This window comes from Argiope bruennichi, chromosome 1, assembly GCF_947563725.1.
Source record: "Argiope bruennichi chromosome 1, qqArgBrue1.1, whole genome shotgun sequence".
NCBI classification, from domain to species: domain Eukaryota; kingdom Metazoa; phylum Arthropoda; class Arachnida; order Araneae; family Araneidae; genus Argiope; species Argiope bruennichi.
Window position 1 is genome coordinate 5622484 of NC_079151.1, and position 72089 is coordinate 5694572.

At 31.6% G+C, this 72089-nt stretch overlaps 2 protein-coding genes across 3 annotated transcripts in view; one reads left to right on the forward strand and one right to left on the reverse strand.

The window, feature by feature from the left end:
- Nucleotides 1–21323: 21323 nt before the first annotated feature.
- On the forward strand, nucleotides 21324–50527 carry LOC129962774 (BTB/POZ domain-containing protein 6-like). Of its 2 annotated transcripts, none has more exons than XM_056076800.1 (3): nucleotides 21324–21512; nucleotides 32048–32331; nucleotides 48662–50527. In XM_056076800.1, the coding sequence occupies exons 1-3, from the start codon at nucleotides 21405–21407 to the stop codon at nucleotides 49749–49751; spliced, it is 1482 nt and encodes a 493-aa protein (XP_055932775.1). In that variant the 5' UTR covers nucleotides 21324–21404; the 3' UTR covers nucleotides 49752–50527. The 2 variants fall into 2 exon arrangements, with proteins under 2 accessions (XP_055932775.1, XP_055932828.1); XM_056076853.1 differs by lacking the exon at nucleotides 21324–21512 and adding an exon at nucleotides 29684–29794.
- Nucleotides 50528–68357: 17830 nt separating this feature from the next.
- The window catches only part of LOC129970931 (uncharacterized), a 19707-nt gene continuing 15975 nt past the window's right edge, over nucleotides 68358–72089 (reverse strand). The window contains exon 4 of the mRNA XM_056084500.1: nucleotides 68358–70328. Coding sequence (XP_055940475.1) covers nucleotides 70166–70328 — 163 coding nt within the window. The 3' untranslated portion in view covers nucleotides 68358–70165. The remainder of the gene's footprint in view (nucleotides 70329–72089) is intronic.

A 72089-nucleotide genomic window follows, 5' to 3' on the forward strand; every position in this document is an offset into this window, starting at 1 on the left:
TTTTATTAACGTTGGAAGAAGGAAAAAATGACACCGATTATGCCCATCGCGATGAGTTCGCAGCGTAAACGACCGCTTTTATTGGATTTTAAGTGTCTTGTCACTGTAGAAATGAACTGTGAGTATAATGGTTGCGTAGATAGGATAAGTGGTACCCGAGGCATAGTATCGTTCCAATCTTTCTCATTGACTTAGTAAGTGTTAATAACGCCTGTGAGTATGTTTTCCACAGTTCGGCTCATTTGGCATTAAAAACCTAACTTTTATTTCTTTCTTTCTTGACGCCCTGGTATGCACACTTTGGCTGTCTGTTGAGAGACATATTGCGATTCCATCTACTCATATTGAAAGCATGAGGTTTTCAGGTATCTTTGAAAATAAATTTTGATTAGGCGTGAAGAGAAAACATTATAAACAGAATGCGAATGAAATAAAGCATCATAAATAAGGTACAGGTAGAAATTTGCTTGACTCTGACATTGGAAGATGAGCCCAGACTGCGGACAAAATTCCTGGAGCGTTTCTGCTCTGCCCGATTTTGAACTATAGGGTAATTTAAAATGATTGCTCGAATGACAGATGACTAGGACCTCCTTTTAAACCCTGATTTGAGGTAAAAAAGTGAAGACATTAGAGTAGGAATCTCAATGCTCTGCTAGCTTACAGAATAATTGCCCTGTGAAGCTTCCCTCGGCCATGGGGACAAAATCCAATCGGTGGTCTGATCTCTGAAAGAGAAGGGTTTATGTGAATAGTTGTATGCAAACGTTGTTCTCATATTCCCATGAAAAGAAACCAGAAGTAAGGCCAGAAAATGTAGATCGCATAGGCAAAGTTGTAACATTTCCATATTTGATTCTGTATTATTTTCACAGGTTTATAATGAAAGAAAGTATTATAAATTCTCACTGAGAAGCTTTCTTTTGCATAAGACTCAACTGCTTTAGATCTGTCATTATTTACTAGACAACCATAACCATTTGTAATCAGTGCAAACCTTTTGAATTTCTCTGTATTCTCAGTCAGCTTAGGCGCCACGAATTCTTCTTCCAAATGCAAAGCTATAGGTCAATTCGATTCAGTTTTGTTGACGTCTCTCGCTTTGAAATTAACTTATGTCATTTTGAGGTAAATTACATTATTCTTAATCGGTATTATAAGTCGAGAGAGTATTTAATAGAACACTGGCCTCTCCAAATTTCATACACATAGACATGAGAAAATAGCAGCAGATTTAACGTTCTATAAACCCACATAAATGGCAAATCCATGAATGACATTATGTTTCCTCTCTAAACCTCTTCTAAATGGCTGATTTTCGATAAGGCAGTTGTCTAAATTTATTAGGCAAACTTATTAGGTTAACTTACAAAATTGATTACTTACTTATTAGGTGCGGTTCCATTGAATTAGTTATTAATATTTAAAAGCATCTGATTAAACAATAGCGAGCATAAATATAAAAGCCGTGCAGACGTGCTTCATAATACATAAAATATTCATTTTCACGAAGTTACTAAAATAAAAAAAAAATAATCTGCAATGTGTCATTCATATATTAAATTACAAATGTGCTGAAAAGACTGCCCCGGTCACTACTGCCTTAAAAATCTGTCAGCAAAAAATTTCTTATCTGCGATTTCGCGAAATGATTCAACGAAAAAATATTAAACTTCAGTTCCTTCCGATCATCTTAAATAGCTTTATTGAGATTAAAGTTGCAAAATGAAGATGGAAAACGAAGAAGGGAGCGTGTTGTTGGAATATTTTTCTCTTTCTTTGTCTTTTATCAATGGAACACGCTTCTAAAAGCATACAAAAGTAACTCTTCTTTAGATGGATGGGAAGGACAATAACTTATTTCATCTCCAAAATTAGAAAAAATGTCGCAATGCTAAATTCCAGTGGCTATCAAGCTGGCTGAAGGATTTTGATTCGAAAGTGTGTTCTATTATAAGAAGAATTTATCAAATGATGCTGATGCAACTTTTCAAATGCCTTTCATTTTCTTTCCTTTTAGATTTGAAAAACAATTTCTCTTATTGAGGAATGAGGACTTCATACTAAGTATCAGGAAACTGCTGAAGATTCTGGGTTCATTTCTATACAACATTTAGGTTAGGGGATGTGTTCTAATTTGATGAAGCTTCTGCTATTACTGTGCCAATCTACCGTATCACACTAGCGAAAGAACGCTTGACAGAGGGCAGATTTAACAGTCTCCTACAGAATGGATGCTTCGTGGAAATTGCGGCTAGGCTGAACTCTTGTGTTAGGCCGTCACAGCCTTAACTTCTGCTTCCTGCAACGCTCTGTCTTGGCTCGAGTTAATAAGAGTATTTGTAATGAGGATGGGCTCTTCTCATGACGGAAAGTATTAAACGTTCCTCCTATTCAGTGGAAGCAGGGGAAAGAAAGCATATGCATAGTTTCTCTAATATTTGTTGCAAGCGCACCTGACAGAGTGAAGGCTTTCTATAACATCCAAAGATATTGTTTCCGAGAGTCCAATCCATTTTCAGTGAATAAATGGATCAAAAACATTTATATCTGCCTCAATAACGACATCACTTCATTCCTGATTCAGTGACTGGAACGAATGAATGTTGAATGAAAATGTTAGAACATAAATGTGCGATTGAATCAGGTTTTTCCAATTAGAGGAGATGATAGCCACAACTCAGTTTCGGCGAAGAGGATAAATTTGTATTGGTAGAAAGATTTAAAACACAAATTTTTGATGGTATTAGGAATATACGTATAAGTATTTATTCGATTCCTCGATTAGATAAAATAAATTATGATCTACATGTAACTATATCTCTTAATTTAATTTAGATCTTTATTAATTACCTGTTTTTTATTTTAAATTAATACACATTACTTTATGCAAAAATTTTCTGTTATTTCCTGATCCAAATTCCCCCTTTCTTTTTTATTTCTAACACGCATTCTAAGACATTGCTGACTCTTTAGCTATCACGTTACAAGCGAAGGGATAAAAATCCAAACACTTACGACATATCTTCCAAAGACGTCTAAGATTCTTGTTTTAGAACCGACACGTTCCAAAGAAATTCCTATAAGAATCTCAACGCAGAGCACTAAAGGAAAAATTTCATATCTTTTCTTATGTGCCCCTATGTCATTTTGTCCAAGTTCCAGACACGTGTTTCTTCGGTCCTGTTAGTGTACAAACAATAAATTCCTGTCGAAAATTAAATTGAAGTGAAATCCAAATGTGTCGTCTTTTCTGCCACCCATATGCAAAATTGTGATACATGCATACATCAAGGTATTTCAAAAATATTTTTATATTTATTTTCGTAAACAAATTTTAATTAATAAAAAGCGCTTAAATGCCACACAAACTTATTAACTTTCTTTTTCAATAATGTTTCGCACTATTAATATTTAAAAAAACAAATGGCCAAGTGAGCAAATGTCACCGGTAGTTAAAATATGAGAAAAGTCGTTTCCTGCATAGTCCTGCCATTCTCCGGTTGATAAAACACGCGAATGCCTCGTTATAGGTCCGCATTTTAATCTTGGGGATGACCCCAATTACAGTTATTATTTCGTTTTGCGCCGAATTACGGCTCTGTGTCAGCCATGAATTTTAGTCGCTGGGCGAAAGGGGGAATGAGGTATGACAGCGGGTCCATTTATCAAAAGTCAGAATAACACGAATTATGGCGAGTTCGCTTTTCTGCGAGATTATTTGTTCCGTTATGACGATTTGTGTTCAATTAGATGGTTTAACGACTGCCAGTCGGAACGTCATTTTCCAGTTTACCAAAGGAACGAATCGTTTTTTCCCAAAGAGCCGGGTTTGCTAGCCAAAAGGTAAGTAGGTTAGTAGGATTTGAGCATTCAAATAAATCGTGTCTCAATTAGAGTACTATTAATCGGCAGTTAAAGTACTGCAAATGATTAACCGCAGATTTATCAAACTCTTGTCGCGCTCATTGAATTATTTTGGTGATCGCGGTGGCCTCATAGAGGAGTATCGACATACGAAATGGGAGGTAGCAAGTTCGAGACTGCTTCCATTAATATTCCACTGCATATACGGAGGAAGTTGATGCCGTATCATCGAAGGCAGACGTTTGATAGCTGATGTGGTGAACCGTATACGGGCTCGTGTTGTCCTTGATATCTAACTATTGTTTAGAGTTCCGACCTCTCTCCTCGGAGTAACTTTAATATAGCTTAAAAATGGTACATGTAAGGAATAGAAATGTTCAGGTAAATAAACGGTAATGCTACCAAATAACTTTGGCGTCCTGCAAATTCTATTTTTTTTCTTTGCACTTTATATAAACGTATGCGCTTTGTTACACATACTTTCTCGTACATGAAATGTACAGATCGAAAGTAATGCAATCGTCAATCAATTCGCTCGAGAATAACATCAAAACTTCCCTAGTTAAAATACGGAAAGAAATATAAATAAAATAATTGAGAATTATAATTGCAATAGTATATTTATTTCAGAATACGATAATTCAAAATCTCAAAAACCGCTTATTTAATCCTTTCAATTTAGTGAGCTGTATATCGAAAAAAAAAAAAAAAAACATTTTATCGAATTCTAAGCAAATTTTTGAGATTACTAACTGGAGACGAACGAAAGAGTGACTACTTCTAATCAGAATATCCACTTATTCTTATAGAAACATCTTGAATCATCTTATTCTAACAGATTGTTATCAACCCACCGTTCAGCTCTAAATTATTGTTATTTCAAACATATTGATTCACTAAATAATTACGATTATTATTATAAAATAATGCAATGAAGCAATTCAGAAAATTCAAATAATGTTGAGAATGACATTAAAGTTAAGGAATTTTCATTGAAAGCACAGTACGATAATTAATCTGGCCCCTACACAATTTTAAGCATTGTTCATTGGCAATAAACCTAATTGGGAGGCCACGCACAAAAATATCACAAGATGATACAACTCGTGCTTTTCCATCTTTCCCAAGAATTATTTCATAAATTCTGCTCATTGACTTGGAGAAAACTGGAAGATTACCATCCTTCAAAAGCTCAAGAATAACATTTTAATATAATTTTTCTGAAATATCCCATTTTCATGTTGTTAGAGAAGATTTGCGTAGTTTCTTAACCATTTTTAAAAAATAATTTGGCTCAATTTTTGAACTTTTTCCCAACTAGAAAGTATTTTAATGGAAACTTTAACCATCCATAAAGCGCAGCTTCTTTTCGACATGGCAGTGGCCTTGAACCTGTGAAAAGTTTCTGGTTTTTTGGAAGCCAAATATAATTTATTATATTTTAAATAGTGAATTGCTACCTATTTAAGATTCTTTGAGGATGTCAAGTATTAATCAATTTGTAAAATTTATTCAAAAATAGTGTCATGATTAATGCAACGAAAATAAAGAAAAACAAATGAAAGTAAATTCGTACAAAATTTTTGAGAGTCTTGTACCGAAACTACTTGTTCCATTATCACATATTCAAGTGCACTGACTTCTGAATAATCATAAGTTAAGATGATAGCATGAAGCCCCTGCCTCCAAACACATCTGTTGACGGGAAAGAATTGGAAAGTATTGCAGAGATGCATTTATGAAGCTCCACGATTAACAGAGGGTTGATTATTTGAGATCTAGAGTAGAACCAGCTGATCGACCTATTAAAAAATGGCCGTGTGTCAAGTCGATTGGATCAGAATAAAAAGAATCTGTTAAGAACACTTTTAATTGATTCACAACTTTCAAAAACTCTTCCAGAGTTAATTATAAGTTCCATACAATTAGGTTTTTTAAAGAGTTTTAAATGGTGTAATTCCACCCTGTCTGGGCACACTAAAGTTGGAAGATATAGGAAGCAAAAATTATACGAAATGGATTGCAAAACTAAAAACGAAAGTAAGCTTACTAAGAAAGTTTTTTTTAAGTAGTAAGTTAAATTTTTTAAATTCTGAATTGGTACTGTTAAAATGAATATCGTCGTAAGAAAACAGCGTTGTGCATATGAGCAAAGATCCTCTCTAAAGTATTAAAGATCAAATTGTTAAGAATTTTTAAATGCGCTGATCGAACAAAAGTAAGCAAATATTGCTGCATAAACTTTACTTAATAAGCCTTAAGTTTTTTTGTCTATGAAGTTAATGCACTTGTCTATGAAGTTAAATAAGATCTGCACACCAACATACTCGTTTCTTATATGAAAATACTTCATCCTTATATTAGTTAGCCTATGATATCGAGGCAGCAGAATGGGATAGTTTTGATCAAACCATAATTTTCAACAAGTTAGTCTACCTCCACCAACAATAAGGTCATCATTATCAAAAAAAAATGATTTAAATTGTTCACTTTAATTCTTTTCAGATTTTGTTTTTTCCTTTAAAATTTTAGTTTCTATATTGAATGCATTTACCTGAACTGATCTAATTAAATATCTTTTAGCATTTCAACAGTTGTAGGGCCAATCTCTTTTTCCGTGTCATTGTAGTTGCGTATGAATCTGAAAAGGAAGCTAAGAATTTGAATTATTTTATGAAAATTGTTACTTGAACAAAGAATTTTGTTGATGCTGCCACTTTTCGAAAAAGAGATTTATATTGTTAATAAATAATGACTTATGCTCAGACAAATATATTTCTTTATCGGTGGTGTCCATTTTGTCTTCATTAGATCATTTGTCAATGGTCGCTTCTTCTATAGTAATGGATGGTCTTGACCACCACGATTCAAATGTTTGATGTTTGAAGCATAAAATCCACATGCATTGGGTCACATGATCAAAGAGTCGAATTTGCTTTATATTATAAAAGCGTTACAGTTTAACGCTTGGTCATTTAAATATATTTTGAAATCTGCTTTAGGCTGAAAGTTCTGAGGATGTGAAGAATTCATTCGACCACGCGGTCTTCTTGGGCGGAGCCAGCTGCCAATCATGTAAATACCACGTGGTCTCACTGTTGATGTTAGTATATTTACTTTTTCATGTAGAGAGAACTTGACTCATGTACTAGGGTGAGTGTGATCTCGGCTCTCTCCCAAGAAATTTTAAATGTAGTTCTCTCGGCCTGCTGCACTATGACGTAATCATGTGCCTTTTGTTGTTGATGTTTTCAAGAAATCACAAAAGACAAACCTGTATCTTCAAGTCATTTCACCCAGGCAACAGTCTTCACTATCTAATAAATCATTGCGTAATCAAGAAAAGCAATAATTTTCAGAGGAAGGCGATTGTGCTTCTTTTTTTTTTTTTCCTGCGAAAATAATTCGTTTCTAAAAGGTTATTTTTTTAAAAACTCTTCATTGCAGCGGAACCAGAATTAGAAGATTTAAATTTGGTATCATCAAACTTGCATCAATTTTTTAACTATTCGGAACAAGTGAAGTTTATCTGTAAAGATTATAATCTAAAACCGAAACGTCCCAGGTGGATGAAAAATGGCTTATTGTTTTATCTCTAAAATTGTGGTTAAGTGTCAAAGTTTGAACAAAATCCCTCGGAAAGTTGACTCTCTGCCATGGAAATGTAAACGTGATGACACCCTTTGAACAGATTCCCAAGTTTGATTTTTTTTTTTTTAATTAAATAATTGGATTTCAATATTTGTATTTTGAGATGTTGTAATATTTAGTATGCTTGCCTCCCAGTTCTCTATTTCTCAATATGAATTTTCTTCGAGGGTAGATAAATCGGGAAGGCGTTCTTTTGTGAGAGGGCGTGTTCCATTTATCTGAGTCCCTTAAGGGGCGGAAATGTTCTCGGAGTCATAAATTAAGGCTCAGGTGGGATTTTCTTCGCTTTCTCGTGCTCCGGGAGGAAAGGAAGTGATTATTGACTTTCAAGTAATAAAATAACTCTGAATAGTTTATTTGAACGGTGAAAGCTTTTTTTATAGCGTGAAAATGTGATTTATTTTCATTCGTAAGAATTTTATTTCTTATTCCGCAGGAAAAACAGGATAAATCTAAGATACTATTTCCCTTGTTATTTACTCTTTGAAAAGCACTAATTTGTAACCACCTGTTAGATATTTGAATTCTTTAAAACATTCCAAATATAAATAATTGAATTTAAGTAATTCGATTTTGACTATATTTGGTTGTTTTACTATGTTTAATAAACATCATGATGTTCATATGCAAAATAAAAAATCTTTCATTTTCTATCATTATAATAATATTGCATAATTTGATTTCCTACTTTAAAGTCAACTCAAAGGTTTTTCTTTCAATCCTCTTGGGGTGGATTAGGGTGGGGTGAAAGGGCTATTACAGAATATGCTTTTATGGCAAAAGGCATATTTTATACTTTCAAACTATATATCAGGGTGTTTTCGGGTATTAAAGGAACCAAAATAAGAATGGTGACACCTTTTTGTTTAAAAATTACACTGCGGGAAAAGCACATATTTTATCGGACAACTTTATAGCAGATATATCATAAAAGAATGAAGGATTAAAACCCCAAACCTTCTCCTTATAGTACAAACTAAGCTCCTATGTCCTTGTTCTAATCTGCTTGTCAACGCAATAAGTTCCGATTTTTCTCTGTATTTTCTGATTTTCATCATGTTGTCATTGAAACCAGTTTTTTTATAATATTTATTAATCGATATATTTATTCCTTCTCTCCTCAAATCGGCCGAAATATTATTCTCATAATATTCACTTTTGAACTAACAATGAACTGATTTAAATGAGTGAAATTTTCAATTATCAAGCTTATAACGAAGCTTGGTTTTATAAAAAGAAAAAAGTGTAAACTTTTAGAGTTCTCACTCCCTCTCTTTTCATGCAAATCAATACATCGACATAAAAAAAAATGAGTAATGCTCTTGCAACAGTTTTCTTGATTTATGCGCCATGCACAGATATACATTTCAATCAGGACTCGAACCAAATGAATAGCCGCTGATCGTTGCTGCAGAGGTCCTCTCCTGACCTCATTATCAGGCGTGTCTTTTACTACGAAACAATTAGTCTTGACCCGCCCTGATAAATGAACTCCTCCGCGTGTATCATCAAAAGCAATTAAACTGTGAATTATTCAAGGAGTTCCCAAACAGGTAAAAACTGATAGATCCGATCATTTGTTTCGCGATACGTAATTGCCGTTCGGCAGTGATAGATGGATTTTTCTTTTAAATCCACAGATGGCGCAATTTTGAAAACTATTCCCGATTGAGTCATTCGCATATTTTAGGGTCACTTTTGTTTTTCATTGAATGTCTTTTAATCTCTACTTTCAAAGAATTAATGCTGTGTTATCTGTTAGATAGTTTCTTTTCTATAATATAACCATGTGATGACTATTTATTAACAAATGCAGTATATTACTTTATAGACAACGATCAAAATGTCTGCTTGCACTCTGGAGCAGCTCTTCCTAACTTTTATTCTCCCTTGATTTATCTTTTATGTATTCCCTGCTGTCTTCCTTCCACTCCTTTAAACATTTTAATGATATTGATTAATTAGATTAGCTAAAGAGTCGAATCGATTGAACTTGATCAGCGTTGAAGGATTCATCTTTGATTTTATATTTTGTATTGTTTTTTAATTTATTCCATGTCCAATTAGGTTCAATTCAAATTAAATACCATATAAATTTGACCTCGTGCCTTCAGCTGGTCAAGTTTATGGAACATTTGCTATTATTAAGAATAAAAACTGCTCGTGTGCTGTTTCAACGCCTACTTCTCGGTAATCTTATTTTGGTTTTTGGACTCGCACAATTTTCTATTTTAATCTCATCGTAAAGAAACAAAATTCTATCATAGATTTTTTATTTTAATTCTTTGTATTTTTCGCCAGTATTAATAAAACTTTCGCATAATCCTAACAGGCCCATCGCATCTGTAGTAGAGGGTTCCTATAACGTTTTGACCAGAGCTGCCAGTTTTAGACGAGGTAGCTTTCCCTGGAATCGATGAAAAAGTTTATTACGAAGGACTGACGAGCGATTTCTGCTCTCGCCCTTAACATGGGTAACATGGGTAAGGAGCTTGTATCTTGGGTCTCTTGCCTTTGATCGATTGGGCTCAGCATTTGCTAGAGACCTACCTACACAATCGACGCCGAGACCACGCATTGAATTTTATTTATCTTGCTCGTTGTATTTTGGAATCAACACCATTACACAATCTGACCTTGGATGGATTTGGTAAGAATTTCGGGGCAGATCCATAACTCCAGTATAAATCTGTGAACTAAATTTCATTCCTGTAGCTTGATGCGTATTTAGATTATCATGTTCTTAGACTGGCAGACGAAGTTCTGAGGGACACACCAATCCGAAATTCGTTGAAAGTCTATAATTTTAGTGAAAGATCACACATCCACTTTCATTCTTCAAGTTCTTTATTTCATTTATAAGTTTATTTTATTTACAGGTGTAATTCGCGAAAAGATTTCTTTCGAGGGAGGGGGGGGGGAATTGAGGGCGTTTAAAACACCGAGATTCATCAAATATCTCGACGAAGAATGTTTTGACAGTTATAAAAACAAATTTTATTTGAAATCGTTGTTAATGCAAGTATCCTCTTGTTGACACCCGAATTTGTGTATTAAAGTTAAACACTCGTAAACTAAATATTTGTGAAAATAATCGATTAAAAGAAAAGTCTCGATAATCTAAAACCTGACATCTGAATATGTAGGACTATGAAGACTCCGTTGAACTGTTACAACATTTAAAAAATATATAATGAAATAATTTTCACCTTTATGTTTAAGATTTAAAAAAATAGTTTAGTTTAAAAATTAGAATAATTTTCTAAGATTTTTTTTTTAAATTGTAATTATGCGCTTTACTTAATTTTTACCTAGAAATTGCCTACAGTAACTTAAAGCAATTCAGGCTTTTTTAAGACCACGCTTTAATCAAATTGTTGCTTTTCAAACAACTTTATTTGAAAGACGTTCAGAAAAGCCCTTTGTTTTGTTATCTCTAGAAATTAATTCTGTTTTTTTATTCATTAAATGCTCTAATTTTCAATTTTAAAGATACGTTTTTCATTTCTGGTTCTGACTTTCATCTTAATGAACCAAATCTCTTCTAAAACATAGGCAACTTTTATAAAAGAATATTGCCCTTTGTTTAAATGTAATAATTCTAAAAGTAATACGATCAATGTCGAGAAATAAATCGAATTGCTAAATCGGAAAATGTCTCTTTTATATGCCGATAATAAAACAAACTTATTGAGAAGAGGTCTTTATCTTAATCTGAAAAAAAGTTTCGATAACCACAAAGAGATCCCCCCCCCCTCCTTTAATTTTTGGATAGAGAGATGAAAAACCGAGCTTTTGCGACAAAGAATATCGGGTATTGTGTTCGATGCATCATAGCCCCCATCAGCATACGCTCCAAAAGCTACGAAAATTAGGTAAAAACTACAAGAAAAATCCGGAAATAGACGGAAAACTTCTAAAAAAAAAAAAGTCGATTATGCCCTTTTCAAGAATTTTCGCTCGAAGCAATTTTGGTAACGAAAAATTTGACGGGGGAAAAACCGGAGTTCTGCATAATTACACAAAGTCGCTCATCATTACAAAAATGCATATGGGAACTGAACTATGATGAACTGAATTAAACTGAACAATAGTGATTTATGGCAATATCTGAGTCTTAAAAAAATGGATTTTTCAATTTTGAGATTATATTTGGGGACATTTCACTGATTACAGAACCTTGGTAGAACAGAAATAATGTACATTATTGTATGACATTGATCAGTACTCACAATGTTGTATAATACTGGGAAATATTAATTAATATCATCTAAAATAAAAATAAAAATATTGTGCAACAGGCTGTGCTACCTGAGAAATGTATAATTTCCATCGCTTTGAAGCGTCAAAAGTTTAAGTAAGTATAGTTATTCTTTGACAACGAATTTAATAGCAGCTCCTATGTTAGAGTTTTTTTCTGGAAACAAGTTTTCTTCAAATTTCAATATGCATTAAATGCATTATTTTTCATTATATCCGTGAAATTTGGAATTTTATACAATAATAGTTACAAACATTATGCATCTATTAAACACAATTTTATTTTTCCTATCTATAGTAGTAGTAATTTAGAGGCTATTGATCCTGCAAAATATCATATATATTTTTTCTTAGCTTTTCTTACACGAAATCCTTATTTCCGAAATTTTTATTATTAACGTATTTAAATGAAAAATAAGTTGGCTACAATTATTAAACCTATTCTAATATATTATTCTAATTTTGGTGTGATTTTATTCAGAATTATTTTTTCTGTACGAATAGATTCGTGGTTATGCACTTGAAAACTATCGCATCATAACAAATATAGATTTATTATTGAAAAACAAACGCTTTAAGAAACATATAATTTTCTACTGTTTTATAATTATAATAAATCGTTCTTTTTATACGTCTTAAATTTTCTATCATATATTAAGTTTTACCTGTGAAAAAACTCCCTTTATTTATTACTAAAATTTTTGCAATTTTTATTGCCGAAAACCTCCCAGTTCCCTTAAGAAAAACAGAAGCGTTTAATATTTAATCAAAAAAAATATAAAATATCTTTAAAAAAAATAGTGTTTATCATTTGATCAACAAAATTGTGGGGTTTTTTAAATAAATTATTTCACTAATATACAGAGTGATTCGAATTAAAGAATCCCTGTTTGAGACGCCCTGATGCAATAAAAAAATTGATTGATGCAATAAAAAAAATAATTTTAAAAAGGGCGCTAGATGAAATGTGACGCTGAAATCAGCTTATGATAATAAATATGAAACATGAAACCAACAATAAAGGACAGAATACGAAGCATCTGTAATAAATTCCATTATCGCATTACTAATGGACAAACTTCGCTAGCTAGATGAAAATTCGAATATTCGGCACTGCGAGCTGCACTGGAGAACAAAATTTACATAACAGGCAAACAAAAGGTCTTCCGTAAAAGATAAAAAAGATGGGTGTATAGATTCCGATCATTCTTAGGCCTCGACGATGGTTCCCTGTCTGCCGGAGCGAGCGTTGCTACTTTTTTTTTTTTATATATAACGTTATTTTACCAAAACAGCAATAACGCTGCCAAAGCGCTTCGCTCACACCGAGGACAGAAATCTTTGTGTACGGAGCGAATATCTACGGCACTCTACGGCGAATAGTCAAACATTTTGATAAAACAGGTAGCGTACGTAAAACACGGATACAGCAGGTGGTTGAAGACGTCGCAATCTCTGTCATAGAGCACGACAATTCGAACACACCAAGGACATCTAGCGCCGTATCAAGGCAACTGGAGTTGCCTTACACTACAGTTTGGAGGTGCATGCAGATAGTCCATCCATATAAGATCCATCGCTTGCAAGAGTTAAAACCAGCCGATAACGATGAGCATAGAACGTACGCTTTAATTTTCTTGGCACGGAGGGAAGTGGAACAAAATTGGCCGTTAAACATCCTATGAACCGATGAGGCTCACTTTCACATGTGTGGAGCTGTGAACACAATAACTGCCGCATCTGGTCCACTGCGGATCCTCAGCAGCTGCTCTCCATTCAACAAATGCTGTTTCATTCACCGCACGTTATTGTTTGGATCGGCATCGTTGAGAGCTTTTTGATTGAGCAATTTTTCGGTGAGGAATTCACTTCGCAGGGACCAACAACCTGTTCCGTAACTGCAGCACGTCCTCGGGATATGCTGCAAACTTTTGTCATTCCAGAACTCCAGCAGTGTGAATGTCTCGCTATAGCAGTATTCTAACAAGATAGTGCTATTCCTCACATGGCACATGTGGTTCAACAATTCCTGCAACATCATTTTATGAGGATTGCATTATCAGTCATGCATTTCCTACAAGATGGCCTCCACATTTACCTGATCCAACCCTTGTGATTTTTGGCTCCAAGGTTAGCTCAAAAATAAAGTTTATAAAAGAAATCTGGCGGATTGAAGAACCAGATCCTCTTGCTCGTACGTAACATCGAACCCGATCTGTTACATGCCGCTGTGAGTCATGTTGTAGCACGGTGAAACATGTTAGCCCTGAATTAAGGTAGGCATATTGAAAACCATCTGTAACAATTTTGTTTGCTTTTTTTTTTCTGTCTTCGTTTTTACTATCATTAGAATTTCTGTAGTAACAAAAGTTTGTGTTGTGTAGTAAAGTTTATAACATTTTTACTTCACATTTTGTCCTTTATTGTTGGTATCATGTTTCGCATTCATTACCTTAAACCAATCGCAGCGCCTCATTTAACTTATCGGCATTTATTCTAACTAATTTTATAGCATTAACTAATTTCCCATTATCTGAAATGTATATCTTCCATATGTGAAGGCGTTACATCAGTCGGCTCTCTCGTCAGAGCGTCCCAAACAGGGATACTTTAATTTGTATCAACCAGTATTTAGTCAAAAATAACGGTCTGATAAATAATTTTGAGTAATGTTTGAAAATATTTGTTTTAATTAACTAAAATTCTTTCAAAATATCTATTCTTAAAAAATTTGTCGATATTACTTATTACATGTAATATATTGTTAAAAAGTGGTACTAATGACTAAGGAATCAATGTTGAAGGGTATGCATTAAGTGCAACTCAATGGATCGATTCCTCAACAGATATACGACCTTCATCGACGATGGATCCAGGCAATAACACCGCTATTTCTGTACTCAGCAGGTTAGAGAGAGCCAACCACCCCATCCCCTGCGAATAAAAAAAATGTTGATAAAGTAAAAGAAATAGACAATAAAGGTCTAATATAAAAAAAAGACAGCATTCTTTCAACTTTATTCTGCAATAGCAAAACATGCAAGCATACTAAAAGTATGAGATAAAATGAACAAAATGTGAAATATCTAATCTTGTAAATATGCTAAAATATGAAGTACGCAATTACTAATATTCACATGATAAGTAAAAGAATATATTGTAGTTACCATAGATAGAAATCAATATCAGACACCGAGTGGAAGAATTAGTATGCGAAAAATCGCCTAACATCATTAAATAATGATAAGTTTTCCACGACCTGTTTAGTGGAAGCCTATTTGACATATCAGGCTTACAGAATATTTCCAAAAGAATCATCACAATTCAATGTCTAAGATCTCACCGAACACTTGTTCCGACTGGCTTGCTTATAAAAAACAAATTTCATGATCGAATTTCACTCGTTCTCTGTAATGTCAGAATTTGGAAAATTGAAATTTTTTCAATCTGTATGTTCTCGATCACAACACTCAGTTTTCAATATTTACAAAATTTAACTAATTGAATTAACTAACTAATTGAATCATTTAATTAAATTTTGAATTCATAGCGTAACGCCACATAGTAGAGAATTTAAGAAAAATTGATTTCACGAATCTGCAGTATTTATAATGAAGAATTATAAATTGACAACTAAATCATTGAAAGTAATTTAAATACAAAAAAAAAAAAAAAAACGACTTTTTTTTAGACTAACATAAGTGTGTGTTTTTTTTTAAAGTTTTTTCCTTTAAATATCGTTTAAATGAACAAATACTGAAACTAGTTGAAAATGCGAAATTATAGAATGACAACTATGACTCTGAGAGGTTTTTATTAACATAATGATGAGAAATTAATTTTCAGAAAAGTGGTGGAATTCTCATCTGTATATTCCTGTTTGCCTGATATTAAAATAAATCACCCATTGATAGAAATCAATACAACACGAAGTCGCTTCAAGTCTCTTAAGTATATAAATACAGTAGGAAAAAATGGCGTTTCATTCTTTTAACTATTTGACCTGTACTCCCAAAAAGTGGAGAATAATTATACCGAAAGTCGTACTCATACTAATCTCCTGTCTTGTGATGTTTCCAGTGTGGCATTTATTTCGCCCCAATTTTGAATGAATATTGTTGAAACGGTTCTAGGATCCTTGTTTTTTGCAAGCGATGAAAAACAAATCGCATTACAATTTCTAATGAAGCTACAGATCGATGCCTTTTCAAAACAATTTAGAAAAAGGAATATTGAAACAAGCCCAACCCTAACCTTCTTTTAATTCACAAACATTTCAGATTCCGAAATCACCAATTGTTAAAACACTACATAAATTCCCCTTTTACTTTTTATTCTTTTCAAATATGTAAACAATTGTACCGCAATACATTATTATAATGTATGATTGACCCAAGGTCGAATAGTAATGCTCTTTAATAGGATAAAAAGGTACCTATCCTTACGAAGAAGTAAAATTGTCATGGAGTTTCAAAAATATTTGGGATAGGAAAGTAATATAAATTGCATAAAATATATGCGTGGCAGAGCAAATTATTGGTTGAACATCAAAAAGAAGTTAAAGCGCATTTAATAACTTTATTTATGAGTATAGGTATTTTCACTAGTATATAAATATTTGCATAAATTTATGATGATAATTAGCTGTTGGAATAAATTAGCAGTTAAGATTTCTAATATTTTGAAAAATGATCTAAGAGTTAAATCAGTGTTGCATATCATATCATAACCACAAAAGACGTCCTTTCAAGATGATAAGACAAATAAAGAATTTACGATGAAAATCCCCAATATATACGGAAACAGTCAAATACCTAAGCTATCAAATGGATGTATCATTTTTTAAATGAAATAGTTATAAAATGTTTTATTTTATTCATTTATTTTTGTGTCCAAATTAAATCAAAGTATGAAAATATGAAAACAAAAGAGCTTGAGATATCTGCAAAACAGCCTTTCCACTCGACTACCAAAGTCCATTGATCTTATTTGTATTGTGGGAACTTCAAATGACCCTTCTCGTTAAAAGTAATTCCTTTTCTCGTCACTTGGAAAAAATGCGAACACGTTTACTTCCGAATTGCCTGGAGCTTTGGTTCTTTTCCCAAGTCTCTCAAACTGTCTGTCTAATATCGATCTGGTTGTGCATACAGAACTCCATAAGGCTACTGATATTAGTAATTTTCCATCGTTTTACTCTCGAAACGAGGAATTTCTTTCCTTGCAAAGAAGGCCTGGTGCATTTTTCACGGCAGTTTCGATAGCAAGCATATCACTTTTTTTAATAATCAGGTGTATGCAATGGGCCTAAAAATTCGTCTTTGATCAAAATGTCGAAATGCCGGCAAGAACGATGAAAAGTATAGCTTGTCGAAAGAAACTGAGCTTCCTCCAATTATTATAACTTTTCCTACAGACGAATTATTTTCCTAACCCGCTAATGGGGGTCTCTCCAAAACATTGTCACGTACTCTCTGATAAAGGCGAAACAGTGTGCTCCCCCCCCCCGATCGTCTGGAGCCAAAATTTGACACAAAGCTACACTTGCAGTCGCAAAATCACATGCCAAATTTGATATATTTAAGTCCTTGTGTTTTTGAGTTATTGCGTTTACATACCTTTGAAAGTCGCCAATCCCTTGCTGAATTTGGCTCAAAAGGTGACAGGAGTCTACATTATAGATTTTAAATCTGTTATTAAATTTCATCTGCATAGCTTTCTTCGTTTCATAATTATCGTGTTAACTTATGTTCCAACGGCCGGGTATGCAGATATCTCTCAATGGATTTTGCACAAAATTTTATATAAATCTACACTTATGATGCGAATGTGGTATACAATTTTTCATCTGTCCAGCTGAAAGTGCTTTTGAGTTATCTTTGCCACAGACAGACAGACATTTTCCAAAAATGTGTTTTGTGGGAAGTGCAAAATGTGGTTTTAATTTTTTGACGGTAACAATAATTTCTATATGCGAGAAAGTGAAAACTGAGCACCTTTGCTAGCGAAGTAATATACAAGAGAACTGACATTTGGTATTGGGGAAGCAAAAGCCTAACAGAATTACATTTTGATTTGTTCACGTATTTAATTTCATATCTTCAGAAATTCTTAAATAATCAAACTATAGGCAGCGTATGTCCTTAATATTTTATGTGCGCTTCAATTTTAGAAGTCCGAAAGAAAAGAATAAAAATCCTTTTTTTTTTTTTTATTTCGAAGCGGACATTTATTTGCGTTTTTAATAGAATAGATGTTTCCAGAAAAGAGCTTTTCACTATCGATTTCTGTCCTCCGGTGATGGCTGAGTGTCACGCAGACTTCGAATAGTGAGGGGTCGAAATGAAGCGTATTGTTGCGTGGTCGGCTCAATCAGCGACCTTGAAGAGAGGGGGAGGTTTACAAAAGAAAGATTGAGACTCCAAAAGAACAGGATGAACAAAAAGCCGGGCTTCGTTCTCATTCTTTCTATTCCCAATTCGAGAATTGATTCTCTATTCCAGATTATAGTTCTTAAAAATACACTAAGAAAAAGGAATTGACAGATAATTATTTTCATTTAAGTTATAATAAATCTAATTACTGTTAGTAATAAGAAGAAATATTTCATTTAAATTATTTTCTAAATCCTACTTTTTAAGGTTATATATTTATAACTCTTTATTATAAATATCATGAAATCTTGGAAATAAATATTATGAAATGATTGAAATGTTATTCACTAGCAAGTGGCGCTATTTGTGTGGAAACAAAATTTATTGAAATCAATCGTCAACAGCTAATTCAATTCTCAAAATATTTTCTAAATGTATCTTCAGCGAGTACATATCAGAAATGGTGTGAGAGCAAGATTTGAAGATTCCAGCCCATAATTGGAGAAAGAAAGAACCAAGCATAAAACAAGTTAGCTTAACGCGTGTAAAAAAAATTCAAATACGTAATTAATATTAATACTTTAATTTTCCGTCCTTTATAATTTCAATTTCTTTTTTAAATATTTATTTAACATATCCTCATTGAAAGGATTCAGTTCGGCATAAGAAATACCGTACACATTATTTGCTTGTTGGCGACTAAAAATGATTCGCGATAATTGTTAGTCTATTATCTGAGGATCTTGTGATATGTGAAACGTGGCCTAAAATAAAATATTTTCTTGTTTTTAGAAAGCCTGAAAATCTTTGATTTTAGACTAAATATTTTTATTGTTTTTATTTTTATTTTAGTTATTTATTTCTTAAAAAAAGAGTAAAAGCAGATTTTCGAAATTTTAAGAAAAAAATTTAAAACATAATCTTTTAAGACATTGGAAATTTTTTGGCTGGGCTGTGAAGCAGGACCAAGAGTTATAGAATGTAACTCAACTCCTAATTTGGGAAAGCTTGCTCTTCATAAATATTTGGTGCACTTTATTTCCGTTCATGCTCCTTTCATTATTTTAAAAATCTGAATTGATTTCATATTTCTCAGACACCCTTGTATTTTTTTTTCTATTTTTACTTCTAACTTTCATTCAACAAAACTGTCAATTGAAAATAAAAATACGGGGTTTAATAACATTTTATAAAGTAAAGTGTCGCTATTTTTGAATAGAGAATGCTGTGAGATCTTCAAACAAAATGGCAATAATATCTTGAGCTCTAGGAATTAACTTTTTATTTTTTAAAAATAAAAACGTTCCGTCGACTGAGTGTTTAATTATTTCTGGATTGTAAAATATATTTACAAAAAATGTATAATTGAGAATTTGTAGTTCATTTAATTAGTTATAAATTTCAATTCTTAAATACTTTTTTTGTAGTTAAACGTACAAGTTTAAGAATTGCATATAGAAAAAATGCACTTAACTGACATTTATTTCTGTGTTGGCATTATATAATTCAAAGATCCAGCTCATAAAATTTATAATTCTTCTTCATTTATCAATTTAGCATTATTCATTTTATATTATTTTTATTCTAGTCAGAGAATTAAATATTTTTCCTTTCATTGTTTACCATGTGTCTTATTTATAGACTTCAAAACTGTACATTGATAGAGAAAAGTGAAATCTCGAGGTCTCTAAGACATGGGGGGAAAAAAATCCTTAAACGCCAACTTAGAATGTAGCGATGTATTACAGATTAAATAACTCCAAAAGAAAATCACTCAATATGATTTACTTTTAAAGGGAAAAAATGTGTTTATTTCGTTTCCAAAGAATTTGTTTAAAAGTCATATTTGAAATAAATTGGAAGAACAGCATTAAAGTTTCATAACAACATAAAAAAGTTTCAGAGGTTTTTTTTTTTTTTTTTTTTCCCTAAAATAATTTGGAGGAACAACATTAACATTTCGTAACTGCATGAACTGACTGACAGTATACATGAAATAGCTGAAAAACATAAGAACGTTTCAAAATGTATTCTTTTTTATTTTCTTTCTTTCTTCTAAAATAAACTGGAGGAACAACATTCAAGTTTCATAACAGAATAATAATGTGCTTATTTCAATGCTTATTCTTTGTTCTTTCGAATACATTTGTATAAGTGTATGAGTTGAACAGTTTAAAAAATAGCGGAATTGTTCTTCCCGCGACTTTTCCTGTACGTGTCAATGATATGCAGTGCCATAGCGGAATTCAAGTATGCTTTTGGACTTTTCCCTCTAGGTCTTTTAGGTTCGAAATTTCATATTAGTGTCAAGACCTAATACCAAATATAACTTAACTAGCTTGTTCCGTTTTTTTGTGAACGCTGACGGAAAAGAAAGACTTCCTGCTGTCATCAACATTTGATGGGAATTTATGTTTTTAATGTCATCAATTAGCTTGTGACATGTCTTAGATATCGTGATCATAATTTCAGATACGCTTTCTTTTTTTACTTATGATATTCTAAAATGCTAAATCGAAGTTGTTTTTGTTTTTTTTATGATTGCAAGAATTTCGCTTTCTATGCTAAATAAATGAAAAAGTAAGATAAAAGGAATCTTATTTTCTCTTTAAATGTTAAAACAATGTATAGTATGTATTTGGTTTTTCATTATACAATTTAACAGAAACGCTTTTTCACTTATTCTGTTTCAATTAAATTATATATTAATTGTTAGGTGATTTTATCATTCAGCTTGGACAGAAAGGAATCTACAAAAAAGTTTTAAAAAATATCAATCAGAACAATAGCAAAAAATAAAATGGATAGCAAAAAAATAAAAAGTAGAAAAAATGAAGGAGAAAAATAACTTTTAAAAGTTGAGATTTTCTTTCAATCTTATTTCAGAACTGGTTTCACTTCTTACTTTTTAACAGCTAAATTTCTTTGAAAGGATTCAACGAATGCTGCTAACACATCATATCAGTTTCCACAGGCACGAAAAGAATAATAATTTCCATAATAGAAAGTTATCACACTGTTGGGAGATTGAAAAAACATCTTACTAACAACACAACTCCAGTTCTAGGGGCCGCTAATGAAGCCACTAGTTCTTCATTGCGATGTTTCCATAGAGACGGAGTTATTATCCAACTCCCGCGCATTAACGAGTCTCCTATTGGTCCACTTCCCGAGGGACCACAACACGTCACGCTTCGGTTCACACTGGCGACACCTACACGTCAAAGATGGCACTTGCCTTGAAGTGGCCGAATGCATCTGAATATAAGCAAACTCAATGACAATGCTTCCAGGCGCTTGAGACACGCATTCTCGCCCAAGAGGGTTGTATTGATGTGCATCTTCAAAATGACCGAACAGGTAAGCGGTAGCAATCTGGTTCACGAAGGTGTGGAAAGTAATTTTTGTTGTCGAATGTTTTGTATTGAGATATTCGGATGATAATCAACTGTAATTTAGAACCAGTCTTAATTGTGTAATATCTGTAAATGTTAGATTTATATGGAACTATTATCTATTTTTACGCCTTGTGTGATATGCATGAAACCATAGGTATACATAAAACCATGTACTTAGTATAGGATGCATATATGTAAACGTATATGTATTATTATTTCATTAAGTGTACTTAAGTATAGAAAAATTATAAAAAATTTGTATGCCGACGATTTTTATTTCTCACCTGAAAAAATGAATGTTTTTGTAGAAAATGTAATGAGTGTTTTGTACGAAAATGCTCATTCTTCAGGGTGAGAAATGAAAATAATCCGTAATAATAATAATAAACATAATTATTCTCTATGAAATGCAATAATTAAATGTTTTGATCTATAATTGATTGCCTCGAAGCAATTCGAAAATTTTTTAGCTGTCATTCAGAAGACGTTCTCTATTAATTACTAATCGAATTGTATTATATATCAAAGAGAGTAATACTAATTGAGATGCTGTTTATGCCAACTAAATTGAGTTTTATTTCGTTGATTTCAAAATGTGTACATGTTTTCCACACAGTATTATATTCACTTTTTGAGGATCGATTTCTACTTTTGAAAAATTGTTTAACAGATGCGTGCATAATTTGCTGATAATTAACAAATTTAAAGAAACAATGTAACTAATATTACCTTGCTTATTAACAGACAGAATCTTTATTCAGTGGCCAATTTAAAAAATGAAAATTGAGTTTTTTATTGTGTCGTAATAATAGAGATAAATTTTATTTCCATCAAAAATTTTAAAGTTACAAAAAAGAGTAGAAGTATTTTTGAGATTCTCGTTAATATATGTGAAATATTGCAATCCATCTTGAAAGTTTTCAGAGATACAAAGAAAAATATTATCAATTCATTAAAAAAGGATTCTATTGTTGAATGTTTCATAAAGTATTTGAATCTATTTTAAAATAACTTCAAGAAATTAAATAATCTCTGATATCTGAACTGAAGAAAACTACTTTTATATTCATTTGCTCAAGAAAACTGCTTTTTCTCAGCATTTTGTTTGAAAGGTACCAAGTAAAATTTCAAAATGTATATTTGAAAAGGACTCTTGAAAACATTTCGTAATATTTTTTGCTCTGAAATCATGCGTTTTATTCAACCATTTCAATTTCAATTGATAATATTCCAAATATCCGATATTTATAAAGAAATTAAATGCATTTAGAATATTTTGATGAATTTTATGTCTGAATTTTCTACCACAAAAAATGTATTTTCTCATTTGGCAAATGAAATGGGCATGATCTTTATACTGTTTAAAGTCTTAAAAAGATTTAAAAATTCAAACGAAATCTGTTTAATAAAAGTTTTTGGAAAGAAATGTTCTTTATACAAATAAAGAAAAATAATTTTCTAATCAGTTTGAATCATTTAAAATTAATAGCTTATCTTTGAAGTTTTTTGGAATGAACTTGAAGTTATAAACTTCATTTTGGATTTAATTTTATCGACAAATTAAAAAAAAAAAAAAAAAACCTTTAGAAAACACTATCTCGTGATGTTATATTTCCTAAAATTATATCTCATTTATGCTGATATTTTCTTTTTTTAAGAAAAGGTAATGTTCTTAAAGAAGAAAAATTATTGTTTAACGTTGCTCTAAAAAAATAATAACTAATTTTTAAATGCTCTCAGCTCAGACACGCTTTCTTAAGAAGACTCTTTAAGCTTTCGTAACTTTTTTAGGAGTTGAAACAATATCTTCATTCAAAAAATTTCATAAAGGCCCTAGAATTGAAAAATCGTTACAAAAATATTACGCTAATAAATGAAAAATAAAAGCTTAAATAGAGATAGGTATCAAATAGAGATTTTCAATTTAAAAAGCACCCAGCCAGAAGCTGTAAATCACAGTCAAAGAAATCTGGATTTAAGCTAGTAACTTAAATCTGTCATTTAAGGCAAAGGGATTCATGGGTCATACCCAAAGCCATGACTTCACGCCTTGTTTAGGTATATTTTGAATAGAAATGAAATGAAAATTTTATGAAATCAATTACGATATCGACTGAGAACAGCGGTTTCCGGGGACTTATTTCATTTTATATTGAAATAATTAACTGTTCCAACAGATTAGAAATAGAAAGTTAAACCATGTCACTTCGAATTAAAAGTAAATTTTCTAAAACGAACGAAAAACTTGTCCATGAGAATCTACACGGTTGCCTACAACTCCCTCACCCTTCTGAATGATTTCTTCTTAACTTAGTTAGTTATTATAAAAACATTGGAGTTAACTCCCCTGTTGTTTGCTCAACAGATGGTAACAAAATCAATAATAAGATTATTCTTAAATTGTTATTTTTCAAAATTTTATTGAAATTACAGGTCGCCAATTTAGAATTAGAAACGAATGTAGGCTGAATGACTTTGCATAGTCCACACAGTCACTTGGATTTGCTATAACGAAAACCTATGTCGAATTTCTTGATTTGCAGCGCTTCACTACTTTCATCTTATATGCCTTAAATAACATGCATTCCCTAAATCGAACAGTTGTTAAAACACAAGTTAATTCGAGTTGTTTTTTTTTTCGAAGAAGTGCACAAGTTTTCTTTTTATTTGTTCGAAGTCATACGGGAATCTATGGCAATGAACATACCGACTAGCTTGCTAAAGAATTAAAAGAATTAAATCAAATTCTTTTAATTCTTTCAAATTCAAAATGAAATTAAATCCAAGAATTTAAAAAATTCAGCTAAAGAATTCAATCAAAATGAGTTGATTTAATTCTTCTGAGCATTCTGAAACCGTATTTTGAGAATGTCATTATGGATAAAGTTATATCTGAGTGGAGTAACTTATTTCAAATATCAAATAATCCCAATTCACTAAGGAATTTATTCCATCCGTTCAGAGATACTTAAAGACTAACTACTTTGAGGCTAATTTTAAGCTTACCCATTTTCTGATTGGGCATTTTAAACTTTAAAGCCTCTTTGAAATATTGAATAATTTGACGGGTGTTCGTGATACTGTAGTGCAGTCCAGGATGACAAGCGCTTGATACACGAGTGTACCAAATTCACTCCCGAAAAATATGCACTTCTGAATTGTCTACTAAAGAACAATATAGCGTGGCCCCCACATTTCTCTACCATTTTTTAGCACAAATCGCCTATGACACTTTTTTGTACATTATCAGTATTTTTCCCGTATTAATTATTTTTGAGTGTTTGCCTACATATATTTTACATATGTATTTGTATGCTTTCAATATCTTATTTAGATCATGCATCCTAGCCTTTCCTATATGTTTCCGTTCGCATGTGAGCAATCCCCCCCCCCTCTTTTTAGTATTTGGGCCAATGTCTTTTCCTTTTGAAATTTTTTCCACTATCGATTGAGTAGGTTTGACTTACATTCGTAAGCCTTGCATTATGCTTGTTGGCACGCAAGTAGTTTATAAGCAGAGCCTCAAAAATGATATATTATAATCTTTTAGGTTTATTACCATTTTTCCAAACTATTCGCATACAATAATGTTTCTCAAAAAATTATCTTGTTGCAAACGTCACATAAGCATAAAAATGAAACTGTGTGAGAAATAACAGTTAATTGAATGCTGCCAGTTGAATGTTATCTGAAATGCCGAAACGATTGCATGTGTTTTTGTTGGTAAACAACATAAAATTTGGTATATCATATCGTATGCTGTGGCGTTGATCTAATTTCAAAATGTATGGATTCAGTTTGTTCACTTAATCGTTTTTGTCTTTTTTTAGAATAATTACTGGCACGAAAATAATCAAATTTATTTAAATGAAACAGCTATGAGGAAAATATTCATAAATTAGATACATACTGTGTTATTCGGAATAAATATCTTAATATCTTTTATTTATAAAAAATGAACTGTTTAATTAGTTTTCACGTTACCCTTATCAAAACCTTTCTTGTGATTTGACATTGTTCCACCGAGGAACATCTCAGTCATGGGAATGAGAAGATTTCAATATGATAGTTGGTTCCGAAGCGGTTGCAGTAAGAAAGCAAATTCCATGACGGGCCGTACCTCCTACATATATTGCAGCCCATGATGGACATGAAGCTCCTCCTTTCTTCGACCTACGATCTTCATTCAACAGTCGCGGGTGCTTTGCCAAGGTGGAAGTCATTCCAATATGGTTATGATTTAACATTTGGGATGAGAGTTTGTAGCAGTTATCACGTGATAAAGGTTATAGTTATCACATATCCAATCAGATTTTAATGGTTGAATAATGCGAAAATCCCACGCAAGAAAATGAAGTATTTTTAGCCTTAATACTCAAAGGAATTCCACTTGAAATGTAAATAAAGACATTTGTTGTAAATGCATAAAATTTCTTTAAAAAAAGAGTCTTTTACATAAAACATCATAATACACCAAATTATCTTATAATCTTCAAATTTATATTTAATTAAAGAGGATTTTGAAAACAGCCGAAAGCTCCCAATCCCCATAAGTTATTAATAATTTTTTTTAAAAAACGATATACTGCAAGTGACATCTCGGTTTTAGTTTAGTTATATTAACGTCCCGTATGAAGCAACACTAGGGCTCCCCTCTCCACACCGCACCACACCAGCGGGAGGACGTTTGGTCATGACGGATTTAACGTGCAACTGACCCCCTTACACGACGGTTCTTCGGTGGAATCAGGTCTCGAACTTGAAACCCTCCAGTTCCGAAGCCGGGACCTTACCACCAGGCCACCGCGGCCCCAAGTGACGCTTTGGAGACAAACACCAAAAATGATCTATGTTTTTTAGTATTTACATTCAATAGGAATGGCAGCGCCAAAGAGTAAAGCTTTTCTATATCCGGAACATATTTTTAATGTTCCAGAACTGCTATTTTAATTTTGTATGTTTATTAGACAAACTTTTGGCTATTAAATAAAGTATATAAAGTTTTGGCTATTTTGGATGCCAAAACTTTTTTAATGTTCCAGAGGCAATTTTAATTTTTATAATAATGCTTTAAAAGACCAAATGATTAACTTTTAATTTGATTAATTTCCATGAAATTCGCATTAAAAAACCATTGTTTCACTATATTCATGAGAATATTTGGGAAAAACTATTATTCAACCGTTTGGAAATTTTTAAACACTAACTTAATTGCAAGTTTCTATTTAAATAGATTAACCATTAGCACTTAAAATAATGAGAAATGTCTTTATATATTAAATGTTTTCATTATATCCAAGATTGTCAAGTGATCTGTCAGAATTACGTAAAGTATTCATCAAAATGAATAATTTTATATTCCACGAAAGTCAAATTTCAAACAGATGAGTAAAACAACAAGTGAGATGGATGGTTTGGTTCATGAACTTATCTCTGTACTTGGAATGATTAGCAGAATAACGGACGGACACTATTATTTTAAAGAAAATTCGCTTTTATGCTGTTTATTTGTTTCGGCAAGGATATTCTATCTCGGGAAATACTTGTATATTATTATTATTTTTTTCCTTATTTGAAAAAAACTCTTTTTTTTTTTCAATGGCTGCCTGCAGAAGCAGTATGATAAAAAAAATATTGAAAGCATCTAAATTTCATTTATTATAGTAGCTACATTTCGAATTATTGAGTTCATGTATGCAAAGATAAGGTTCATGTTTGCAAATTTATAACAAAATTGCCTATCCTGTGATCCCAAATTCATTACAAAATAACCAATCCTGTGATAAAATTGTATGTCATATTTTATTCATCTAGCTTCAGAGGCTTTTAAATTAATGTAATCACACACACAAAAAACAAATGTACCACGAGACTTGCTATCGCCGGATGTTGTATGAAATTTAATAGAAATCTACGATAAATGTTTCAAGGCCATGTACCAACACCAAATTTCTTTATTCGATTTGTGGCAATTTTCAAAAATCGTTTTAAAAAATAGGCCGCTTTTCTCTTTCGAATACGAGAAAGTAAAAATTAGCTTTCTTTATTCATCGAAGAATCTTGGGAGAATTAAAATTTCTGAAATCACTCAATACATGCTTTAATGCATTCAACCAACAAGGTTTCGTTTACAATTTAATATAAAAGTCATTCTTCCGGGGAAGAGTAGATTATCTGTATTTAAATCAGTTTTCATTCAAATTATAAACATGAATTTAATAACGACTAAGTGCTTGGTGAAGTTTTGTTTCAAAATATTTGTTCTTTTGCTAAAGTTTTGCATAAATGAAGGATTAAAGAAAAAATTTATGGAATACAAAGGATTTTATTTTCTGTATGTTATAAAGGTCTACATAGAGATGTGAAATTCAGTTTAAAAGGACGGAGTTATCAGGAAAATTTGGAAAGAGCGAGTTGACAAAATAATTTAACGGAAGTTGAAACATTATTAATTTTAATGGGCAAATTTCTAAAAAAATGGTTTTTTTAATCAAAATGCTGCATACTGACAATTTCATGTATTCACGAATTTCTTACTAATTCCTTCTCTAAATTATTAATCCTATTTATATCTCTTCCATTTTTCCTTTCTTTAATTTATTTTGAATTTAATAGTCTATTAATAAAACATTAATGGCATGCTATGTGCTTAGGTGGGCACTATGGATTGAATTTAAGATGGATTGAATGTAATATAAATTGTCAGAGACAGCACAGACGAAAATTATTGTTAAGAACTGATCGTTTTGAATTTTAGAATTGTGCCTCACCTGATAAACAAACATGAGTGTGATATTCTATTGTGACATATTGATTACTATAAACTTTTCGCTTTTCCCGTGTAATATTAAAATACTCTTGAGATTTAAAAAAACTGAATCGGCAAACTAGTATTTAACAAAATAAAATCTCTACAACATCTTAAATAATTTATTTATGAACTTTTTAATCATATTGGAGTTGTTTTTATCATATAGTTTAAATATATGGGTCATCTTGTATTTTTTTTATCTTTTATTAATGAAAGTTATTAGATATAAATTAGGAATTGACAAATCAAGTTTTGATTTAGAAAGAACTTTTATAAAATAAATTTTAGGGGGAATATATGTTTAGTTATTTTTTTGAAGAATCATATTGATAGATATTTAGTAAAGAAAATATACGTATTTAATAATAAACTAAATATTATGCAATAACAATTTTGAACTTAAATACATGACATGGTTAGCTATCACAGTATTTGAAAATGATTCATGAAATAAGAGCAGAAAACGTCTTCTGAAATCGGAACTGTTAAGGAGTCACGAAATATTTTAGTGGCATGACTAAAAGTATTAAAAAAAATTTTTCAAAAAATCTTATTCTCAGCCTATAGAAACTCATACTATTTAACGCATGTAATGAAGTTTTCTTTTTTACCTTGTAAATAGAGAATTTGAGCAAATATTAAAATAAAGTATTTATTACCATGCAATCTCGACAATGGATATTATAGCAATGGATAAATGTCACCTAGTTCGGAGTTTTTTTTTTAATACAAATTTTCATGACGATTTATAATCAAACTTTATATTGAAAATGCGAAGCTACATATGTATAAAATTTATAACACAAATGAGAAAAAAAAAAGTCGAATGAAATCGCCACTTCTGTTTCGCAAGCATACTTAGACATCTTTTCAGTTGGTGAATTTGAAAAAGCAAAACAAATAAATAATAGCTTGCATTTCAATCCAGGTATAAAAGCACAAATTCTGTCGTTAACTCAATTTTATTAATTAGTAGTTGTCGTTAATACAAGAATGTAGATGTTCGAATTCCTTTCCACACCGGAAGTGGCAATTCTGGAAAATGGCGTCAAATCTTAATTAGTTGCGGCATATCAAATTCGCAATAGCAAGCGACTTCCCTCCCTTGAGACCTCCCTCCGCTTGATGTCTCTCATTTGAATAAAATGCATCGTTCGGATTACGAGGAAGTGAAATGCTTGTGGTGGGTTGATTGTCTCCAGAGATCTGCAAACCAGCTGCGCAAATATAATACAAACAGAGCGATGAAATGTGTTCTCGATTTCTACAGAAGCCACGCCCTGAGTGTCTGATGTCTTTAGGAAATGAAAACGACTAGGAAAAACTGTGGATTTTTATGAGTATTCTGAAATATGAGAATTCTCAGAATTCGTGTTGTTCAACCAGCTAATGAGCTTTCTCCTAACGGCTGCAATAATGTGTCTAATGATCGGGTAAAAAGGATTGGATAGTTCTGCAAAATGAGTTTTGACTTATTTCATTTGTTAAATGATATGACTAAAGGATGTTTTAATTTTCTGCCCAAGTTTGGAAAATAAATAAGTATTCTGTCAGATATATTTTCCATGTTTATGAAGAATACTGCCAAATAATTCATTCTAAAAAGGGTCCTGTAAAAAAGTAATTGGAAAATTTTATAAAATTCTTCTTAAAACGGTGTCGTTTTTTAAAACGAAAAATATCTTGACAAAACAGTAATTGCATTAATTTATAAAAAAATTATATTTATTACCAGTGGGTCTGCAAAATGATGCGATTGTAACTGAGAGACTTTAATCAATTTTCGTATTAAATTGTGATTGCATTGGCAGGCGTTCTCTTAGTTTTACTGTGCTTGTTATCAATCACTGACGTTACTCTAATTCTGTTATTATCCGAATAGTGTATAACCTAACCTTAAAATGATGTATCCGGAAAATCTACTTCTACTTCTCATATTCTAATATTTTCAAACAGCTCGATTTGCTGTCGTTTATTAATTTTGAATTTTGAAGCTAGACGATGTTTGACGAGGGATCTAAAATTTTTCATCCTAGTGCGACGAATAAGGACACGATTTGTATCTGCATCCTGTCCATGGTGCGCCTGATCTTCCGTGGGTTGAATCCTCTACTCGCCGGTAGCTGCGAGGTCTAAATAGAATCACATGCAGGATAATTCCATTAGTATACATCGAGCAGCTTTCTCTGTACTATCCGTCATTTGAGTTGTTTTATGCTCAAGTTGATGATGACACTTCATGATACAAAATTCTTTTTAAAGTCATTAAATAATTCCATTTGGGCATTTAAAATTCTCCTTTTTTAAAGAAATAACTAATTTTTAGTGATTATTTATTGAAGGTACAAATCAATTCGCTTTAAAAACATGTGTCCATAATGTGTAAAAAAAAAGGGGGGGGGCAGAATAATTTACCTCAAATTTAAAATGTATTTCATTATTCCAGTGATGCAAAATGCCATCACAGATCGCTTCAGTATTATAATGCAGACATTGTTTACTTCCTTTGAATCTCTATTTCTGAACGGAAAGATTATTTGTCGACATAAAAATATCGAGCTGTTTGTGAGCTGATTAATAAATACAGGACTATTTTAAATTTCTGATAAAATTAAGAGAATTTGTTTTTGCTGCCTCTCTGCCAGAAAAATCTTCATACCATAATACCAAATCTTCATAATTCTGTATAATTGTAATTTTGTTGCATTTTATTTATTTCTGCTAAAGCGTGGAACTCTTTGATTGTTGCAGCTACAGGATGAATTGACTGTTGTAAAAGTTATATACTTATAAAAATAATTTTCCTAATTAAAATTAAAATTAATTCTAATTTAAACAATCATATAATTACTGTTTTTTTCCTTTTATATTGTGCTCAGGTCATCATATTAATATTATTTTTTTTTTTTGCAAAAAGTGAAATGGCACAGTTTTGATACATAGTGGTTTAAGTGTATAAACAATGTACGAGATATAATCATACAGCAGAAATCACATGGATTGTGTTTTGTTCTAAAGATCAGGAAAAAGAAACAACTTACATTCGGGCGAAAAACGAAAATAATTCACTTTTAGAAACAACCACTAGAAACATTGCTTCAAAGATAAACGAATATTCTATAACATAGTGTAATTTGTTGTTATAAATTTTCTTTTATTAATTTTGTAAGCTATTTATCTATTGTTATTATCTATATGATAAAAGAATGGAATTATTTTTTTCTTTAATCCCTTATTTTTTTTTTTCAAATAAGCCCTTGTAATGTAATTAGAAAAATTCAAGAATTTATCAATTTCTTTGCTATTTTACCCATAATTCAGTTTTATTACAGTTTATTTTTGAATTGCATTTTTACCCTTTATTCCAAAAGACAAAATGTGTTTGGGATTATAGGTATGCATGATGATTTAGTGTGCATTAACAACATAAGTTGTGGCAGCTGATATTTTTCAGTCCGAATGAGAGGATATCAAATCTCATTCTTACAGCTGTAGAATACCATCCCAAAAAATTAATCGTTGCGTACGTACGCACTTTATCGACCCGATGAAATGACCAGTTTAAGAAAGGGCTTGCACAAACAAAAGTAAACTGGAATTGAAAATTCTGCCTCTTACACTTTCTCGCTAAGCTCCATTCATTATATTGTATTGACTTATTTCGAACACTTTCTTTTTTCCTGCAGGACATTGAGGATGACCTTTCGATCACGTACCCTCGCCCAGCGTCGACACCTTTCCATCAAAACCCCATCATCACTCCTGCCCACCAGTTAAAGAAGAAGAAATTTTCAGACATCACTTTCATCGTCGGGGCGCCATCCGCTGCCAAGAAATACACTGGGCACAGAGTGGTCCTGGCTATGACAAGTCCTGTCTTCGAGGCCATGTTCCAAGGGGATATGGCCAACAAAAGCAGAGTCGTGCGTGTCACGGACATACATCCCAGCGGATTCGAGAACCTGCTCAGGTGAGGCATTCTGCATGCTGAATTACTTAGAATGATCGAATACGCTGATTAACTTATTATCGAAATTATTTCTTAAACGGGAAGGAACTCATCTGAGAAAGTTGACGTCTAAATAACGTATAAAAGTGAATCGGAAACAGTATGGCAGAATGAATATGTAAAAGAAATCCTATTCAAGAATAGTGCATAGTTTAATATCCATAGAATTGCAGCAAGAATTAAAAATCTTGCTCATTTTTCTTTCTTTTGCCATCTCTTTCATGCTAAAAATTCGTACCAGAGATCTTTGCAAAGTTATGTTTTCAGAAATATATTTCGTTTTTGTACCACATTTCCGCACTAGGGGCAAATACTGCCATGATAACATTTCTGTCATAGTCTGTTACCTAGTTGTCTGAACAGTCTTCGTTTCAACCAATACATCGTGAAAATAAAACTAGCGCCTGTGGAGATAGACTACAAAAACCCGGATGCTCAAGATATATGTATGTTACAGTATGTCAAGAAAATTAAGATTAAAATTTAAAAATAAATTCCTCCTCAATACGTAAAATATGTAGATAATGATTGTTGAAATGATGATCAATTTTAAAGAGCAATAAATAATTTAAATTGATAAAAGCACCTGCTCAAAGCGATATTGTGCAATACAAAGTACAACCGCAACAAGGCATTTTGTAATGAATTTCTAAATTTAAATTTAATCATCTCTGCACAATGTAAGAAAGAAGGTTTTTATTATTTATATGACATGCGCGTTTTCTAAAGAACATTTCCATTTCATTCAGAGAGCACATTCAAATGTAAAAAATAGTCCATTAATATTCTAACATATTCAAATTCTTATAAATTTCTTTCATTTTTAAATTTTTCCTACTGTCAAATGATTGAAGGATTCAAAGGCTCGGTTTTATTTTAAAGTAATTTGTTGGTGTGTTCATCTCGTTTGTGAAGGATAATTCTTCACCTCTTTAATACTTGTGCTTCCTTTCTTCCTTTTTGAAAACATTGTCTTGACTTATATGCATTATCATATTTCTTTAAAAAAAATTTACCTTGTTACTCCAATACTTTAAAAAAAAATACTTTACTTTATATGCAATAACTTTAGTTTGTTTTTTAGCACAATTACTTTATATTTAGTTTTGATTTTCATTCTACTTATCTACTAAATGCACTTTTGTATTTCTTATTGGATTTTTTTGAAAATAATTTGAATTTTGTGAGAATGAATTGATTTCCTTATTTTTTTTCTTTCTAAGTATATTTGAAATCGTTATCAGCTTTGCAATTTGCGTCTCAAAAACCTGATTCTAATCTCTTTTTAGATATTAATTTACATTTGCTGATAAGATGCGTCAAATATTTTTTTTCTTAGCTATTTTTAAACCTTATCTTTTGGTCGGTGAATCATGAACCATTCCGCACATTTTTTCTAACATTTATTAATTAAATGGCTTGTTTATAAAAAAGCTATTTCAAAACGTAATATTTTAGAAAGTAGAAGTCTAATGATCAAAATGGGATAATTATTCAAAATGTTTAATAATATATCAGTAGTTGTAAAAAAAAAAAAATGTTTATTTCATGACAGTTCATAAAGTAAATAATTTTATGAGGATCATTTTTGACTGTATGTCCTTGTAAGCTCTCTAAATTTGTTCCTTATCTCCTTATAATTGAGGGTTAGTTTAGGAAACTTTTTATTTTTTCCAAAGAAATAAGGAGGACAGTTAATTCCTTTCTTTTTAAAATTTAATCGAGAATTTTTCATTTAATTTTAAATAATCAATTTTTAAACTTTAAGCATTTAAATTATTTGACAATTTTATAATTATATGTCCTTGCATAATAAGCAACATTTGGAATATCAATCACTGGAATGCTCAAACATGAACTTACTGAACTTAGATCTCTAACTGACAAAGAATTTCAAATAATGCGAAGCAAATGAATGAATTTTAGAAAGATAGTTTGCTAAATACGTTTCTAATATTTGGCAAACTATTAATTAAGCTATTGTTAATCTATTATAATAATGTATTGTTGAAGATTTAGAAAATGAATATATATAACATGATTTTCAATCACAAAATAAATAAAGGTAGTAAATATTTGAGTTTTTTTTTATTATTATTTTAAATTGAAAATGCTATTTATTCTGTAAACTCATGTTAAATATAATAGTACAAAGGATTCCTTCTTAAATCTTTGTTTCTCTTTATTTATAATGAAGATAAATGAGTGTTTGTGTGTTGGCAATGTACGAGATAAACCCTTTGACCTAAAGGATTTTGCACACATGTACTTTGGAGGATAAAAACGTGCACCTCTGAGCGATTTTTAAAAATTTTTAATTAGAATTTTAATAAAATATTAAGCAAAAATTTGGAGTGGTTTCGACATAACTTCCGAAAATATTGCAGTAAAATTAATTTTTACATTATCTTAAAATTCAAAAAATTATCTTTTCAATAATATTTATGCTTTTGTTGTATAAATATCTTTCTAAATTTAATCAGTTAAAAAAATATGCTAAACAATTTTTCAAACAAGAATTCTAAAAATTCTGAGTTAATATTAAACGCTTTTAAAGGACATTAATACAAAAACATCAAAATTCTGAATGAACACCGATGTAAAAGAATTATCTAATAGATAAATGACAATTAGATCAAGTCATTATTAAAGTTGCATACATTTTTTGTTTTGCAATCCGAATTATTGTCCCATCCTCAACATAAAATATTATTGGCAAAGCGGATTTCTGCGAAGCAAGTGATTATTTATTTCATTCTGGGAATAATCAATAAAAAATAAAAAAATTTTAATATTTTATGATTTTAAATATCTTAAAAATATCTTGTTGAAAGATCATATAAAATATTAGAACCAATCATATAAAATATTTATTTAAAAATTTTAGCAGCCATTATTCTTGGCGCACCATTCGGTTGCCAGAGGCGGTACAATTTAATAAAGCTGTTTATACTAAGAAACGTTCATTGGGAAAACATCATCTGTTTTATTATATATATATATATATATATATATATATAAACATAAAAAAATTAGAAACTGCCCTTTATCTTGCCATAAATGTATTATTCCCTTTACACTACCAATCCATTCATGAATATTGTAATGTATCGTCTTTGTATAAATATTGTAATTATTTCAATTATATGTCACCAACGATATACATGGCTTGTTTCCCTAAAATTTGCAAAATTTCGCCGGGTCATTATTTTTCTATTCTTATTACGTTGGAAAAGTGTTCCTGGAATACAGGGATGGGGGTAATATCTTTTCCCACCCTGCCATTAAGTGTTGATAGAGAAGACTTCCACCAGTGAAAAATTTCGAATTGCTTTTTTTTTTCAAAGCACCAGTAATCAATGATTCATAATGCTTTTCTTAATGCTCAGAGGTAAAATAATAGTGGAGGATTTCAGTTAATTGAATGCTAGCACATGTAATAATTGTTGATTTGTCTTTCAATTTCATGATAAAGGCTTAGTCTTGGTTTTAAAAGCAAATAATAGTTTTCAATATTACGCTTCTTTTATCTTCAGAATTTTAAAGGCTTTTTCTTTTGAATTTGCATTTAAAACATCATATGTATCATCGTAATGAGAGTTTTTACGAAATTGAAATTGTACGTCGTTTTCCGTCATCCCCTTGAAAGAGAGGTGAACGTTGTTTTACCGTATTTGCTTCTCAAAAAATAATTTCTTTACGTTTCTCAATCCAAAATGAGAGGGTGTGGTCTTCCCAAAACGTTCTTGCATACTCTCTAATAACGGTGAATCTTCCTTTTAAATGCTTTCCTTACGAACCGATAAGGAAACCAAAACTTAACACAGAACAGCAATTGCCATCACAAAATTATATATCAAATTTTGTGCATTAAAATCCCTGCGTTTTTGAGATCGCGTTTAGATAGTACAGACCGACAAAGATTCAACTCCTAATAGGATTTGACTCAAAATTTTTTAATAATCTACATTTTAAATGTTAAATCTGCAAACCGAATTTCATCCATTTAGCTCTCTTTATTTTTTAGTCATCGTGTCAATTTATAGACGACACATGGAATGCTTCTCAATAGATTTTGCTCCAATTTTGATAGAAGTCTACAAATTTGGTGTAAACACCACATACCAAATTTCATTCATTTAGCTTAAACGCATTTATTACATATCTTTATCAAAAACAGACAGACGTTTCCCAAAAATGTGTTTATCGAACTCAAGAAGGTCCAAAATATGCCGATTCATCTAATCTCGAGTTCCAGTTTCTTTGACGATTATGATATTCTCTTTGAATATAAAATGAAAGCTGCTTTCTTAGATGTTGGAATAAATTAGCAGTTAAGATTTCTAATATTTTGAAAAATGATCTAAGAGTTAAATCAGTTTTGCATATCATATCATAACCACAAATGACGTCCTTTCAAGATGATAAGACAAATAAAGAATTTACGATGAAAATCCCCAATATATACGGAAACAGTCAAATACCTAAGCTATCAAATGGATGTATCAGTTTTTAAATGAAATAGTTATAAAATGTTTTATTTTATTCATTTATTTTTGTGTCCAAATTAAATCAAAGTAAAGTATGCAAATATGAAAACAAAAGAGCTTGAGATATCTGCAAAACAGCCTTTCCACTCGACTACCAAAGTCCATTGATCTTATTTGTATTGTGGGAACTTCAAATGACCCTTCTCGTTAAAAGTAATTCCTTTTCTCGTCACTTGAAAAAATGCGAACACGTTTACTTCCGAATTGCCTGGAGCTTTGGTTCTTTTCCCAAGTCTCTCAAACTGTCTGTCTAATATCGATCTGGTTGTGCATACAGAACTCCATAAGGCTGCTGATATTAGTAATTTTCCATCGTTTTACTCTCGAAACGAGGAATTTCTTTCCTTGCAAAGAAGGCCTGGTGCATTTTTCACGGCAGTTTCGATAGCAAGCATATCACTTTTTTTAATAATCAGGTGTATGCAATGGGCCTAAAAATTCGTCTTTGATCAAAATGTCGAAATGCCGGCAAGAACGATGAAAAGTATAGCTTGTCAAAAGAAACTGAGCTTCCTCCAATTATTATAACTTTTCCTACAGACGAATTATTTTCCTAACCCGCTAATGGGGGTCTCTCCAAAACATTGTCACGTACTCTCTGATAAAGGCGAAACAGTGTGCTCCCCCCCCCGATCGTCTGGAGCCAAAATTTGACACAAAGCTACACTTGCAGTCGCAAAATCACATGCCAAATTTGATATATTTAAGTCCTTGTGTTTTTGAGTTATTGCGTTTACATACCTTTGAAAGTCGCCAATCCCTTTGCTGAATTTGGCTCAAAAGGTGACAGGAGTCTACATTATAGATTTTAAATCTGTTATTAAATTTCATCTGCATAGCTTTCTTCGTTTCATAATTATCGTATTAACTTATGTTCCAACGGTCGGGTATACAGAATTTTCTCTGAATGGATTTTGCACAAAAGTTTAAGATAAATCTACAAATTTGATGTAAAGACTGTGTAGCGCTTTTGAGCAATCTTTGTCGTAGATAGACAGACAGATGTATGTATTTTTCGAAAGCGGGGAGATTTAAAACATGCAGTTTCATCAAAATCTGGAGTTCAAATTTTTTGGCGATTACATAACTTTCCCTATGCTTCATTCATGAGAAGGTGAAAATTAATTTGGTAAAAAAGGATTGTTGTATGAAATTTTTCATTTAAAAATAATTAATGATGCTGTAATGTCAACTATTGTTCCTTCGTAATATTTCAGAATATAAATTAATTATGCTGTAAGTAAATATATTGTCTTTCAGTAAGTGAATTTATCAGGTGAATCAAAATTATTCACTTTATTAATTTCTAGTATTTTTAAATCAATGTTTTATTATTTACTAATTTCTAAACATCAGAATGTTATCAAAGCTATAGAAATGTGGAAACGCTTCAAGAAATATCAACATTTGATGGAAATGTTTAACGCATGTGAAATTTTTAACCAAACATTCATTGTTTATCTCTTTAAAATGCCATATAGTTAATATTTATTAGATTTGCGTCTCGCTTAGAGAAAAAATATTCCAACGTATTCATTGAAAGTCGTGTAACATTTCTTAAACTGGCAAGCGTCTTAATAATAAAAAAAAAATTCTTAGAACAATATCTTTAAGTATTATAATGCAGTTACAGTCTTTGATTATTTTCATTCTCTTTCATCCTCTCCTTTCCATTCATCAAAGTATTGCAGTATCATTAAGGAAACCTAGTAAAAAGAAAGAGAAATTTTGCATTTTACTAATTTAATCAGTGCACTGTATTTGGTTAATTATTATCATCTAAAAGAATTATATCGAAGGAATCAACCAAGATACAATTTTCTCAAAACGATCATTGTTACGATCTTAACTTTCCATCTATTCGGAGAAGCAACTTTTTATAAAGCTGTTTATACTAAGAAAAGTTCCATCAGGAAACATCAACTGTTTTATTATATATATATGAGAGAAGGACAAAACAAATATACAGCCGAGACGAACACAGACAACACACAACAGCACAGTACAACAAACAATAGCCTACAAGTAGTAATCGGTAGTAATAAAAACCATAGCACACAAAGCGGGCAGACAGAATTCAGTAGGAGGAGGGAATTTTCGTAGCTTCTCTCTACGGTCTCTCTAAACGTCTGCAAATTTGAACTATCTCCTCGCTTTAGCTCTATCCAACTACCGACTCACTGCTACACAATTGGCTGCTCCTCACACGACTCAATGCTGCTTCTACAATAAACACCAGGACTCGGTACACAGCTCAATTCAATAATCGATTGAACTCCACACAACGCTTGTTCTTCGCCTGACCGATCGAACTATTTGCCGTTAGCTCTTTCCACGACAGAATACACAATACATGATTGACTGTGGCTTGAGACTGCCTGCCTTTTATAGTTTCCGGAGCCGAGAAGAGAAGGTTCTGGAACAATTATGCATATCTCGGTTCCTATTGGCTTAGTCACCAAATTCCGCGAGATTCCAATATTATCCATTTTGTATCCAAAGTTACCAAATTCGTCTCCAAGTTTGTTGCCAACTGAGATCAAATGATTCGGCATCCGATCAGCATCCAACGAAGCTGATCGTAAAACGGTCATCCCTGTGATTGAACTAACTGTGCTGATATATATATATATATGTGTGTGCATAAACTGATATATATATAAAAGAAATTATAAATATAATTCTACAATAACTTAAATTACTATGTGAAAATCATTAGATATCTTTTAAAACATTCATCCACTTTTGAGCTTTAACCATCGTTCACTGCTTGTTCCAAGAATCCTGTTCAAACAAACAAACAAACAAAAATGCACATGCTCTTTAGAGAAAATCTAGTTATTTTCTGTATTTTCTTATATACCTTAATTATTCTCGATTTTTCTCCTTATGTGAACAAAATTTGATTGGGTATGACGTCAATAGGAAATTTCTATGTGTCGACAAATCGTGTCATTTTTTTTTTCCCCTCTTGAACTTATTTTTTTCGAAATCAGAAAAGATTCGATAAATGCAAACTTTATTTCTCCTGCAAAATTGTAAAAATATTTCCTGTTATCTTTGATCCAAACAATTGAAATTGCCTAATTATTTACTTTTGCATCCTAATTAAGCTATCTATTGGAATTTACAGTATCCTTTTAAACTTCATATGCACAGGCCATCTTGCCTCTAACCGTTTTGTCGCATGCTGAAAATGATGACATCAAATACATTTCTCTTCTGCTGTATGTGAAATCAATTCCGGAAACGTCACGCTTCCGTTTTGTACGTATCACTTGAGCATCGAAGTGATCTTTCGCCAAAGGCACGCATTCTCGTGAATTCGTAAAGATGATACCATCAGCAGATATGTAAAATCTAATAAATTTGATTCACAGAGGATTTCTTGTATCTGCCACTGCTTTCAATAAAGCAACATGAAAAGGCCATCCTACATGTCAAAAATTTCACTGGGTTATTTTATTTCTATTACTTAATCGAAATTGAAAAGATTTTTTTTTCCTACACGATTATTAAATTCCCTCTTATTATTGACTTTACTTAAATTATTTTAATTGCTTTTAAATTTCAAACTTTTCAACAAAATAATGAAAACTAATAATGTTTTGCATTAAATCTAAATATGGTATCGAAATTAGAATAAGGATTAAGTGACAGAAATGAGACAAAGAATCAATATAGAAAATAAAACATCTAGAAATAGTAATAAAATAATTCTTTTTACATGTAAATACTGAAATAAATATCATGCTCAAAGAGTAAATTAAATTTTAAGATTGCTTTTTTAATTCTTCTTCTTTTATGACATAAAGTTATAAATTACTATTTCTTAAGTAAATAGAAACCTATTGTGCATTGTTTAGTGCTATGAAACGAAAATAAATCACAAATGCAATGAAAGTTTTAATAATGAAAGAAATCCTTTCGCATAAAGAAGCCAAATTACTTTGCTAGTGTTAAAGATAACGCAAATCTGTTTCAAGAATTTAGTTTTTAGTTTTGCATTTCTTTCTTGTTCTGTATTTTATATTCAATTCTCTGGCAAAATTCGGAGCCAAGACACAAACCATAAAAAAAAAAGCTACTTAGAAAAAGAGTTAATGCATCGTGTATATTGTCATTGTAAACAAAGTGACCCTACTCAAACGTATATACAGATCGTTCTGGCTGACGTATTTTTTGAAATTTGGCATATGCTTCATTTGGATTATAAGCAAAAGAAAATATTTGTACTAAAAATTAATAATTCAAATTTCGACCACCAGGCGCATAATGAACTAATAACAAAAGTTTGAAACACAAAACTTTTTTTTTAATTGTATCATTTACTCTATGTTGCCATGTATCATTACTCTATGTTGCTTTGAGCAAGCCATTGGCACCAATTGCTTGTTCAAAGCTCGTTATTGTGCATTCAACGGCAGCTCGAAGTGGTTCTTGGGAAATTTCAGCAATATTCTTGCCTTCGGTTGAGGCAAAATCCATACGCTTTCTCCATAAACGCGAACTTTCAGGAATTACCACAAGCAGAGATCTTAGGGATTCGAGTCAGGAGAAATCAGGTTATCAGAAAATGTTTCCCGCTTCTCATCAAAGTGGATATGAAGCAATTCCTTTACTTTTCGAACAATATAGGCTTGCACCATCTTGCCTAAAAGCAGTAAGTAGTTCCTAAACCTTCGCGTTTTTGCGAAGCTACAATTATTTGTTACCGTAGCAGTTCGCAATGATGAACATTCGCTAGGGAATGCATAAGTTGTTCGCACAATGTTAGAAAGCTCATAAGCACCATTTCTGAGCTTTCACTGCTTCTTCTTAGTAATATGTCTGTCTGACCGCAGAATGTTCCAAGGTTGCGCCCTCTCAAGTCCCGAAGTCGGTAAGTAAATAATGCGCTGTTCCGGACCTTGAGTGTGCAGCTTTCGCACCAAGTAGACCTTGTGGAGATACCACTTTAAAATGAATTGCAGAAATTTCGTATCGTAACCGCAGGTAGAGGTAAACCACGTGACATCGCTCCAGTATTGAAAAATATTGGTAAGTGGTTGAAATCTCTCAACCACACCGTTTCTGGTAGCGACTTTTTCCACGCATTCATTTGAAATCCGTTCCTATCCTCTTCCCAGTATCTCTTCAAATTTAGTATTAATCTTTTTCCATTTATTCTTTGTCATTCGCAAGTCTTTAAAGCGTCGATATTCTCGCAGTGCAACTAAGCTATTTCTGCAGTTCTGATAAAGCAATTTGATCAATAAGACCAGATCTTTCAACCCTAAAGGCATGATGAATACTGCTTTCACGGCATTGGCATTTCTGGGCCTCCCTAAATGCATAACAACCTTTCACATTGTGTCACGCCATCTTGTGGTCTTGATTAAATTATCCGGTTAAAATTATTATTACTATTTCGCAATTGTCTTTTCCTTACGGCCCATATAATGCATAGACCAAGTTTTAGGGAAGCACGTCACCACAACTGACTGTGCAGAGGTCTGAGTCATGTTATTTTAATCAAAATCACCCTAGTACATCTTAAAAGGAAAATCTATTATTTGAAAGAAAAGAAAACTCGTATTGCTTTTGAATAATTTCTACTTCTCTTGTTGGAAATGCATTTTTTATTGAAATAAATTCTAGAAAACGTATTTTAAAGTTTACAACTTTACTTTACAAATTTTTATTATAATTTTCATTTAATGTAAAGAAATATATATAAATGCCATGTATGCTTTCATAATATATATTATTTTTCGCATTTTAATTTTAAAAACTAATTTTCAAAAGCATTCTTCTTTGAAATTATAATAAGTTTGCTTAATAATTGTCTAAATATAAAAATACTTTATCTTCTCCATTAGTCAAAAATCCATCTATTTGGTTTTGCCTCAAAAATTGCATGTATTTGAAGCTTTTCAGGAAACTTAAATTTGAATTCCTCTCTCAGACTTTTTTCTAGATTTTATTACTATTATTATTTTAATTTTTTTCTTTTAATTGACTAACTTGCTTCTCTTTTCTTGTCGAATGCGTCTTACGCATATTAATAGGTATGAAATCTTTTGCATAGTTTTTTTTTTTATTTTATAACATTTTATTTATTCTGAAAACGCGGAACTTTTTTCAAAAAAAAAAAAATGTAATCTTTCTAACACATTTGTAGTTTTTAAAAATTTTATCTCTTTCTCAGAATGAAACAGAAATTCTTCCAGAGTACTTTGCGTTTTCAAGTTTCCAAATGTTAATTGACAATTTAGTGATGGACTGTCAATTTGTACCGGTCAAATATTTCGATAAAATGCATTCATTTATTTATATTCATTTTTCTACCGCCCTGAAACAGATGAAGGCAAGACATTCTTACTGCAGAGTGTAGTAATGTAGGTGTGTCTAATGCGGGTTTTTCTGTAACCAGTCCTTTTCCTGCGTAGGTACAGCGACCACGAAGCATTCATACGGTACCTCAGGTTAGAGGAAGCATTGAGGCTAGCTAACAGACCCAGGTTTGAAATTCATTCTTATATTCATAGCAAAAAATTTTGTGTGTCCCTAGGATATAGTCTAGACGTATAGAATAGTCAGTTATAGGTAGTGCATGATCAGCAAATTCTAGAAACTTCAGAATATGTGGAATTGTAGTAACTGCTAATTTAATCAAAGGTTGTTTAATGTCAGGAATGGCTTAAAGAAACTTTTAATGTTTTCATTTTATTCAATTTTGGAAGATTACTGCTGTTAAGTTATTTTACTTGGAGCCAAAAATGTATATTTTGATTGAACCAAAAAATTTTGATTAGAAAAAATAATTTATTTTACGAGTTCAATTTTTTAAAAAATTGTTTATCTTTTGCTAGAAATGTGGTGTGGCTTTCTCCTCTTGAAAATGGAATCTTCGTGTGCAATGAAATAGATTATTCTGATACAAATTTTATTTATGTGTGTTCGAAAGTTGTTATAAAACAAATAGCTGTAGGCGAATTTTCAGTAAAGCTGGATTATTATGGAATATGACACAATTTCCTTATTTATTGACTACATTGATTCATTACATAATAACGGGGGTCAGTTGCAAACAACAAAAAATATTTTAGAAAAATCGAAATCAAGGTTTGAATTACCCTAAATGTACAGATAATTTTATATTATGTTGTAATGCATTGGTTTTATAAAGATATAAATGAAACTCTTCATGTTTTTTTTTAATTCCTTGAGGAAGTTGTTATAGCAAGAGTTAATTAAATAGTAATGGATTTGAAAATGTTTGTAAATGTAATTAGACAAAAAATATATTTATTGTTTTAATATAAAAATGGTGAATGCTTCTTTCAAATCTTTTGGGAAGTATCATAAATTGAAACTCCAAGAGATAGAAAAGACAATAATGCGCCTTTTCCAAAATACAGGGTGATTATAATTAAAGTCACGATTTCAAACATCGATAATTCTAAAACTACTGGTCAGAATGACTTGATATTTCAGCAGAACAATCGTGAGGCCATGGAATTTTATTTGGCGAAGGAAAAAATAAAGTTCCAAAGTGTGCCGATAGATGGCGCTGTCAGATTTGACATTGCCGGGAGATATGCAAATTACTTATACATGATATGCGCACCACAGACATAGCTGCCATAAAAATGCAGATCCCCCAGCTCTTTGAATTAATGCTTCATCATGATTCTGACCATAAAGGATCGCGCTCTGCTCTTGAAGCTTTTTTATAAGAACAATGACTGTACATTTACAACTATCAGGAAGATTCGGACATTAAAATCCATAAAATCGGGTCAAATAATCACAAATGGTCTGAGAAAAATGATTGCTAAATTCGAAGAGACCGTTTCATTTGACGTGGAACGGAGCAGAGGAAGGAAACCAGTTTCGGCTGCGGCAGTGGAAGATGTGGCTACACCACTACAAGAACAGACTAACAGTGATGTTGGAATCAGCAGTGCAAGGGAAGTTGGCCGAATGCTAGATATGCCGATCATCACGGTGCATAAAGTCCTACGGAACATCCTGCGCTGTTATCCGTACAAGATAACTCATGTGCAGCCTTTGCTACCTGCTGTCCTGGAAGCACGTGAATCTTTTGCACTACGATTGCTTGCCCGGAAGGAAGCGGACAATGGATGGCCATGGAACATTCTGTGGTCTGACGAATTCCACTTCCATTTACATGGTTCTGTAAATACGCAAAATTGCAGGATATGGGCCACCGAGAATCCGTTCCAGCTACAGCATTACCTCTTCAGTCTGGTGTGGAATTTCTGCAACGTTTATCGTCCGTCCGTTTACCTTCGAGGAGATCACACATGCGGGTCCCGTTACCTGCACCGTTACTGGCAAGCGGTATGAAGCACTTTTGCATAAACATGTCCTTCCGGCACTTCAGCAGCGTCCGTGTGTGGAGCGCACACTATTCATGCAAGATGGCGCTCCTCTGCACAATGCTACTCTTGTGCAGCTGCTAAGTGCTCATTTCGGAGATGATAGGATCATGAGCCGCGATTTTCAGGCCACGTTCCCCCGACTTAAACCAGTGTGATTTCTGAGTTTGGGGTACCTGAAGAATGTAGTTTACAGCGGACGATTTGAGAATCTAGAAGACTTGAAGGGAAGCATCACACAACCACATCTATTGTATCAGTACAAATACCCTCCGATCTGTTGTGGAGCATGCCATTTGAGCTTCCAATTAGTAGCGGAACAAGGCGGAGGGCATATCTAGCAACTTATGCCTTAACCTCCCATCAATAAGATGTTTGTTCCATGAAGCTTTTTTTTGTGTGTGTGTCATTATTGCTGTTGTCGCTATAAACATGTATTCTTGCCTTATCGCTAATAAATTTTTAGTAAACTCTTGAATTCTAGTGTTTTCTTTCGGCTGGCAAAATTCCTATATACAATGAATGCATTTTTGCTCTTTCCTCTGAATATCACTTGGGCACATTTTGGAACTATTTTTTTTTTCCTTCCCCAAACAAAATTCCATTGCTTCACGATTGTTCTGTTAAAATGTCAAGTCAATCTCACCAGTAGTTTTACAATTATCAATTTTTGAAATTGTAAGTTTAATTATATATATATTTTATCTGAAAGTTGACATAATCTCCCGCAAAGTTTGTTTTTAAGTTTTTAAAAATTTATGATGACATTCTTTCCTTTTTTTTTTTTTTTGCAATAAAGGAAAGTGTTTAGAAAGTGACTTTAGAATAGTCTCTTATATTATTGATTATAAATGAAATAGTATTCTAATGTAATAAGGCCAAACTTTGTAAAATGCCATTTTTTTCTGTATGAAAAAATTTTTGGTTGTTGGCTAGATTAAGCGTATTAGATAGTAATTATTTTGGCAGTTTTTTTTATTTGATGCTGAATTGATGCGGTTTGAATGGAATCCACAATTTTCCCTCATTCTTGCAATGGAAATTTAATAAAAGTTATTCCCAAATTCAAAATTTCTTTTTACTGAGCACTTTTTCTTTCAAAACTGGCCCATCAGTATTTATTATGCTTCTTGTTTTACACTGTATTAAATCCATTTGATCTTTCTTCATTTTGGCAAATAAATGTTTTATCAAATTTAATTTGTACATTCTTTGTTCTTTTTCATGCGTTTTATGAGGTAAAACGTTTTTGAAATAATTGATCAGCATTCCAAATTGTTTTTAACGAAAGCATTCATAAAAAAGGAAAGGAAATAAGTGCCAAAATAATGAACACTAATACAAAATTTAGATTTGTGGAGTTTCCGATGATTTTCGCAAAACACTTAAAATTTAGGAATAAATGGAGCGTTTCCATTATGTTTTTACTGCTAACATGGAAAGGTGTCAAGGAGTGCATTTGATGCCACATTGGTTCGAATCACGGAAATTCCTCGGTGTCTGCAAATGCGAACCTGGAAAGGAACGATTTTTGAAAAGAACTGCTTCATTCCGTATGAACTCAATGACATCAAATGAAACGTTGTGTAGAAAAAAAAAAAAATTATGAGATGAATTTTTTCTGTTATAAAAATATATTTTCCGTCTTGCATAAATTTTTAGAAAAAAGATTTGTTTATGAAGGCGGTTTTAAAATTTTTTTAAAGGAATTTTCTGTGAAACCGTTTCTAGGAATATACAGAATTTTTTTTCTCTGAAGCTTTTATTTTGGTGTTATGTATTTCGAGCAGTTTTCATCCATCAAATCGCAATCTCGTCTGCTGATCGCGATGCGTTAACAAATCAACACTGACCCCATTTCGGCTGTCCACTCTCCCAGATCTTGACCCTCGAACCACCTGAGATTTATTGGATTATAATGTTACGCCCAAAAGTAGGCGTTGTGCTATGTTAGCTCTATCGATTACTTCAGAAGTAGTGCATTGGTGGACAAAAAAGGAAAAAAAACAAAAACAAAAAAACAGGTGAACTGAACTTTTTTTACGGAGGGAGAGGTGGAGGCTCAGTTTCAAATGTTTTACGTTTTCGTTTTCATTTCATTTCAATATTTTTTTCATTTGAAACTGCTAATAAATTTCATGACACTTGTTAAGTGAAATCATCGTTATTCCTATTACTTTATCAGCTCGATTTTCTATCCAATTTCAGAGATGAATCAATGAAAACTTGTTATTTATCTGGTTATTGAATTGATTTTCTATATAATTTCAGAAATGAATGAATGAAAACGTGTTCTAGTTATTTAGAGTCATTTCAAGTCAGAATTCTAAATTCTGACTTGAAAAATGAGCATGCATTGAAATTCCACAATCTCGTTTACAAATTCTTCTTAAAATGATTATAAATATGCAAAAAGAAATTCTTTTGAAAAAATGTTAAAGAATTATTCAAATTTACATAAAAATCAAATAAAAAACTTTTATAACCATTCCAGAATCCGTATAAGTTCTATAAAACTAATTCACCTTCAAAAATTTTAGTAATATTTAGATTAAATTATAAAGCTAAAAATTCAAATGTGTAACGTTTATAACATTTCTTTCTGAGGAAAATATTTTCGCTTTGTTTTTATTATTTTTGATCTCTACTTTTTCTCCTTCATACACTTCGAAATTTTAAAGATTCGTCTTAGAAATTCTTAAATTAGGCAGAAGTATAATACTCAAATCCTAAAACTTCGAATTGAATTGTATTGCTTTTAATTTATAGGCCAATTTTAAAATAAGAAATGAAAGCAAAAAGTGTAAAAAAAGATTTTTATTTTAAAAAGAACTTTAATTTAATTTGAAATTTTAACCTCCTTAAATTAAATTTATTAAAATTAAATTCTGAAATTCTTCTTAAAATTAAAATTAAATTCTGAAATTCTTCTTAAAATTAAAATTAAATTCTGAATTAAAAACAGATCAAAAATTTGTCAGATGATCATAGATTGAATATTTAATTCCTTCTCTTTCTTCAGCTAACCGAGATATTTTTTATAGTCGTCAAATGGAAAAAAATTCATAAAGCGTAAATTTCTTAATTCAGTTACCAATTTTTACTTGTCTACAGTGCTTTACAGCACTTCTCAGGTCTTTTAGAATCCCAAGAATAACAAAAGCAATTCAGTGATTATTATGCTAGGAAAATAAATTGCATTGCATCTTGCAATTTTTATATATTAAAAAAACCTGCATGTCAGATTTATTCATTGATACTTTAAATACTCTTCAAAAATCAAAAAAAATATTTATTTTTATAAACTTGCGACTTTTTACTGTTCAAATTTTAATCCTTGTGTTTTTGTTTCAGATACGCTTACAGTGACGGTCTCCGTCTTCAAAGCATTGAAGATGCCATGATGACTGCATTTGCAGCAAAAAAATACGCCTTGCCCCATTTGTTAGAGCAATGCTTCTCCTATCTAGAAGCGAACGTCAACGCAAAGAATGTTTGCCAGATATATGAGTTTGCCCAGTCTGTGGATGCACCCTTATTAATATTCCTCTGCCTTAACATCATGGACAGACAGACATTCCATGTTCTGACTTCACCCAGCTTTCCGATGGTGTTGCCCAGCACTGCTGAACTCATCGCTAGTCGGAGTTACCTCAATCTTTACTCCGAGTTCACGGTCTATACGTCTCTGGTGCAATGGGGGGAGGATGAGTGCAAGAGAAGAAAAATACCAGATGACCCAGAAAATGTCCGACAGGTTCTGGAGGCTCACCTTCCTTATATCAGGTTCTTAGCCATGTCGCCAGAAGAATTCGCCAAGGGACCTGCTAAGGGTGGGCTACTTACTTTAGATGAATGCTTCTCAATCTTCATGAATTTAGCTATCCCTGATTGCGTGCCCGTTCCACCTGGTATCTCGCCAGAATACAATAAGAGATCCGCACCGCCAGAATACTTCATCTGCACCAGATATAGAGGTTTGTCTTATTCGCCTCCTGGAAGACCTTTGCGTGTTTTCGGAATCAGATTCTCTACAGTCGAGAAAAACATTTTTTTGGTGGGGGCAGCTTTCCCCGTAAGGTTGGATAACAATTACTACGCCGTGAGGCAGCCCAAGTACACTGGAGTGGTTAGAATAGCTAGGAGATTGGTTGACGGCAAAATCGAAAGACAGGAGTCCGAAGTATCCTTCCAGCTCTCAAAAGGCAAGGACACAGCATTTACTTTGAGAAAGCCATACTACTGTAGACGGGGAGAAAAGTATGAAGTCGAGCTTCAAGCCCATGCTCTGATTTCAGACGATGTCATTGTGCCTTTGTTGAGAAATAAGAAGAGAGAGGATGTAGTGGAAGGTGTGACTTTCCAGTTCATTCCATTCACCAGGGTGAAACTTTCAAGCATTTTGGACATAACAGAATTTTCTGAACTACATTTCTATTGTTGAACAATACTGATGCATCATATTAGTCATTATGACAAAAAAAGATGTAATATTGTATTCGTGTTTGCGTGACCAAAGTTCGTTTGCCATGTCGAGTATCAATCGAAGAGTGAGTTCCAGTAATTGAATGTTGCATTGATGAGGATCTGGTTATTTTGTTGACAGGATCTCTGAATGTTGACTTTCTGTTAAATCCGCCGAAATGTTGTTGAAATGCGAGTATTTTTCCTTTTTGAGAGTTTCTGAAGCATCGTGATATTGTTGGAAAGAAACATTCGTTGAAATATATTTCATGTGCCGATCAAAGTATAGAGAGAATCATTCTTTGCATGAGTTTTAGGTATAACTATTTTTTCCATTTGATTTGCGTCACCTTCTTATCATTAAGCGAGCATTTCTCTTGTAAAACAATATCCATTTTAAAGCTTTAGTGAAGATATTCTCTGATAGATAACTTCTGAAGATTTGTAATCACATGAAATTTTTGCATTTAGTGTTACTTTCACATCATAAATATACGTTGTATTCTCCCTTTTTTTTCAATATGCATGTAAGGTTTCATTCGAAGCTATCTGCACTGCCTAAGTATTAAAGGAGTGGAATATTTTGAATACACAACTATTTTTAACTGCCATCTTCTTGTAAAATATTGCATTCCAAATAATAATGATTTTTGAAGTATAACTAACTTTTCAAGAAGTTTGGTTATATATAGAATGATATATATTGTGTTAAAAAGTGTTCATCTGAATTCACACTATGTATTCGAATAAATCTTTTGAAGGTGTTGAAAAACTCATATTTTAGTAATGGTTTTTATTTTTGATCTTTGAAATGACTCATTCAAACTGTTATTGTTTATTTCCAGAAACTTTCCTACACAATAATAAAACCATTATACAATTAAAATTAATTATATCAGAAGTTATTATGATTTATTATTAACTAGCCGCCTTTGGCGACCAGCCGGTTCGCCAATCTTAATGTTCGTTTAAATTTTAATAATTAAATAGGTTGAACCGGAGTTTAACCCCCTTCTTTGCCAAGTTACGATAACGCGCCAAAGCTGGCAATCTTTATTATGCACTATAATTGAACATCTGCTCCTTTGCTTTTGAACATTTCGCAAGGCCGTTGTTGGCGATTTTTAAAAATTTTGCCAAGCAGGGGGTTAGACTCCGGTCGTACCATTAAATATTTTACGCAATTCCAACTTTAATAGATTCTTCATCAAAATATTTTAAAACTTCAAATTTTGATAGTCATAATATTATAAAGGCCTTCAGTCATAGCGTGATATGTATCTCTCTAATTTTCTGTTACCCCTCGTAGAAATTATGCTTTAAAATGAAGTGTAAATGATTAATCTGCAATTAATATAATAATATTTTTTACTGAAACAAAGCATTTTTTTTAATAATATGATTACTGATAATAGAGTCACTGAGCGTTTAAACTTTATGGGCACTAAAGAATATCTTTCTTAATTTATGTAATATCTCAAGAATTTGTCCACAAAAATTTCTCAGATTCATCAGGAACAGATCGATTCATTAACAATGTTTCATTTTAAATGCATCAAACACTAAGAAAATAAAATGAATCGTTTAAAATAATCGGTCGAAAACAGGTTTAAAAAAACTACTTAAAAAACGATGTACTTAAAACTATAAGCATATACAAAAAAATATATAATTAACATAAATACAATTTAATTACAAAAGCATGCAATTAGCCTAAAAATAATTTAAATCATTGAAAACAGGTTAAAAAGAACTACTTAAAAAACGATGTATTTAAAACTATAAGCATATACAAAAAATATATAACTAACATAAAAACAATTTACTTACAAAAGCATGCAACTAACCTAAAAATAATTTAAATCGTCCGTTGGTTGTCATGCCAACAATCAGAAGACAGTGCGCATGCGTGAATTTTCTTCGCCAGTTACGTTAACGCAAATGCGTGAATTTTTCTACGCCAGTTGGGGTAACGCTATGCAGATTATAGATTTTTAATTTCCTTTATTCTGTGTTATTTTAATTCAAAAGTACTTCAGAATGAATCTGAAACATGGATTAATTAACAATGTTTAATTTTAAATGCATAAAACATTAAGAAAATAAACAGAATCGTTTGAAATAATCCGCCGAAAAATGTTAACCCTAGCCTTATTACTGTTGGGAGAAAAAAACAACTAAAGCCTTACTCATTTGGCCGTGGGGAAAATGGAAGATATTTTTGGCGGAAAAGTTGGCGGTGGGGAAAATGGAAGATTTTTTTGGCGGGAAAGTTAGTTTTTAATTAATAATTAAAATTCTAATTAAAATTTCAAAAAAAGGGACCCCAGGTGCACATTCCCGACCTCTAAGGTATACATGTACCAAATTTGATAGCTGTATGTCAAATGACCTGGCCTGTAGAGCGCCAACACACACACACACATTGAGCTTTATTATAAGTATAGATTATGATTTAAGCTTTGAACTCTCTTTCATAAAAAGATTCATTTGAAAATAAATATTGATATTTTAACTCTCTGGCTCATGGAAATGACTTGACATTTTAGTTCAGCTAGTCTTGGCAATGAACCTCTAGCGAGTAAGAAAGCTATATGCACCTGATTTTCAATCGGAACTCGTGGTAGTTGTCCCTTCAAAACTTTCTCGTATACTTTGTAGAAGGGTGAATTTCTGTTTTATACGCGTTTTTTTTTCCAATGGTTTGAAATCGAAATGTGATACAGAACTACAATTACAATCACAGAATCACATATGAAATATTATATAAAATTAAATCACTGCGTTTTTTAGCTGTCACGTTTATTTATTTTTGAAAGTACACATTGGCAGAGGTTCGACTCATTGGATTTCACTCAACATTTGATAAGAATCTACATTTTAAATGTTAAATCTGTATATCGAATTTCATATATCTAGCTCTCTTCTTTTTGTAGCAACCATATTAACTTATAATCGAACAGCCGGACATGCAGACTTCTTCTGAATAGATTTTGCTCAAAATTAAAAAAAAAAAAAAGAAATTCAAATTGCGTATAAAGACCCTTTACTAAATTTTATCCGTCTTACTCAATGCTTTTTGAGTTGTCAAAGATGGATTGGAATAATATCAAAAATGTATTTTTCGAACTCAGAGAGACGTAAAACATTTTAAATTCGTCAAACTCTCAAGTTCGAATTTTTTTATTATTATTATTATTTCAATACTTTATTCATCGTATACGAGAAATTAAAAAAAAGAGTTGTACATAGTTTGTGATGTTATGAGAAAAGCTTTCTTTCTTGCTCTTTTCTTCCATTTTAAATTCCTACTTCCAAGTGCATTCAATAATCTCTAAATAATCTTGTTCATATTTCATATTAATTTACATAACACATTTTCGTCTCGAAATTTAATTAAAATAACTCTTCTTAAAATGTTTTATTCATTATTTTTAATAACACGTTTTTGTACTGTTCTTTTTTTTTTTTTTTTTTTTCTTTCTACGTCTCTTACATTCTAACTGAAATGTTTGCTAAAATTATTTCCAATCTTTAATTAAATGTATACAAGGTTAAAATATAACTTTTCTAATATTAACATTTCAAAACACTAGGCTAATGAGCTTGCTTGTTTGAAATTTCTCTTTGATGTTCTTTTCACCATTGAAGTTTAAACATTTATCTAAATAGAAAACTCACGTTATAGACTCATTAAAATAAATTATGAAAAAAAGGGACCTGTCCTTAAAAGAACCTAATTCTGAATGTAACAACATGCCATATGCTGATTTTTTGTAATGATGCCCTTCGAAACCTTTCCCAATTTTTTAGTAAGTGATAAGTGGTGTCATTTTCGAGGGTTGATCTATCGCAAATAGTTATTAAAGAAATGATCTTTCGTTGCTTTCTTTATGACATTCGCATGTACACTAGCTGACCCGTATTGATTCAAATTTGAATTTTTTTATTATTTCATCTAAAACATGTATAAAACCACATTTATATTATCATTTAAAATTATTAATACCAAATACAAAACTACAAAAGAAAAGAAAGAAATGCTTCAAAAAGGACCGGACCTGATCTAATGGATTGAAATCACGATTAACAACTTCTATATCATTTATAAGGAATCCAGTTTTTTTCTTTTATGCATCAAATGATCATATATCAAAAATTTCCCATGTAATTCAAATAACGAATTATGGATTAGAAGAAAAAAAAAATTCTAAGGAAATTCTAACTTTTAGTCCGGAATCAAAGTGGTGATACAATTTTTTTACGTTTGATTTATGTTGTCTTTTTTTTATTATTTATTTATTACAGCAACAACATGTTATATCTAAAATCGTCGCAAAGCTCTCAGATATCGAGCCAGTAACTAAAACAATTAAAATTATTGTTTTCAAATATATTATAAAACATTTTTTAAATGTATTAAAATTTGATGAAAAAATTATATGGAATGAGAAATGGTAACTAAAAAAGCTTTTTTTTTTTCGATTTTAACGTGATTTTTTTTTCTTTGCAGTAATAGGCTAAAGAATTACTGCAGGAAACCTTAATGTAAAAATTAAGGAAACCTTAATGTAAAAATTAAGGAAACCTTAACGTAAAAATCTAAAAATTTTGAAAAATCCTGTATTGATAAGTATTTACTAGTTCAGAGGTAGTTAACATTTACAAAATTTGGTAAGCCAAGATTTTAATGGTACATATCTCAGAGTGTTTTCACCCATTCTATTAGCATGCAGATTCATATGGTACAATGGACAGATAGTCATATGAAAAATATTTCATCTTCTACCTGATTGGTTGACTGGATTATAGATTGTTTGCTGAAAAATATTTTAATGTGGAGGAAAAATTTAAATGAATTTCTTGAAAAAAAAAACACTGTCACTATATAAAAGTACTAAATTAGTGATAAATGAATCAAACTCTTTAAGCAATTTTTAAATATAAAATGCACTTAAAAATAAGGCATTCGTAAAATAGGTTCTAAAATTTCATCTACAAAAATGTATCAAGAAATTCGCCAATTCGTTCTTACATAGTCGAAATTCGACTATTACAGAGAAACGACTCATACAGTATGGATGTTTCACTTCTTTCCTTGAGGCTGTAGGTAATCTTATGAGAATTCAAATATGGACAATTCATTTAAAAATGTTGTTATAAAATGCCAATTACTAACGAAAAAATTTGAGTAAAGAAGAAGATTGTTACTCTCCGTCAGATTTCAAACCTTTATCTTCATGTGGGCTCCCGTTTTGTAGAAAATCCATGAACTATTAGTAGAGACTTGGTGTTTATGAGTGCAGGTATGAAGTCGTTTTCTCTTTTCGTATGAGGAAAGGAACTATACTAAACTACATTTCTTTATTATGAATGCTTAAAGAATCTTATTAATTACTTTATAGAATTATTAATAATTTTATCAAGAATTATTTCAGGGTTTCCACTAGATCCAAATGAGAATAGAATAATTTGGTGAGTAAACTGGTATGTTGCTTGTAAATAAAACATTACTTGTAAAATTTACCATGTCTTTGATGCAAGCACTATCGTTTCTTATTATATGGATGATAAATATATCAAAATCATGTTTTACTGATCACTGATATTTAAAGCTAATTATCAACAGGTTTTTCTGGATATGACACCATACTACGAGGTAAGATAGAGGGGCGGGGGGAGATGTGAAAATATTTATATTGGAGTAATAAAATGAGTCAATGATTGTTTGTTTGCTTTAGGATAAATGAAAATTTCAATTAAAGAGTTGTGAGAAGTATTTAGCATTAAATTTTTAACACGTCACTAGAAGTGTATTTTCTGAAGAAGAGAAGTCCCGTTTAAAACAATATATAAATAAGATGACAACGGCCAGTTGTGAATGGATGAAGTCGGAGTCAAGCTCAAAAGTTCGCAGTGGGCAATAAAAAAATTTGAATTGTTATATCGAATGAAAGAAGAATGGTTGAAGAAAATTATCTAATAGAGAATCAAGGAAGACAACCAACCAATGTTGAAATTTTCTTTTGATGATTATTAAAAACATTTCGAGTTTATCCAAATAAACGATATCCGAGCATTGAGAAAAAATTAGAAATAGAAACAAAGTTTTAAAAAATGAAACAGAAATTATTTTTAAACTTAAACCTTTACTAAATTACTCAAACATTTTAATGCAATCCTTACTTAAAGAATAAACGAGCAATTAACTGAGCTTCTACGAGACAAGTAATGATAGAAGTTAATTCATTTTATTTAATAAACTTTGGTTTGTAAAAACTGATAAGAAATATGTTATTTGCGAGTTTTAATTAATTAAAAATCGAGAATGCGATTTGAAATTCTAAGTAGAACAAACAAATAGAATTTAATAATGTCTAGAGATATCTATAGACTGCCTTTCATTTTTTTCCCTTTACTAAAATCCCAAATACACTTGGTAGAGTCATAGGATAGATATTACACCATACGAATGACACGCATTGAATCTATAGGGTTGGCTGAACAATGGCATGCTTTCATCTGAACATGGCTCCTGTAATTATTCAAAAATATATATAGTCCACTCCTCCAATTCATAGCAAGTGGTCAAATATGTCTGCCTTGATGGCTCTGCCCTCGGCCTATGAATAATAGAAGAGCGACGGAAATCCAGTAAGTTGAATTACAGATAATCATCCCAGAAAAACAGGAAAATGACACAGCCAGGTATGCATTCGCGATTCGACACAAGCATTATTCGGATCATTTGTCAATATTTCACGCAAACCGAAACACTCGCAAGAAATGAAAATCATTTATCAAAAGAGACACATTCAAATTAGGGAATTAATGGGAGGAAAAAATGAAAAGTTTTCCTTTTTTTTTATTTAGTTTTCACTGTTATGCATAGTATATGATTACTTCTCTGGTCTTGTTATAGAATTCCAGAGGAGAAAAAAAATTCAATTCTCAATTAATGTTTTATTCAAACGAATCGTAATTTTTCCCCCTCTCTAACAGCGTTCCCACCTGAAAAATGGTACAATTGTAAGAAATATTTAATTTTCTGTAGAACATGAGAAAAAAAATACTTAATAAGATCGAGAAACAGAGAGATTAGAATGAAATAAACTGAAATACCATTTTTAGAGATTAATTTATTTATTTCAGTGTCTTTATTTCACTTTGTTTATTCTTAATTCCATTTCGTGTTTTATTTAATACTAGACAAATTTCTTGCTTGACTTTATCATCTCACCTTACAGTGATGAAGAATAGGTGTTTGTGTTTGTGAGTGTGCAGTGACGCTATACGGGCCAGATCATTTGGACTAGAGCTACTAATAAGAGTCAACCGCGATGAAATTTTTTAAATCTTCATTAATTAAATGTTAAATGAAGTTTTGTTGTTTTTAAAAAAATTAATTTAGATGATATTCCTGCATAAAAATAATTTCTATATTATCTTAAAATTCAAAAAAAAAATGTCATGTCGATGATGCCAATTATTTGTCCGTCTAAATTTTTTTCTATCTCTTATCTATTTTTAAAAACATTTTAAGTATATCTTCCAAAAATGTGTTTCATACAAAATGAAAAAAATAAAATGTAACAATTACGAGCCTGGCATGCATGTATGAAAAAAAAATGGTTTTTATAAATGCGTTACCGATATGCTGACGAAAACTGAAATTAAAAGATTAAGTTTACACAGTCTGCAAACTGAACCTAGATCATTATAGTTTTCAACGCGTGTCTGTATAAAATGTAATAAATACAAAACATTATATTCTCAAATCGGGGCCAAACAGCTAACTTTCTAAACCATTAGTAATGAGAATGAACATCTAATAAAAAATGGTTTTAAACGAATTATTATATAAAATTAAGTTGTTTTATGCAGTAAGATTCAATAAATGCCCTCATGAATAACGAATTTCATATTATTATTCGGTCCTATGAGTCCTATTTAGAAAAATATTCATGAGATTCTAACAATTTGAATAAAACGAAAGATCCATTCTATTGCTACGACAACAGAATGAGTTATAAAAATTTGAATATTACTATCTTGAGAAAACGCATGATTTTAGTCCACTCCATGGATTGTCTCAAAGAAAATATGCCAATCAGCCCCTAGAATTTCTATAAAGTTGATTGGTCTAAAATCATGAAATTCGTTAATGCCATAAAATAATGATATTCAAAGCTTCATAATCTGGTCACATTGGGTCGATGGAGATTTAAACATGTCTTGGTTTAAAAACTGAGGTGTCGAGAATATTGTACTGAATATGATTTACAGAACTTATATTATTTATTTACACTATTAGTTTATGTACAGAATTTATTTGCAGAAGTACATTTAATGCCAAAAATCCTATTATTTACATGATGCTTTTAAAGCTAACAATAATTTTTATGTTAAATCAGAGAATATTTTATTGAATAATCCTTTGAAATATTGCTTAAATAATAAAAATAATTCTGTACTTGGGATAAAACTTCAATGCTGGGCGATTCCTGTGCCTCATAGTTTTAAAAACATATTTGATTTCTGTAGGAAAGTTTCTGCGTTACTTGAAGATTAATCACTTCCATTTCCAAATAAAATTCAAATTTTAGAGGAAATGATAAAAAAAAAGGGGTAAGTGCATTGCGCGAAGAACAGAACGGAGTGAATTTTCTTAAATAGCACAAAATATATGACTGTCCAATTTAAAACTTTGAAATATTTTGCTGGAAAAGTAGCTGGGATCAAGTTACATAAAATATTTTTTTCGAAATTTTGGGGATCTTTAATCCCGGGGAACCAGCTTGTTTTCAAAGCCGGCTAGTATAAAATAAAATCACAAAATTATCAAAATATATCTGGTATCAAACGCTTGAAAATCATTAAAATTTGCAGAAGATTTAAAAACAATATTTTCCTAAACCCGATTAAAAACTAAACTAAAAAAAAAACGATTCTGACTAAATATCAATCCTCTCAGTATTAGAGTAATGTTCTTTAAACTCAGAATTAAAAACTTATTGCACAGACAGCATCATTTTTTTTTCTAATCAATATTGAGAATGCTAATCCGATTCCCGTTACCGAACAAAAAAAAATTAAGGAAAAAGTACATAGTTTTGGTCTTTTATCAATTTTTTGAGAGCTAAATTCCACTAGCAATTACAATTGTATTCTATAGGCATCTATTCTTTATTTGGCGAATTTCATTGGATGTTAACACTTTTTTTTTTTTTTTTTTGCATAGATTATAGCAATGTGAAAATGATCTTACCTGAATGATTGAACTTCTATTGAGTACCACAAGAGTGATGAAATCACTGTTAATTTCAATCCATTTACTTATTAGTTAATCAATTTAATTTAATCCGTTAATTTACTTGTTATAAAACGCGAACAAAGTACACCATTAACCACTGATTCATGCGATAGCACAGTTCGATTTTTTCATGTCTCTAATTATAAACTGCGATTTGGTATTGCATCAGCACTCCACAAATTCTACAGTGGTCAGGCGCTTTCTGGAGACCAGCTTGCCAATTTTCAACTTGGCCGAAATCTTCAAAATTTAACATGCGCGCTGAAAATCACAGTTCCTCTTTTATTTTTATGATGTACTTTTCGCTCATTGGAATCGCGAGGAGTACTGAAACTAATAATATAGGGTGCTCTACAAATTTGAAAATCCATAAAAATCTGTAGGAGACGGTATATTTGAATGTGGTTTACAGCAATGCAAGAAAAAGATTTATTTATTTATTTTTGTCGATAGAAGACGTTGTGGGCAAGCAGCTGCATAATTTCACGGAAAATTGCGTTTATTTGCATGAAAGAAAATGTTTCCAGACATATCATAGCATTAGAATACTTGTTAGTTGTATTTGCCTTTACCACAAACGAGAGTTTGCAAATGAGTGGCAACACTGCTACCTGAAGCTTGTAACGTATCACTCAGCATCATCCGGGTGAAAGAGATTTCGTGGCGAGAGGAGTTTCTTAACTGAATGAAAGAACATGCCTGTACACTCAGTAACCGAAGAACGAAAACTCGACGGATGTTATATACAGTAAGGGATAAGGCAAGTCACAATACAATGCTGGATAAATCATTTTTCAGTTAAAGCTCTTCTTCGGTTACGATTCTAGAAGATGCAGTGCCTTGAAGAGTGTTGCTGCTTCAAGAGCATTATGTTGCAATAAATACGCATTTGTAAATAGTATATTCCATTAAATGAGCTCGTCTCCAATTTGGACTCTTTAAAGAAGAAAAGATCCAAGATAAAGGACTGAATAAAGTGACATCAAACCTGACGCGGCTGTACACTTACATTGGTATCGACTGCTCCTTAGAATAAAAAAATCAATCTCGTCTGTCCCAAGATAATGAGCAGCGATTATAGCGTTCCATAAGTCCACTTTGTTGATTTTCCCTAAAGTCCGATTTACGAATTCATATCCTTTGCTGGTCATTTGATAAAGTGACTGGCACGTATGAGTACGGACGTAATCCTAACTGGAGCAAGACACTGAATGGCATCTCCACGATGTATTTCGATATTTTTAATGCCGCATAACACTGTGAAGATACCGTGACAATGTTTTGGATATTTTATGCATATATGGAGAGATGTCTAATGGAAACCAATTTTCCATGCTTCTGCTTCTACACTACTTGTTGCACTTTTCGACTGTTTCCTTAAAGAACTCATTTACGAAGCCACAGTAAAGGCACGGACCACTGAAAAACATGGTACAACATTGTGTGGGCGATTGTACAAACTTCCTAATTTATCGAAATGCCATACCAAACGAGAGGGATCTCATCAGAATCTTTTGCTTCAGTCTCATCAGCGTCTGAAACTTTCATAAAGCTTCCGGCGGATGCTCGTATCTGAGATAAAACAACTCAATAACAATGACTTACCCCAACAATAGTATTATCATCAAAATAAAGACTTTGTGTGGACCATCAGAATTTCTTCTTAGAAGAATTCCTATTTGCATATTTTTGAATGTTTTCTGCACTATCTATCAACAACAGATTCAATTGTTTTCCTTGCCATGCTCCCATCTGTTTATGAGAACATATTTGTTATAAGCACCATTCAGATATATAAATTAAATCCAAATGTATATTTGTTTAAATATTTACAAATGCGGGGGCGCTCTACGGCGCTATACATTGTGCAGCGATGCAACTCTGCATAACTTGATTTCCTGCTTTTACAATCAAATTTGGGAAATTCAATTATTTGTTAATAAACAAATCAATAATAGGTATCTGATTTGAACTTGCTAAGTTTTAGATAAAAAAAAATAACTAAACTTTACTAATTTATAATTAACTTCAACTAGACAGTTTGCCCTAAGATACAAATTTCAAATCATCCATGAAATCCTCAAATCAAATTTCAAATCCTTCTTATTCTCATTTGAAGGGTTCTATGGAGACACGATGAAGATCCATTTCTTCTTCTTCTTTTTTGAGGCTTTAGAATCACTTGTTCCCAGGGTGGATGTTAATATCACAAATGAAAAAGGGAAGGGGGATAAGATTCCATTCGAATCACTGATTTCAAATCTTGGAAAATGCAATAATTGGGCACTTTGCTTTCGCTTCCTACAGAAATTTAGAAAATTGGACTCGACTCGTTATTTCCCGGGACTCCCCTTTTATGAAGACTTGCATACAACTTTAAAAGCTTCACGAAGAGTCTGGAGGAAATAAATATATAATACCTATTATTCTGTTTATTTCATTATTTTAATTCTTATCGAAGAATATTTTTAGACTACGATATATTTTTTATTAATTTTTATTTACAGTTGATTATTGCTGACAGTTTTATTTATTTTCAAATTTTAAGCTTCCGAAATTTTGTCTGCAATGGAACAACGCCGCTAAACGAAGGTTTTTACATCTTAGAAGTTGCGATCTCCTGAAATTCTACTTCACTTCCAATCACAAAGAAAATTGTGTTGTTACCGTAGATGCGCAGTTAAAGATTCGGGATTGAGGGCAACTGTATTTTTCTAAGAAATTTTTTCTCCAAACAAGAAAAGCATATCGTTTCCCTTTGTGTTCCCGCTGGAGACTGAACGCTGTCCCCAAACTCTGAACATTACAGCTTGCTTTTTAGAGACAAATTGTCCAGCGATCCGTTTTGGACGCTGTGCTTTGAATTGTTTTAACTTTGTTTGAATTGTTTTAACTTTGTTTGAATTGTTTTAATTTTGTTTAATCTTTCCAAAAGAGGTTTTAAGGCTAAAAAGAAGCCCATGTAAAAAAATAAAAGCATTAATTATTAATTATAATCATTCTTTTTCACACAAGTGGTAACGAACCACTTCGAAACTAATACGTAAGGAATCAAAGTGAGCTTTCCCGGTGAAATTGATTAAGTGGATGAGGTTTAAGATGTAGCATGGAAATCTAACCATACACGAAGTAGCAAAATGAAACAATAAAAGTCGTGGCAGATATATGATGCACAAAAAAATATTTGAAATATGTTAACTGCATTTTGAAAACGCACTTGCTTTGTTCCTTCATTTCTAGACATTCAAAAAAAAAAAATAACTTGAGTGCGTATTTCGTTTTTTGTTTTTTTATTTCTGTTGCTACTATGTGATCAAGTGAAGATTTTAAACCCACATTGCATGTCGCAAATTATGGAAGAAAAATATATTTGCTATCGTTGTATTGTCGTTATTCACCCAAAGTTGACTAGCGGTCCAAAGTTTAGACACTTCTGCTCTAAAAGACATATTGCTGTGAATTGACAATGATTTTAAATTCTACATGCAAAATTCAGAGAACTAGCGATTCAATGTATGCAATAAAATAGTTAAATGTGCAGGAACTCTGCAATGCCACAGCATGAACAGCCACTGTGCTTCTCAACAATGATCCTAATGTTCGTAATTAGAATCAAATGATTCATTTCATGCGTTCCCAAAACTGATGACTTCACTCATTCAAATGTTATTTTCATGTTTCACGAGGCTTCACTCATCGATATTCATCACTCATACCAATCATTTCCAAGTAAGAAAATGAGTTTCGGGAAAGTGCGATCTCCATTTCCGACCACGTCCCTGGCAGGCCTTATGTGGCACACTCCACTTAATTTAGTGTCATTAAGAATCTAATATTAATCGCTGATAGTTATTGCCTCTGATCACTTTTGCTTCGGAACCTCGTTATTCCAAGTCTGCGGTGACTCCTTTTCTTTCTTGCGTTTTTGTTCACTTCCTAACGAAGCGTTGAGGACGTGTTGCAGTCATTTCCGAACTCACTCGCTCGTTTTGGGATCCTTCGTATTCCGTGATCTGCATAACTCGAGACAAAAGGGGTTTTTTTTTATCGATTTTTTTTGTGTGTGTGGGAGGGGGGGGGATTTTGTAATGAATATATCACCAAATGCAAGGAACAGACTACACTGTGGACGATGAAAAAAAATAAAAAAGGGTTGGGGAGAAAAGAAACGGAACCAAGAAATTATTAGATGTATAAGTATTAAATGATGAATACAGGAACGGATAAATTAGAATTCTTAGAGGATGAAAAGAAAATTCAACAGATATTGAATATTAGATTTTGCTAAATAAACAATTTTCATAACTGAAAAAAATTACAAATTATTACCGATAAGTTATTTTCCGATTGAAAAATGTTTAAAAAAATGAAAAGAAAAGGAATGGAGGCAAGAAATTATCTGGTGTATAAATAGTGATTAATGAATATATAAATGATTGGATTAGAATAAGTAGAGGATGAAAGGAGAATTCAACAGATCTTGAGTATTAGATTTCACTAATTGAACGAACTTTAAAACTTGGGAAAAGATTGAAAATTGCTGTCTCAGAAATATTTTCCGATCGAAAAAATATTTTTCAACAATTGATGTCATGTTTTGAATTGAGTTTTGATAGGAGGTCATTCTTCGATGTTTTTTGTGATTGCTAGCAAGTTAGTTATTTATATATTTATTGCAAAATGCAAAAAAAAAAAAAAAAAAAAAAAAAAAAAAAAAAAAAAAAAATCAAAGAAATGGCACAAAGACTTGTTTAGTCACCTAAAAACTGATGCAAAATTTTGTTGTTAAATACTTAATTACTTTGATGTAAATATGAAATCAAATACTGTGTTATTTTGAAGCAATATGAATGAAATTTTGTTTGTCCCTTATCTGGGATGTCTTGCTCCTCCTCCAGTTGGAAAATTTCTGCCACGACCTCTGCTAGTGGTTAGCTACCTTCTCCAATTTATCTTCCAGTAAAATTTTCCAATTGTTCATTCAAAATTGTTGCACAGTCTTGAAATATAGCAAAATTTTATTTGCTATATTCACAAGCCCAAGGGAATAAATAACATTTTTTCTTTCATTTTTTAAGCATCAATTAAAATGTATATGTAATGAACAAGCAAGAAAAATTTGTTTAAAATTTTGATCTAATTCCAAACTATGTTGGGAGTAGTAACGGAAATGAGCTCTTTGAAGAAATAAAAGTATTCCACAACTCTTTCTGTGAATGTATTTGACGCTATTTTCCTTCAAATTAATTTAAAAATTCAGCAAAGAAAATTTTTTTTTCCAAATCCAAGTACAATTTTAAAAATTTCTTAGCTAATTTTTTTTTAATGTTTTTGGTTATTTAATAGTAATTTTCAAGACTTAAAATAATACAAAGAAAATATTCCAAGCTCTGAAAGGATAAGAATTACCATCCGGAGTTGTTTTCCTGCGAAAATAAATTATTGGAAATTCTTAAACTGAAATAAGATAATAAATTAATTTATTGAAATTAAATCAAGGAAAACCATTAAATTATATCATTTTTATTTTATATTAATATATATGTGCTAAAATTCAGAAGTGCTATTTAAATAAGAATAAATGCTGTAATTCTTCTTTCAGTTTTATTTGTCCCTTCTTTAATTTATTTGCTTATTATTTTTTGAGGGGGGGGGGGCTCTCACTCATGTGCCTAGGGCTTAATAAGACTAAAGGTAGCTCTGTATTTACAAAATAATTTGTTAAATGACTTTCTTTTTTCAAATAAGAAAGAAATCTAATTAATTTTTCACAAGAATAAAACTGTAATTTGAAATTTATCCAAGATAAAAACAACAACTGATTCCTTGAAATAAATGAAATTGCTAATAATAGATGGCAGCAGTAGCGTAATAAATTCATTAATATTTGAACAAATAACTAAAATGGAAGAAAGGTAAATTTCTTTAATCAGGACGAAATACCAGTGGTCACTCAAAGACTGCAGTTAGTTTTTAGGATGTTGTAACTTGCTATTTCGACATCATTCAAATTTTGTATTTTAAAAGTATTTTGGAATAATACAAATATTAATTAATAAAAATGATACTTAGGTATTTCCCTTGATATAGATCACTTCAAAAAAATCTAAGAAAAGCAGTTATTCATTTTAATTAACAATTGAGTTTTAAAATAATTTTTGAATATTGAAGTGATGGACCAACATAACAGCTTGCAAAAAAAGTATTTCAGATATAAACCCTAGCGGTTTTTTTCTATTCTATTGTAATCACAGCTGGAAACTTGTTGTAAGAGATGTTGTGAATAGCAATTTTTGGGTAAAAATCCTATTTTTCGACTGTTTACACTTTTTGCGCCGTTTCAACTAATCGATTATCTGTTTTAAAAAGTCATGTTTCAAAATGAACACTAAACATTTTTTGTCAGATATGAGATGGTCGAATTTTAAATTTCAGCTAGGAGAGATTTTCGAGCCCTCTATGAAATAACCAAAAAACATTGATAATACCACAAAAAAAATCAAGTCACGTACTTAAGAAAAAATATATAAAATTTAATTTTATATGTGTATTAGTTTTATGCATAAAATACTAATCAAAGTTAATGTTATTAGAAATATTCTACAAGCCAAAAATTGAAATATTTCCCAGACTTCCGAAAGTTTATGTGCGTGCACCCGCATGTGTGTGTGTGATAAAGATTTCATTCGACATATTGACATCCTCAAGGATATTAAAAAAATTGCTAATTCTTTAGATGTTTAAAGGTCGAAAAACATTAAAACCACAAACAACATAGACATTTTTCTAACAAAAGCGAAGGGCAGCATGACAGAGTGAATTTATCAATTCAGAGTATTGTTTGGGAAATGTCATTTTCAAGAGAAAGATTTCATCTCCTGTTTTCTCATTCAGAATTTATTAAATCTTTATGAAAAAATTCTGACTTTAAGAAGTACTCTGAACGACATCAGCTCAATTTATATTGAAAACAGGAAGAAACATTAACTGATAAAAATCAAAATGACACAAATTGTATAATGTATGAATTACAGTTCTTGCAGAATTATGAAGAATGTATTAAGATCGGGAATTGGAAACTCCTTGTCAACAACTGAAATCACTTCTTTTCTAACATTAATAATCCTTCGTGCATTTTATTAACGATTCTGGTCTCAGTAGCTATAGAAAAGACACTATTCTTAAAACTGAAAATTACCGGAGATCTACTATGGATCAAAAGAAATTGACATATCTTGAAATTATTTGTAACGAAAGTTATATATTTTACAAAAATTGGATGTTACTTATAAATCAATGAATTCAAACAAAAACAAAGAGCGAAAAACTCAATTTCTATAATTTGATTCCAACTAGATGTTGAAATTATTTTGGTTAAAATTTTTAAAGCTTATTTGATTATTACATGTATGTTATGTGAACTTAATCGAAAATAAATAATGTGAAAATAGATTTAATGTGTCAATATAATTTAATGTTGATAAATAACTAAAGCTATATTACTTGCTTCTCTACATGCATATATATCCTCTCTCTTCAGTTATATATTTTTCAAATATTTAACCTATTAAATATGTAATTTTTTTTCCAATTGTGGGACGATAGTGCTAAGCAATATAATTGGTATTAGATTTGTTTAATATATAATTTCGCTTCGCTAGCATTGTTATTTTTATAATGAAAATATATGTATAATTCTCCCATAAAAGAGTTGAAGAATTGTATTTATATTATGTAAAAGTATAACTATATGTATAATTCTGTTCTTGATTGAAGGTTTTAACAGTGTACAAAATGTTTACACATTTAAAAAAATTTAAAGTAATGCTCAGTTTTAGAAAAATTTCAAATTATTTTATACCAGTAAATTTAATTTTAAGTGTTAAGCCACTTTCTCCTTATATCGCCCTGCTTAACAATGCTCATTAGACATTTGCACGATAGCGTCGATTAGGTAGGCTCGACCTTGGTAATTGTAGCTCCAAAGAACAACTGAGAATTGGGGTTGATGTGCAGAAAAATAACATCGTCAGATGAAAGGTGGACAACGTCTCCTGCCTCGGAAAATAATGCGAGACTTTAGGCGCAAATTGCGGGTGCAGAAAAGATCAGGGCTGATTCATGAACGTAACTCTCATCCAATCAGAGTTTAAGAACCCGGGTTATTTCTTAAAATCTGGTATTGTTTGAAGATGAGATTGGTGAGAAAATTTTTTCCATGACATTCAGATGCCTTTCGACCTTGAAATCAGAAGGAATAAAATGATACTCTGCCCCTTCAAATAAATTCGCCGTTGATATCGATATTCTACTGCTCCAAACAAAGCTCCCCTTTTCAAACTGAAATATCAAGCTATTCTTCCGAATTAATTGATCGAGTCAGCAATCCAACCCAACAAAAAAAAATCGCCAAACCCCATCACAGTTAAAGCCGATAGCATACAAGAATGTACAGGGTTTGAGAATAGAAGGTGAGCAAAATTTGTATGAGACGCAGAAAGATCAGGTTATTAAACTATTATCCAGGGCATCACCTACCAGATGAAATAGAACATTCACTTTAATAAATCTATTGTACAGATTAAAAATGAAATCGAATAAAGGGTTACTTTTTTCTCAACCAAATCTTTATAGGGCATTATTTCTTAGGGCTCACCAAACGATAAGTTGTGCTTAGAGCGGCCAATGTCAGAGCGGCAACACAACAAAAACTTTCACACTTTATTAAAGATCCAGGCAGGAAGAAAGAAGTAAGTGGAAATTTATTGTAAAATCGAACCTATTAAAGTGCTACTAAGAAATGCGATTGCCATTTAAAGAAATCATTTTAGCAATTATCTAATTGGAAATTGATTAGTAGCATTTCATTAACCCAAACTGATAAACCTTCTTTCCCTATTATGCAGAGAGCACTTTTCCATTTTAAGAAATTGCCAATGGAATTGAAGATCTGTTGGCGAACGGATGGATCAAAATAAATCTTCCTGAGGAGATGATGGAATAATTCAGAAAGGATTAAGTGAAATTCAAACTGAATGCAGCTAGAATGGTTTCTGATTGACCTTTCAGGTTACTTCTAGTTGCGCTATGATGGGTCGCCTTCATTGGCTTCCGTATGACTTCGGTTAAAGCAGTCCTGTAAAGAAAACGCGCCAAATTGTAAGAGTATACGATAGATCCGAGAGAAGAGAATTTGAACTGGTTGATCTACAAATTCTTAGCTGTATTTCATGCAGAAATGAACTGATATGAAAAAAAGTAACTAAAAGAGAGTCAAAAATAAAACTCATCTTTATTTTTCACACATAATGAATCAGTATTATCAAATGCGGGTGACACATAAAAATAATAAATTAAAAACATGTAAAAATAAATATGCGAATGATAACACCACATCGTACGGAGATAAAATAGAGATGAAAATGTGGTAAATAAGTAAATATCCGCAACACTTAAACTTTTACTTTCATTCGTTTAAAAGTTATTGTGGGAAATGAGCAGTATCGCTTGAATATCATTTACTAGAATAACTTATTTGGCAGAAGGGGAAAAAATGTGTTTCATCATAACAAGTGAAAAAGCTCTTTGACGCAGTTAGATTATTATATTTAAGGCGCAGTACATAAAGCTAAAAATGCCCTGTTGAAAAAACAAATGTATATTCGCTTTTAAAAATGGCTTACAGAAGACCCTCGATTCAGCAGTTTCAATAAACAGAATTTCTTTAATGAACCGGTTTTGTCCAAATGAAGATATTTGCTGTAGCGAATTGTGTCTAATTGTACTCGGTTCAATAGAAATGGAAATAGCATTATCCCATCTCCGCATGTCCGGAAGGAGATGCCAGAAAAGTGACGCTCAGCTCCTTTTTCGACGAAGAAAGAGCTCTACTTAAAGACTGGATAGAATATAGTGAAACAATTGGCTCTCAACTCTGCTGCTACACTTCGCTGAAACCTAAACAATTTCATGAAAAATAAGAAGCCAGCTTTTGAATGAAATAATGCAGTAGGACAATGCTAAGCCATATTCGATCATTTAATAAAATCACGATAGAAAATTTTCAAATATTCTTTAGATAGCTCCAATATTTCCCCATGTGACTACAGTCGTTTAAATTTTAGTTTTAATGAAAAATATCTGAAAAATAAAAAGTGCATGTGTGACAAGCCAACAACAAAGGGATTTTTGCGCTGAATATATCCACTCCAACCAGTGTAACAATTCAATAGCAATGCGGGTATATTTCGTGTAGCAAGGGATCTGAAATTCAAATATTCTGTAATTCAAATATTATTTACAAAAAACCGTGGTCTCCTTAGCTTTTGAAAATTTGGGTGCTATTATACTAAACGATTGGTTCACACGTAGAACAACAATGCTTCCAGCATTGCGTATTCGACGCGAAGTTTCGGTGACATACTTGATTAGTTAATCATTAAGTTTAGCTAATTATCAAGTATCATAATTAGAAAAATATTAAGTATTTGACATTTGAGCAATGGGGTGTTTTACATTATTAAGAACCATTTCAAGCATCATAAGCTACTTCAAATAATGTTTACATCACAGGACTTAGATTTTACAAATATTTTTTCATCTCGTTTAGACCGTTTACTCGAGGGCTTTCTGTTTTCCATTTAAATTAGTTTTGCTAACACCTGAAATATTAATTTCCTGCTCTTCTTTCCAAAATTTTAAAATTATTAGAAGAACATCGTTGATTTTAATACAACTACAGCTACATATAAAATTCTATAGGTACATATAAAAGATTTAACAGCAGTTTCACTGAAATAATAAATAAAAGTAATAGGGACACTTTAAATATTAATTCACGAGAATTATTTTAAATTTTCACTGTAACTGCATTGTGCAAACCCAAAACAGTGTAAAAAATGACATAAATACAAATAATCAGACATAAATAATTAAAGGAAATGCTCTCAAATTACATTCTGTAGATAGAGCACAAGCAACCATTTCAGTAATCAATAGGTTTTTCGGTACAGCATCTCTCTTAAACACATCGTAAATACAAAAACACTGGAAATTCTTCATGCTGTAAGTGAAGAGGGGAATTAACGTATGAAAGCGTTCACCAAAGCTTGAACAATGTCCAACAAATTCAACATGCACCCATCGTACTGGACTCCGCAGTTGGCATTAGACTGTCTTCCGTATCTAGCAGCTAGCTGATATTTGGAGACAACATTATTAGGGTCTTCTGCTTTGGTGTAAGGCCTGTAAAACAAAAGTAATATAAACTAGCTGACATTCATTTAGGACTGATTTAAATACTATTAATGTGTAATCAGTTAGAAATTTACTCACTGAGATTCATATTCTCTGCAATTATAACAAAAAAATAACTCATTCATTCATTTTTTTAGTAACCATGTAGACTTTCAATGTGATTTGAAATGATTATACTGAGTTACGCTTAAATTGGGAACTTATTTGAAGTCCTTGTTAGGAACTACATTTTATGTTGGATTTTTAATATAATTTCCATTTATATTAGAACAGAAAGGACAGTAAATGAGTAAATGAAACAAAACGAGAACTGATAACATTGATATTTATTAGTCTTTAGGCCTCACAGCAAATGCGTGAATAAACCTCTAAAACAGTAGACAATACATGAAACTAACATCCATCAAATGACAGTTGCAAGTTTGAAAGAAGGTTTGGTTCAATTGAGCCAACAGGAGTGTTCTGACCTCGACTTGCAGCAAAGAAAAGCGAATAAGCATTTGGGGAGAGGTTTTTCTTTTCCTTTATATTTTTTCTACCGATTGGAAAAACCAAAATTAAGACAAATCTGCAGTGTAAGTGACATGACCACATTTCCTTTATCCAACTCACTGGATTTTTACTTAGAGAAAATGTTGTAATTGTCAAAAAAATCGAATTCGAAAATTTCCACTTTTCTGACCCTCCTGACTTAGAGAAGCATGTTTTCATCATCCTATGACGCGTGCTCGTGAATGCGGTAACTGCAGAATACAAAGAGTGAGGCAATTTGGTATACAAGAAGTTTCACTTATTTACCCTTAAGCTATTTTTATTGATTTTTTTATACTTTTATTCATTTTATTAATTTGCACATGAAATTTTGAACCAATTTGTCAAACGATCAAAGCCGTATGCCGGTCTGTATGTCGCATGTATGTAGACGCATTCACTCATAAATGCAATGACTTAAATCAATGAGATTCGGTATGTCATCTTGTGACTACAGCTATAGTTTTGTTTAAAATTTGTGTACTGATGGGTCAACATAAAGGTGCCAAAAATAACTATTATCGAAATAAATTTAATAAAAATGATAGATTCACGCCAAAAATGTATACTCTGTAAACAATTTTCACTAATACCATAGCAAAGTATTCGCTGTCATACCAAGGTCGACCATTTTATACGTAGGAAGGAAGATAAGGCCTTATTCGAGAGCATGCATGAAAGTTTCGAGGAAACCATACCACAGTTATCATTTTCAAATACATGTGTAAAAGACAAATATGCAGAGGACCAACCCTCTGACGGATTTCATTCAAACCGCTATGCAAAACTACAATGCTAATGATAAATTTATATTGCGTTCTACTTGCGTTTTTACTTTCTCCTCTGCGAAATAAAGAGGAGGTGTTGTAATCATCAAAAATTTGAACTCGAGATTCTGTAGAATCTTCGCTTTCTTCACCCTGAGGCCAAAAAATGCATTTTTGGCATTATGTTTGTCTGTCTGTGAATACGATAGTTCAAAAATTCTTTGAGCTATACGATTAAAAATGAGTAGATGGAATTACGATCAAATGTGTAGATTTTTTTTTAAATCAAATTTTCAAAGAAATTCTTTCATAAGAGGTCTGTTTTTCTGACTATTTTAGAGCAAGTGAACCCCATAACTATGAAACGCAAAGAGCTAGATGTATATAATTTAGTACAGTCTCTAAAATATAAATATTTGTCACATTTTGAACCAAATTCGTCAACCGTATG

Coding starts and splice junctions, on each gene's coding strand:
- LOC129962774 (XM_056076800.1), top strand. CDS start 21,405: ATGCATCTGAATATAAGCAAACTCAATGACAATGCTTCCAGGCGCTTG. Junction 21,513..32,047: donor TCTTCAAAATGACCGAACAG/GTAAGCGGTAGC, acceptor TTTTTCCTGCAG/GACATTGAGGATGACCTTTC. Junction 32,332..48,661: donor GGATTCGAGAACCTGCTCAG/GTGAGGCATTCT, acceptor TTTTTGTTTCAG/ATACGCTTACAGTGACGGTC.